Here is a 71,569-nt window from a genome sequence, read left to right as displayed (position 1 = left end):
TAACTTTCACTGCTATGCGGATGACACACAGCTGTACATTTCAATGAAACATGGTGAAGCCCCAAAATTGCCCTCGCTAGAAGCCTGTGTTTCAGACATAAGGAAGTGGATGGCTGCAAACGTTCTACTTTTAAACTCGGACAAAACAGAGATGCTTGTTCTAGGTCCCAAGAAACAAAGAGATTTTCTGTTGAATCTGACAATTAATCTTGATGGTTGTAAAGTCGTCTCAAATAAAACTGAAGGACCTCGGCGTTACTCTGGACCCTGATCTCTCTTTTGACGAACATATCAAGACTGTTTCAAGGACAGCTTTTTTGCCATTTACATAACATTGCAAAAATCAGAAACTTTCTATCCAAAAATGATGCAGAAAAATTAATCCATGCTTTTGTTACTTCTAGGTTAGACTACTGCAATGCTCTACTTTCCGGCTACCCGGATAAAGCACTAAATAAACTTCAGTTAGTGCTAAATACAGCTGCTAGAATCCTGACTAGAACCAAAAACTTTGATCATATTATTCCAGTGCTAGCCTCCCTACACTGGCTTCCTGTTAAGGCAAGGGCTGATTTCAAGGTTTTACTGCTAACCTACACAGCATCATCCTATATGGGCGTCATTCTGGCTACACCCTACTAAAAATATTATCTACGTCTATGGTATGCAAGCTGGATACATTGTGTTGTGGACCACGCTCATTCCCAGCCCTAATTTGTAAGTCTGTATATCTAGTACACTAAGTGACGACTAGGCCACTCGACGTAATTGGTCCTCCCTTTCTGAAGATAGTGTTGTTGTCTTATAATGCGAGACACAGAGTTCTGGGTGAGGCAGGATATTTCTTCTCTCTCCATTTAGGATGTACAGGAGGATTCTCATGGGGCAGCCAATTGTTTTGTTATGGGTAATTAGGGTCTGGCGCATAGGACGCCGTCACTCAAGTTCTTTCTGTTGAGATAGGTACAGCTGCAAGCACTCGGGGCTCCAAGGCTATTGTTTTTTATCATAGGTCTTTACTTGTAGGGAACCTCGACTTGACTCTTCTAGTTCGATCGGTTCTTCATTCTATTGGCACTTGAACTTGGCTTAGTAGGCCCACATATGGTGAGTGGGGGTGAAAGGGGTAGAGAGGTTGGACTTAGAGAGGCTTGTTCTGTGATGCTCTCGACAAGTGGACCAGGAGAGCTTGCCTGCCCCCTCTTTCCTATTGCAACAGATCTGTGAGGTGGTTCGTGTCTGTCATTGCAGTGCGTGTTCTATCCTGAACACTCTCAGCTTGCAGTGCTGTCAGGCTTTCAGGTGAGGCAGACATAGATGCTGGTCTGCATACTAAACCATCAGCCTAGTGGATCGGGAGCGCGGAGGACATTCGAGCCGAGTGACAGTGCTCGGTCTCTTTATCTTCGTGTGACTTCAACAATGGTGGTGGAGGACTTGGACGACACTTTGTATATGAGCTTCCACAATCGGCAGCTCGGTTAATTTGTTCGGTTTACCTTAGATGGTTGTGGACGCACGAGTCTTGCGTGCGTGCTAGCTGTTGGTAGTTCGTGTAGAGGGGCATGAATGTTCATAGAAACGTCTTGATGGATCAGATGAATCTATAGTTCTCTGATATATGGTGTCTCATGGCGCTTCATATCGCCCTTCTTCACCATCAGTTTTGATATCTGGGTTTGGTCGGCAACAGTGCTGTGGGGAGTTACAGGTATTGTGGGCTATATGGCCTTTAGATCAGATACAAGAGCATGCGTAACGTTGGTCGGTATGACAAGCAGAGCTAAATTGCAGATCTGTTCATGAAGCGTGGGTTGGTGCGGTGAGTGGCTTTGGGAAAAGTAAAGCTGGGGCCTAGAGAGATATGATAGTGCATTATACGCTCACGGAATGTAACTCGTAGAGAGGCCACCCTGTTTCGGGGGTATAGATTACTGAGGGGAGTTGGGGCCAGTCCTCTTCTAGCGCTGTGCCGTGGGGTGGTCAGATTATATGAACAGACACCATACCTGTGCGCTCCACGAAGCAGTTCCCAGTATTTATGCTGGGCAGTAGTTTGTGTCGGGGGGCTAGGGTCAGTTTGTTATATCTGGAGTACTTCTCCTGTCTTATCCGGTGTCCTGTGTGAATTTAAGTATGCTCTCTCTAATTCTCTCTTTCTTTCTCTCTCTCGGAGGACCTGAGCCCTAGGACCATGCCTCAGGACTACCTGGCATGATGACTCCTTGCTGTCCACAGTCCACCTGGCCGTGCTGCTGCTCCAGTTTCAACTGTTCTGCCTGCGGCTATGGAACCCTGACCTGTTCACCAGACGTGCTACCTGTCCCAGACCTGCTGTTTTCAACTCTCTAGAGACAGCAGTAGCGGTAGAGATACTCTTAATGATCGGCTATGAAAAGCCAGCTGACATTTACTCCCGAGGTGCTGACTTGCTGCACCCTCGACAACTACTGTGATTATTATAATTTGACCATGCTGGTCATTTATGAACATTTGAACATCTTGGCCATGTTCTGTTATAATCTCCACCCGGCACAGCCAGAAGAGGACTGGCCACCCCTCATAGCCTGGTTCCTCTCTAGGTTTCTTCCTAGGTTTTGGCCTTTCTAGGCAGTTTTTCCTAGCCACCGTGCTTCTACATCTGCATTGCTTGCTGTTTGGGGTTTTAGGCTGGGTTCCTGTACAGCACTTTGAGATATCAGCTGATGTAAGAAGGGCTATATAAATGAATTTGATTTGATTTTGATTTGATCAAGACTTTAGTAATTGCCTCTAAGAACACACAAGGATTGCAAGCCACATACAGGGACAAATAACACTGGTTGTGGCTCATGTCAGTGTCGTCCAAGTCTCCACCAACCATGTTGATCAAGAAAAGATACAAGCACTCAGCGGCTGATTTAGCTCCCGTCCCTCTGATGTTTAGTCCTCAGTATGAAAGCCTACAGCACTGCAGCTGGTGTGTCAGGATACAGACTGACAGATGACAGACACCACCTCACAGATCTGTTGCAATAGGAAGGGGAGGCAGACTCTGCCACTTGCAACATTGACATACAAGTTCCAGCCCAACCCATCCCCTAGCCAGATGGGCTATTTCAGTGAGGTCACGAAGAGAGAGAAGCAGCAGGACAAACAGAAAACATCCTTGGTCCAGTTGAAATAAGAAAGAACTGATACTCCTTCTATACCCTTCTGCCCATAGAATCCTCCTGTCATCCCAATGCAGGGAAGATATCTGCAAACTTCCAAACACACACTATCAGAGAGCCTCTGCATCAATTAGATAACAATTAATGGCTGGAATGAGCCGAGCCACAACACATTCATTTGTAAATAGTTATTTTAGTGGTCAGTAGCTAGGATGCTATCCATCTGGTGACAGATTTGAATGCGAATATTCTAAAATCTGCATAAAAACAATATGCACATTTTCCCACCAGACGTAATGCACATTAAAGTACATTTTGGTGTTAAATTCTCATGTACCGAATAAAACATACAAATTAAATGGGTTTCCATCTCATTTTCATTCTACTGATATTTTCTCACCAAAATAATTTGCGTTATATATGAATGTGCCCACGCAGGTATTGGCCGTGTGCTCTAGCCAACAGCTCGCATATATAGTGCTGGTATAGCCAACATGAAGAAATTATTATTGACAAAAGAGAGAAAAAATGTGAATAAATAAATGACAGCCAAGTATCGATCATCATGTCACCAGAATAAGACCCTATTTTTATTGGAAAGGAGCATCAAGCTCATCACCATGGACTTTAACCACCCTGTGAAGTTCATCATAATTTATTAAATCTGTAGCCTAATAAACGGTATACTTTCCTGAGCTATAGTGGGTGGACCACACAACATATCATAGGGTGACTGCAAATTTACTTCAATATGAGGGTTTTATATCAATATTTGCGCATTAAAGAGTTTCCACCGCCATTTCTTGCATAATACATTTTATCGACACTAAAAGATCCCCCCTTGTCTAGCGTGTTTCGTTTTTGTTGACATTCGGAAAGATTACAGAGAAATTATCCTTTTCCATCAGGCCTGTTATGAAACGTTTTATCCGACATGTACTTTACCCACATAAAATGTTTGATGGAAACCTGGTTAGTGGTGTAAACATGCTGGTAACGTGGATAGGATTGTATCTAGCCAAGTAGCCATGTCGTCAGTGAGTCAATATTGGTAGATGAGATGGAGTATGAATAATCATTTCATACTGCTGTTGAGAAGAGTCACAGTAACGGAACAATGACTCCCCGGCCTCAGGTTGTGCTCTGATAACAATTATTCAGATTCTAAAGTATTCTGCACCACTTCACACAGCCAAGGGAAACATTTCTCCCAGAGGAAATCCATGGCTAAGAGTTGTCTGGACATTTTACCGTAAGGGGATTTTAATCCCTATACATTTTTGACTAATGTTTCTGTCAAATGGGCTAGCCAACAAAACCTCTAACAAAACGTCCTCTTTTWAAAAAAACACAACTTTAGTATTCCTACTAATCATGACTGACACTGGAGTTTAAATACAAATGTTATGCTTGAATTGGGGCTAATATAGTATCATTCAGGCTCTAAAAACCATTAGAATTGGTGCCAAGTGAGATACAGATTACAGTTCTGCTTGGCGGGCTGCAGTACCACTCAACATGCAGCTCACAAGCTGTTTTCATCTTAAACAGAGGAGAATCAATTTGGTCACACATTACAGCGTACAGCAGTATAATAGGTATTGTCTGGTCACCAAAGACTCTGCATAAAAATCAACTACTGCAAATCCAGATTACAGTAAACCATTACTGAATTAATTCACTGACAAAAATATGGCTGTTATAATGGGGCTAGATAACAAATCAACTCAACAAAAATCCTTAACCATATATTTTCAGGTAAGATTAATGAGTGCTTCTTCAACTCAGGTCTCCACAGTCAAATCAGTCCATGTGCATTGCACTCAGTCTATTCAAACTAAGTAAGGTAGAAAACAGACAAATACAGAGTGCCGTTTCACCACTCACCCACTGCAGAGTATAGCAGCCAGGGTAGGCTGTATATAGCAGCCAGGGTAGGCTGTATATAGCAGCCAGGGTAGGCTGTATATAGCAGCCAGCGTAGGCTGTGTATATAGCAGCCAGCGTAGGCTGTGTATATAGCAGCCAGGGTAGGCTGTATATAGCAGCCAGGGTAGGCTGTGTATATATCAGCCAGGGTAGGCTGTATATAGCACCAGCGGTAGCTGTATATACAGCAGAGGGTAGGCTGTACTATAGTCAGCCAGCGTAGAGCGTGCTATATAGAGCCAGGGTAGGCTGTGTAAGTATAGCAGCCAGGTAGGCTGTGTATAAGCAAGCCAGGGAGCTGTGTATATAGCAGCCAGGGTAGGCGATACGGTAGCGTATATAGCAGCCAGGGTAGGCTGTATATGAGCCAGTGGTTAGGCACGTGTGGCTGTATATAGCAGCCAGGTAGGCTGGTATATAGCAGCCAGGGAGCTGTGTATATAGCAGCCAGGTGTAGGCCTGTAAGGTATATAGCAGCCAAGGGTAGCTAGTGATACTATAGCAAGCCAGGTAGGCTGTAATATGCATACAGCCAGGGTAGCTGTATATATACAGCCAGGCTAGGCTCGTTATATAGCAGCCAGTAGGCTGTATAGTATATAGGCAGCAGGGTAGCTGTATATAAGCGTATAAGTTACCAGGTAGGCTGTATATAGTAGCCAAGGTAGGCTGTATATAGTAGCCCAGGCGTGATGTTAAAGGGACCTGTGTATATACAGCCAGGGAGCTGTTATATAGCACCAGGTAGGTGTGAATAGCAGCCAGGTAAGGCTGCTTATATAGCCAGCAGGTAGGCATGGTGTAATATAGCAGCCAGGGTAGGCTGTGTATATAGCAGCCAGGGCAGGCTGTATATAGCAGCCAGGGTAGGCTGTGTATATAGCAGCCATGGTAGGCTGTGTATATAGCAGCCAGGGTAGGCTGTGTATATAGCAGCCAGGGTAGGCTGTATATCAGCCAGGGTAGGCTGTATATCAGCCAGGGTAGGCTGTATATCAGCCAGGGTAGGCTGTATATCAGCCAGGGTAGGCTGTATAGCAGCCAGGGTAGGCAGCATCCCAAATGGCACCCTATTCCCTATGTGCTGCACTACCTTTGACCAGGGCGCATATGGCTTTTGGGATGCTCAACATAGTCCATTAAAACAATCATCAACAGCATTAATATCTCTATTCTGTGAGCATGTGTGGAGTGGACAGACAACATCTCAATCTAAGTGCAGGTAACATTAGGCAGATCATTTCTCATGCATTTTAATACAGAATTTACACTGTATATTTGTTGTCTTTCCATTTGTGAACTATCCAAAGGTCTGTCTGACTAAAGTTATGTGACAGTAGCTATAAGAGCTCCTCAGAACTACTACAAAGGCTGAGGCCAAAGCCAAACAGAGATCCTAGAGTGGCGAGGCTAGCCCTTCATGACCACTCGCATCTATGTCGCTCTGCTGGTTACAGATGACTGAGTACCGCAGCTCGTTCTGATGTGCCCATCTCTGKGGTCTTCTAAAGATGGACTTCAACCGAAATGGCCAAAGATATAAAAACCCCACACTCGATCGGCCTATCCATCTCTTTCTCCCCTGTGTCTGTTTCTATGGCTCTCTGGAGTACTTGAGACGTAGGCTACACTCCTCTACCTACACACGTCTCCTTTTATAACTTAGACAGACACCGCTGTACTCCAGGCCTTCTTTCGATCTCTGTATAAATGGCTCTTTTAGCACGAGGTGTCAGAGGCAGAGCTCGATTTCAACTTATTCCTGGTCGGTAACGAACCTGCCAAAACAGTGAATAGAGGGGGAAACAGGGAGGAGACGCCCAGGGAGGGAGCGCTTGGAGGTCTAAATCAATCCCACATGTTCTCAGGAAGAGTATTTTCCACCACTAGGTGGAGAACAGAAACCCTGTACTTCCAGTCCCAAGCGCCTCACTCCCCTTCCCCGCACTTTTTCAGCCACACTGCTGCTTTGAGCTGCTCTGACTACATACATATGGCTTCATTTAGCCAAGCCATGGCATCACAGGGCACAAGTTATTTTTGACTGAGCTCAGAAAAAGCTTGAGGGCAAATAGAGAGACATAAAAAGAAAAGTTCTGAAGTAGCAATGCGTTTCAAACTTTGAAGGCAGAGAAGTGCTCTCCCTAGCTTTGTCACAGATAAAAGATTATGGCAAAATAAAGGAATTTCCCCCCTACTGTTTGAGGCATTGTGTTTGTCACATTCAAGGCAGAATGCAAAACGGCACACAAAAACCCAAGCACAACATAAGGTTGTGTCTTCTCTCTGAGTTGGGGAGAAATAGGACAGCAGCAAAACAGTTTGAGCCATCAAATCATTTTAAAGTCCAATAAGGCTCAGATCAAAACATATAAACATGATTCATATTAAACCTCTGCTGCTTTCAAATCAATGCCAAAAACAACAACACATAGATCAGTCTTTGTTAAAAGCACTTGTCAGGCGCAGATGGAATTACTGTATACATAACTTATACACAGTCATGCACACACCCAGTTCATTTCAAATGCCTAGCTGCCACATCTTATTAGAATGATACATAGCACTCATTTCAATAACAACCTGTGCACGGCCGTGGTTCATGTAATGGAGGGCAGGCAGGAGGAACCTACTCTGTTCAGGATGCCAGACACGACCAGGGAAGCTGATCCGTCAGCATTATCTTAACCTAGTTGTCAGTCAGTGACAGGAGGCTAGGATGGAATCAGATTAGATGACCCAGCCTTTTATTCACTGGCCTCATTCACTCATCAATACCAATGTAGGGTGAAGATGTAAGGCATGCTTGTCTGTCTTATGTCAACCCTCTCTGACTCACTGCAGTCGGGCTGTGGTTGGTTGGGTCTAGTGATGGGGTATGAAGAAGTGGCTGGTCCAAGACATCTATCTGTGGAGAAGCAAAAGCTGTACATGCCATGGTTATGGAGGAGAGGGATCTGATTTATGGTAGTACCATGCCATAGCCCATGGCAGATAACGACTGGGATATTGCCCTCCCTGTGAGAGGGTGGGAGAGAGGGGAAGGCTGGGAGGATGGGGAGGTTAAAGTAGATAACTACATACAGTGGGGCAAAAAAGTATTTAGTCAGCCACCAATTGTGCAAGTTCTCCCACTTAAAAAGATGAGAGAGGCCTGTAATTTTCATCATAGGTACACTTCAACTATGACAGACAAAATGAGAGAAAAAAAATCCAGAAAATCACATTGTAGGATTTTTTATTAATTTATTTGCAAATTATGGTGGAAAATAAGTATTTGGTCACCTAACAAACAAGCAAGATTTCTGGCTCTCACAGACCTGTAACTTCTTCTTTAAGAGGGCTCCTCTGTCCTCCACACTTACCTGTTATTAATGGCACCTGTTTAAACTTGTTATCAGTATAAAAGACACCTGTCCACAACCTCAAACAGTCACACTCCAAACTCCACTATGGCCAAGACCAAAGAGCTGTCAAAGGACACCAGAAACAAAATTGTAGACCTGCACCAGGCTGGGAAGACTGAATCTGCAATAGGTAAGCAGCTTGGTTTGAAGAAATCAACTGTGGGAGCAATTATTAGGAAATGGAAGACATACAAGACCACTGATAATCTCCCTCGATCTGGGGCTCCACGCAAGATCTCACCCCGTGGGGTCAAAATGATCACAAGAACGGTGAGCAAAAATCCCAGAACCACACGGGGGGACCTAGTGAATGACCTGCAGAGAGCTGGGGACCAAAGTAACAAAGCCTACCATCAGTAACACACTACGCCGCCAGGGACTCAAATCCTGCAGTTCCAGACGTGTCCCCCTGATTAAGCCAGTACATGACCAGGCCCATCTGAAGTTTGCTAGAGAGCATTTGGATGATCCAGAAGAAGATTGGAGAAATTCATATGGTCAGATGAAACCAAAATAGAACTTTGTTAAAAACTCAACCGTGTGTTTGGAGGACAAAGAATGCTGAGTTGCATCCAAAGAACACCATATCCTACTGTGAAGCATGGGGTGGAAACATCATGCTTTTGGGGCTGTTTTTCTGCAAAGGGACCAGGACGACTGATCCGTGTAAAGAAAAGATGAATGGGGCCATGTATCGTGAGATTTTGGGTGAAAACCTCCTTCCATCAGCAAGGGCATTGAAGATGAAAACGTGGCTGGGTCTTTCAGCATGACAATGATCCCAAACACACCGCCGGGCAACGAAGGAGTGGCTTCGTAAGAAGCATTTCAAGGTCCTGGAGTGGCCTAGCCAGTCTCCAGATCTCAACCCCATAGAAAATTCTGGAGGGAGTTGAAAGTCCGTGTTGCCCAGAACAGCCCCAAAACATCACTGCTCTAGAGGAGATCTGCATGGAGGAATGGGCCAAAATACAGCAACAGTGTGTGAAAACCTTGTGAAGACTTCAGAAAACTTTGACCTCTGTCATTGCCAACAAAGGGTATATAACAAAGTATTGAGATAAACTTTTGTTATTGACCAAATACTTATTTTCCACCATAATTAATTACAATGTGATTTTCTGGTTTTTTTTCTCTCATTTGTGTCTGTCATAGTTGAAGTGTACCTATGATGAAAATTACAGGCCTCTCTCATCTTTTAAGTGGGAGAACTTGCACAATTGGTGGTGGACTAAATACTTTTTGCCCCACTGTATTATGGGTTGATATCCATGTTAACAGAGTAATTTGGGAGCTTGGCCTTTATATTATATCAAAACTCCTGGTCTGAAATATATCATTTGATCTAATTACTGTCACATAGCCTGCAGCAAAAAATATAGGAGACGTATCCATCTTGGAGTGTGGTAAACCCCCACCGGAGAGAGAGTGAGAGGAGAGTCATCACACTGTCTATTGTTTGAAATAAGTCTTTATGGTTTTGTTGTATTTGATGCCATTTCTCTACCTTCATCTTCAGTGGAAAAACTCATCTTCAAACAACTGTTTTGTGTTTGTCAGTTTCACTACTCAGACGCAAACAACAAAACGCAATTCATTGAACTCTAAGATAGTATTAAAATAAATACAATTTAAGAAAATTACATTGATTTACAGGCCTACCTCATGTAAATCAGAGACTCACAGCTAGCATAATCATCATTATGTTTCTATTGAATCCCTCAATTACAAAGTATGGATGAGATGAGACCAATACCACCACCATGTATACATGGAGACCATACACCACCCATGATATAGCATGAGACCATACACCACCCATGTATAGCATGAGAGACCATACACCACCCATGATATAGCATGAGACCATACACCACCCATGTTTAGGCATGAGACCATACGAACCACCATCTAGACATGAGACCATACACCGCCCAGGTTATAGCATGGAGGACCATACACCACCCATCTATAGCTGAGACCATACACCGCCCACTTAAGCATGAGACCATACACAATCCCATCTATTAGCATGAGACCATACACCGCCCATCTATAGCATTGAGACCCATACACAACCCCATCTATAGCACTGAGACCATACACACCCATCTATAGCATAGACCACTACACCGCCCATCTATAGCATGAGACCATACACCGCCCATCTATAGCATGAGACCATACACCGCCCATCTATAGCATGAGACCATACACCGCCCATCTATAGCATGAGACCAACACCGCCCATCTATAGCATGAGACCATACACCGCCATCTATAGCATGAGACCATACACCGGCCATCTATAGCATGAGACCATACACCGCCCATCTATAGCATGAGACCATACACCGCCCATTCTATAGCATGAGACCATACACAACCCATCTATAGCATGAGACCATACACAAACCCATCTATAGCATGAGACCAACAACAACCCATCGGATAGCATGAGACCATACACAACCCATCTATAGCATGAGACCATACACAACCCATCTATAGCATGAGACCATACACAACCCATCTATAGCATGAGACCCATACACAACCCATCTATAGCATGAGACCATACACAACCCATCTATAGCATGAGACCATACACACCCATCTATAGCATGAGACCATACACAACCCCATCTATAGCATGAAGACCATACACCACCATCTATAGCATGAGACCATACACAACCCATCTATAGGCATGAGACCATACACAACCCATCTTATAGCATGGAGACCATACACAACCCATCTATAGCATGAGACCATACACAACCCATCTATATAGCATGAGACCATACACCGCCCATCTATAGCATGAGACCATACACCGCCCATCTATAGCATGAGACCATACACCACCCATCTATAGCATGAGAAAGTGAAACAAAAGTGATAAATTGGGGAGGGGAACAGTCAGTGTTAAAGGGGTTATGTAAACCTTTACCTTAAAAACTTCTTGCAAACGTATAGGGGGTGCTGTTTCCGCATTAGCATATTTGTGGTCTCCAAATTAAACTGCCTCGTGCTTAAATTCTTTGATCGTACAATATGCATATTATTGTTATTATTGGATAGAAAACACCTTCTAGTTTCTATAGAAGTTGGAATTTTGTCTCTGAGTGGTACAGAACATTCTACAGCACTTTTCATGACAGGGTTCAGATTTCAGAAATTTTTACCCCTGATCTGGGGTCTGTTTTAAGGCGACAGTGAATGCTATGAAGAAACCGACACTGCCTACGTCTTCCTCTGGGTGTCTGTACGTCATCACGTTTTGAATGAAATCGATGGGACATTCACAGCCATTATAAAACCACAAAATGTTTAGGGACCGCCCTTTCTCGTCGTGTCGCCTGAAGCGTGAAGGCCATCGGACTTGCCTCGTTCCAAATCGTTTTCTAACCAGCAATATTCTCCGGTCATGTTTTCAGTCGTTATAGTTGTAAAAACATCATAATGTAGTTAATTTGAACCGTTTTATAGCAATTTATATCCGTTTAGTGCGATTTTGAGGAATTTCTTTTTTGTGCACTCTGAAAGTTTGGACACGTTTGGGGTTGTCGGTCGTTGTGGTGGACATTTCGAAGGACAGAGGACATCTATCGACCAAAAGCGTTTATAACATAGAAAGGATACATTGCCAAGAATCTGATGGAAGAACAGCTCAAAGTAAGCAATATTTAATATGATAAATCGTGTTTCTTGTCAAAATATTTTAAACGCATATTTCGCCATTTTGTTGGTATAGCTTCACTTGGCCAACCCTGTATTGAAAAGTAAGGATAATTTTAAAAATGTAAATCAGCGGTGCATTAAGAACTAATTTGTCTTTCGATTGCTGTCAACCCTGTATTTTTAGTCAAGTATATGATTAGCTTTCAATTAAACTAGATCACTCTGATAGATGACGTCAGACATATTGAGGCTTGATTTCCTAGTATTTTTATTGTGTAACCACGGTTTTGTATGGCTAAATATGCCACCTTTTCGAACAACGTATATGTATATTGTAAAATGATGTTACAGGAGTGTCATCGGAAGAATTCTGAGAAGGTTAGTGAAAAAATTAATATATTTGGCGGGGATTACGTTTATAGCGCTCTTTGGCTGGAATCGATGCTCTGGTAACGTTTGCACATGTGGTATGCTAACTTATCGATTTATTGTGTTTTCCTGAAAAACGCTTAGAAAATCTGAAATATGGTCTGAAATCACAAGAACTGGGTCTTTCCATTGCTATGCTTTGTCTATTTTTATGAAATGTTTTTATGATGAGTAAATTGGTCATACACGTTGCTCTATCTAGTAATTCTAGTCGATTTGTGATGGTGGGTGCAATTGTAAACTGTGATTTCTACCTGAAATATGCACTTTTTTCTAACAAAAACTATCCTATACCATGAATATGTTATCAGACTGTCATCTGAAGAGGTTTTTTCTTGGTTAGTGGATATCAATATCTTAGTTGAGCCGAATTGGTGATAGCACCTGAAGGAGTAAAAACTGATGGAGTTAGAATAGTGGTGTATTTTGCTAACGTGTTTAGCTAATAGATTTACATATGTTTTGTCTTCCCTGTAAAACATTTTAAAAATCTGAAATGGTGGCTTTATTCACAAGATCTGTATCTTTCATCTGGTGTCTTGGACTTGTGATTTAATGATATTTAGATGCTACTATCTACTTGTGAAGCTATGCTAGCTATGCTAATCAGTGTGTGGGGGGGTGGGGGGTGCTCCCGGACCCGGGGTAGAGGCTCGTTAGAGGTTAAAATTGAACTCTATGGTTTCTGTGTATGCTGCCAAATCTGATGACTGTATTCAGCCCCAAGACATTTGATAAAGAGGAATTACAGTTCATCGTATCTTACTGTATGAGCGACAGTACATAGTTATCGTTTCATGATTGATACATTTTTTTTTGTCAGTTTCAAGATTTGGGATTGGTCCATCAGCCATCAAACAACTAGAGACTGTTCCTTTTAAAGTACAGACATGATGTCGATTACAAACACAATCAGACATCAATTTACCTGGTCAAATAAATAAAGACACATTCCCGATAAAAATAAACTGTGATAGAAAGAATATAGTGTAGTGATAAAGAGTGGGGTTAAAGTCTCAATGACTGTGCAGAGATTAGTAATCTCCACGAGGGAGCCAAGATTAATGAGAACTAATAAGGTATATACACAATTAAAACAATTATTTTCCATTTTATTGAAGGGGGGTAGAATTACATGCACAATAAAACCAACATTGCTTTTATATCGACCTGTGAGTCATCCTCATTCCTCCCATGTTCTTGCTGTAATATAGTACATGACTGTGAGGAAAGAGAGCGAGAACTGCACAACCCAGCACCAAAATCCTCTACCAGACCACTCCATAGCCTGAGGTGCTGCTCGTAAAAGAGGAAGGATGGATGAAATTGTATTGCTATTTAATCTGACACGACTAGCCACAGCATATATACAGACCCAGTCCTGGTAAAAGCATTTTCAATAGTGAAACATAAAGATGCATGTATCTACCCAAACCTGAGGACAGGCAGTTGTGTAGTGATTTTATGAATCACTTTGGCCTTGCGGCTCTCAGTGAGATTATCAGCATCTATATGACACAGAAGACTGAAGGGTCCCCTATATCCTATCGCTCTCATGTTATCGGCAGTATATCAATCCTGTTATCTTCATCTCTGATGTTAACTCACTGTGACACTGCATGAGGAAGGAGAGCTCTGCTCTTTCCAGGGTGGTGACAGGATAGAAAAGCTGCATGGATGGAGACAGAGACAGAGAGACGGAGAGAACGAGAGCAAAATCTGAAGTCTAGTGATAATCTTAAAGAGGATGAGATATTCTAAATCTAAACAACACAAAGAACAAGGTGGGTGATTTAGCAAACCAGACAGACAGCATAAATGCCATCATGTTATTTTAATACAGCAGGCTTATATCCTTTAAAATGATATCAAACAAACGGTGCTGATATCACTTTGCCCATATCAAAACAAACAATGTAGATTAAATTACTAAATTAACATCAAATCCACAGCGAGCCTCACAATCAAACACATTAATATACTATAGGACAGTGGAGATCTGGGCTGGGCTCTCATGGTCTCTAATATGCGGTACTTATTGACAATAAAGAGAGAGGACAGCAGCAGTGCTTACTGAACCTCCCAATAAAGAGAGAGGACAGCAGCAGTGCTTACTGAACCTCCCAATAAAGAGAGANACAGCAGCAGTGCTTACTGAACCTCCCAATAAAGAGAGAGGACAGCAGCAGTGCTTACTGAACCTCCCAATAAAGAGAGAGGACAGCAGCAGTGCCTACTGAACCTCCCAATAAAGAGAGAGGACAGCAGCAGTGCTGCGTAAACACACACAATCTGTGTCCCAAATGGCAACCTATTCCCTATAAAGTGCACTACTGTTGACCAGAGCCAACTATTTAGGGAATCGGTGTCATTTGGATTAAGATCATTGGGGATGTACATTTAATTACTCTCCTAAAAGTTCAATTAATGTGGTAGAGAAGAGATTACCACAATGTTTTAAAACACCACAGACACCAGAGAACATCAAGCACTTAGCCCTGGATATTGGCATTAATCCATCTATCCAGCCCTCACCACCACCCCATCATGTTGGGGTGAGTAAGTACTGTATGAGATTAAAGATACCCCTGGTTCACTCTATGACATCCTAATGCATCATCATACACATGAACAGAACTTTCACAATGACCAATTTTTGTTGCTATGTCCACACTAGTATACTATATAGTTAGAATGAAGCAATGTATTGGGCATTCTAAGTGATATTCTAGTACGGACATTGGATCGAACATTGCCCATACCAGCAGAGTAATAGTGGTCATGGAGGAAAAGAGAGTAATTAATCAGGAAACAATGGAGTCTCTGGGACAACTTGAGTATCGTCACATTTAAATAAATCTATATTGTAAAGGAGGAAACAGATGTGGAAGTCAAAGATTAGATTTCTCTGTCTGTCCACGTTGCTCTGGCTCCCTTGCCAATGTGTACTTACATGACTCCCTGGGAGATATTTTGCCTCTAAACACAACCAGCCACCTCTTCTATAACTTATTTCCATAAAAACTGCTGAAAGCAGTACCCATCCGCATGATCAATTGATAGTGTCCAGAAATCCTTTAAAAAGGGGATATCGGTCTTCGACAGCAAATGATAAGAGTTAGCTTCTGCATTTTTATCCTTGGCAGGTAGAAAATGTATTGGACAATGGGCATTTGGTCAAGGGCATGGTGAAAGACTTTAAACAAAGTGTTTGTGTCAGCACCCAGTCCAAAGTTATACCACATATTGTTTCTGGAGAAATACCAGAAGCTGGACCTACGCGGAGGAATCAGGGAACCTTGTCACATGGCATTATGAGCCTTATGTGAATGAGTGAATCATATTGTGGTCGTGGAGGACAGACATACTGTAAAGCCACTGACAGGCAAGCCAGGCACAGCAGTAACAGTAACACTGGGCCAGAGCTCAGCTGGCACTTATACTATTCACACAGTGTCTCTTCCTCCATGCCTGATATGACATTTGTGTGAAGAGCTGGCAATCACATGGCCCACAATGACTCACTCTATGGCTCGGAGAAGGGAGATGGCTCACAGGTCTTTCAACATAGTATACGTGGGGCTTCATCTATGGGGTCTCCTGCTGTGTGTTGTGTTGTGGTGCACTGTGCAATGTTGTTTTGCATTGCGGTGTATTGAGGAACATTGTGGTGTATTGAGGAGTATTGTGGTTAGAGCGTTGGGCCAGTAACCGAAGGTTGCTGGATTGAATCCCTGAGCTGACAAGGTAGAAATCTGTCGTTCTGCCCCTGAGCAAGGCAGTTAACCCACTGTTCCCTGGGTGCCGTGGATGTTGATTATGGCAGCCCCCCGCACCTCTCTGAAGGGTTGGGTTAAATGCGGAAGACACATTTCAGTTGAATACATTTAGTTGGACAACTGACTAGGTATCCCCCTTTCCCTTTCCCTATTGTGTAAAGCATGTGTGCCCCACATATTTTAGTGTGGATGTGTACAGTTATTCCACCCCAGGGGGTTCCATTATACATGGCCCAATCCTCTGAATACGTAACTGCATGAAAAATCAAAGAGCAAAGCAACACCAGGGTAAAATCCTAATCCTTACCCTTATCCTTATCCTTACTGTTGGTTGTCAATGATTGGCCCATCTATCTAGCCCTGAACACAGCTTGACTGGAACCCCTGCTGCAATAGAGAAGCTGGGCAGAAAAACCGAGGTCTGGAAGATTGGAGAGGGACCTACGAAGTTTTCCACAGCACTGTATCAGCTACTGTGGTGACAATGCATACGACTAGCACATCAGGGCTACAGCATTAGCCTACTTCTTCATCTGACCATTTGTCTATGCAAAGCCTCTTACAGCCAGGGAGGAACCAGGGAGTTGTTGTTGACGCTCCAATCTAGATTGCTGGGCAACAGGGCAAGCCAAGTCCATAGGTTTCCTTTAATCTAAACCATTAACCCCCAGTACAAAAGCCATGCTACACTCTCAGCCACCCTCAAATGTATATATATATATATATATATCCTGAATAGTTTAGTCTGGGCAGCATTTGAAACCATTTGCTTTACGTTGCTTCTGTTGTTGTTTTTTGATGATTTTCTATTTGTTGTCTGCTAATAATTACATGCACCAGTTTCCCTTTTAAACAGCTGCTTTTAACAGCATGAAGGAGAACAGTGTCATGGAATAAAGGCTGATATCATAATCACCACATGAAATAATGTTACATCTGATGATTTATTTATCACATCATGACTGCATGAGAACATCTGATGGTCCTTTAGCAAAACATATGAGTCATACAACAGGTGTAGGACAAATAACATGTAACGTGGTGTGGTGTCTCTCTAAACCAGCCGGAGTAGAAAGTGCCACCTATTTGACCACAAAATAGACAATAAATCTCATTAGTTCAGTCAAACCACTAGTCTCCATAAGCAAATAGACTCAGCTGTAAATCTAAGTGCAGATTCAAATTTACAGCAGGCCTAGGCTGTACTTCAAATGTTACAATCAGATTATTAGCCTGTCTATAAATTATGCATTTGAAGTAGATCACAGGGTCAATCAGGAATGCAATCCATGACGTGGGACCGTGTGTGTGTGTGTGTGTCTAGAACAAAACAAATAGAACAAAACAAATCAGGGTGGAAAAAAGAACCTTTAGGAAAACGTCACTCATTGTAAACCACATACATTTCCATAATGAAGGTGAAGCGGTACGGCTCGAAACACTACAACCTTCAGAGCGCATGCACTTGAGTGACAGGAGTAAATGTCCCGTTAAACACTTAGATGTAGATTTCGAAGGCGAGGCAGTATTCCTATTCAATATTGAACTCATCCATAACCCAAGCTACCAGTTGCAACAATATAACAATTCGTTGCTCCGTTGCTTGTTTTGCCCGTAGAACTAAAGGAGAAACTAGCTGGCAAGTATGGCGGACTACGGCTTCATAGCAACCTATACCCGCTATGTGCCTACCTCCTAGGCTACTTCAAGCTTGAGTGGGGTGTCCAATGACGTTTATTCTAGAAAAAAAAATGCATTTGGAAAACAAATATAGCCTAAAGTTGGCCTACATGTCACAAAGGAGTTTCTACCATAATGCCTCGACACACCTAAACATTGTCACCAAAACCAGTACAAGACAATAATAACCTGTTCCGTGCACAGTCAAAAAAAATTATAAAACCATTCATAACAGCATAAAGATCCGACCCGAAAAAGCAGTCTAAACCTCTCCAACAAAAACTTCTAACAGTAATAGCCATTGGTTACCACCAGATCATTGGACCTAGGCTGGGACTGATACTAATGAGGACGCTTTATTATGTGTAGACTATTAGCAGAAGCATGTATGACTTAAACAAGGATAAAACTTACGTAAAAACGAAGAATAAGGTGGTGGATCCCACAAGAAAAGTGGCAGCAGTAGATACCGGGATGTATTTGGTGGGTTTAAATCTCTTTCCAACGCTGTTGGGCATTCTGTAATTTCCACATTCCTCAATTATTTATTCCAATTGGAGACGGTATACAGATGTAAAGATCCAGTCTGAAATATCTACATTTACCGATTCAGAAAATATGTCTTTATTACTGTTAAACGCACACAGATCCAAAGATAGACAAGCAAAAATATACTGCGCTCCGAAAGACTAGAAATCCCACTCTAGCAATCCAGCCCACGAGTGAGGTCACAAAACCGCTTGAAAGGTGGAGCCTAGGTTGAAGATAACAATATAATATATTTTAAAGCTAGTTCAATGCAAAACGAAGAGGACTGTGATGGGATGCTTAGGTTACAGCCAGGGGCCACACGTTTTATTCACCCTCAAATCCGATTTAATATATTTCATTTTGCTTATTTTTTTTTTTGCATATCTAAACCAGTCACTCATCACTATCGTTTTATGCACCTTTTGTTACATATACATTCCTTTTGATTTTGGCCCTACTGTGATGGTAGAGAGTGAAAATCCAAAAGAGATACACATTATTTATTATAATAAGGACTTCCACAATCTCTCTGCTCCCCTGCTGAATTTTCAGGTCTTTGGCATCTGTTTCATGGGCTGTGCGCGCCCTCTAATGGTTAATAATTTGTTCGTTTTGTCCAGCGCTTTCGCGTATCGTAATATCTGCGCTAGCTGGTTCTTTGGCTCTAGCGAGACACCATAGTTCCAAGCGCTCTATGTTTTCCTTTTTAGTTAGCTGCTAGCTTGTTAAGTGATTCCAAGAAGCTTCATAATCTTTGACTGGACTTATTTTTAGCCAGCGATTAAAGAGTCGTTGGAGGGTATTCACTCTATTCCTGCACACAGAAAGGGTGTAAATCCACAGACCAAACCAGAGGCTGATCTAGCTAGGTCAGGATTAGCCGCTCCTCAGTTCTTGAAAGGAATCTCTTCTACTACAGACGTTGGGCGGCATTAGCAAGTTAGCTCGCTACCTAGCAAACGCACTGCAAAGAACCGATAGTTTTTCACAACATGTCATATCGGAGGACAATTAAAATAGTGTGTGGGTTCGCTGGTGGATCAGCGGTGCTGGTTGTTGCGGCTGCCGCAGCTGAATACCAGGGCTGTTTCGGCCACACGCGAGCCGCTCGGTGGAGCCTGTTCAATGTTTTGCGAGCTGCACAGCCAGCGGGGAACCGCACTGTTGAATCTACTGGAAATGCCTGGGACTTCAACTGGGATAAGTATGCCTCCTTTATTAGCTAAGTCTGATGCAGACTACTATAAAACATAGAGGGCGGTCAGATCTGTTCATGTGGGTCAAGTAGTTTAGTCTGACTGAGTCAGTGTGATTGATTGATATTAGCAGCCAGCGACAACATGTTGACAGCCTGACAGGTCTGGGCTCTTGGCATGTCATCAACAGAAGTAAACCACAACACACATACACCACTAATTTGTTCCCTCTGTACTGTACTAGGCGGGACCTGTCCGCACTGTTGACAAATGGGAAGAAGGAGGTCGTCAGTGAAGACCCAAGCTCAGAGCAGGACAATGGGAAACCCAAAGCCACACGCAACATCCTCCTCATCAGACACTCCCAGTACAACCTGAGTGGGAGTGGAGACCATGAGAGAATCCTTACCCCTTTAGGTTGTGTACCCTGTGCTGCTGTGTACTCATGTTGCTAAAGGCATGAAACATAGACCTAGTTCTCAACTCTACTCTCCAGCTCAACAGTTGAGTTTTAGTGAATAAGAAGAGCATATTCAGCAGCACTCAACAGAGGTGGTGAAAGTGGTTCACAATTGCAGTCTGCTAATTTTGTGGACTATGTGTTGGTATTCTGCAGGTCGGGAGCAGGCTGAGTTTACTGGCCAGCGGTTGGCTGCCCTTGGGTTAAAGTATGACATCATGGTCCACTCCACTATGGCCAGGGCCACCGAGACTGCCAACATCATCAGCAAATACCTCCCAGGTCAGAACCATAGACCGGCAAACTTTACAGCTGAGGCGTATGCCGGAGTATGTACAATATTCACTTTACAGCTGAGGCGTATGCCGGAGTATGTACAATATTCACTTTACAGCTGAGGCGTATTCCGGAGTATATACAATATTCAGCTCCAGGTCCCATGAGACTAACCAGTAACGTACATCAGGAGTGACCAAATCTCCTTCTGGAGAGCTACCATCCTGAAGGATTTCTCCGGCTGAATTTAACACTCCTGATTCAACTGAATCCATAGACCATATGGTTGAATCAGGTGTGTTTGTGTAGAGCAGGAGCAAAAGCCAGCAGCCCCAGTAGTTCAGGAGAAGGGCTGGTTACCTGCTCCTATACATCTTGCAGATATTTACATCACCTGATACCAAGGCTCTATCTGATAACAGCCTCAGAAGCTTTGATCTCAGATATTTCAGAGTAAAAATGTCATGAATCATGATGAGTATTTCACTACTCACCGCTAACTAACTTTAATCTTCCGGTATGTTATTGGTTTAGGGGTGGAGCTGGTGAGCTGTGATTTGCTAAGAGAAGGAGCACCCATCGAACCTGTGCCTCCTGTCACCCACTGGAAGCCTGACGCTGTGGTGAGATGGCCATTCTGGATTCTCAATGGCCTGTGTGTCTGTCATATTACCTCCTGTTCAGTGTCCCTTTCACTTGTTATCTATACTGAACAAAAATATAAACTCAACATGCAACAATTTCTAAGATTTTACTGTGTTACAGTTTATAGAAGGAAATCAGTCAATTGAAATAAATTCCTTAGGCCCTAATTTATGGATTTCACATGACTGGGCAAGCATGCAGCCATGGGTGGCCCTAGGAGGGCATAGGCCCACCCACTGTGTAATGATCATGCTGTTTAATCAGCTTCTTGATATGCCAAACCTGTCAGGTGGATGGATTATCTTGGCAAAGGAGAAATTCTCACTTACAGGGATGTAAACAAATTTGTGCACAAAGTTTGAGAGAGACCTTTTCTGTGCGTATGGAACATTTCTGGGATCTTTTATTTCAGCTCATGAAAAATGGGACCAACACTTTACATGTTGTGTTTATATTTTTGTTCATTATAGTTACAGGTGTCTGCTTGTATGTATCATTCAATGCAATGCAATGCAACTAGAGGTCATAGGTCAGCTCAAACACTCGTCTTACACAACCACTGTGGACCTCTCTACCGCTCTACAGCAGTACCACGAGGACGGGGCCCGAATCGAGGCTGCTTTCCGCCGCTACATCCACCGCGCTGATCCCAAGCAGAAGGAGGACAGCTATGAGATCATCGTCTGTCATGCCAATGTCATCCGCTATTTTGTGTGCAGGTGTGTTGGTCTCCCGAGGCAGGCTGAAGCTGGAGCAAAGCCCCATTCAACAGACGATGCTAATCATCATGACCTTGTGTAGCAATTCCAATATATTATATATTTTGCATTTCGTGACAATAATGATGTGCTTGCCAACATCCCATGACAGATGTGTATATTTGTTAGATCAGGGTGTATCGGTTGCTCTAACGGTCTCAATCTCTTTCTGTCTGTATGTGTCAGGGCCCTGCAGTTCCCTCCAGAGGGCTGGCTGAGGATTGGGCTGAACAACGGCAGCATCACCTGGCTCACCGTGCGCCCCAGCGGCAGGGTGGCACTGAGGACACTGGGAGACTCAGGGTTCATGCCCCCGGACAAACTCACACGGACCTGACCATGTTCCACCTACAGTATTCACTCGTTCTCTTTCTGAGAGGTTCAGATGTCAGTCGCAGGGTGAACTGAATGGCTCTTGATTTCTGCTTAAGTGTCTTGAAAGTTATTTTTGGTGTTAATTTTGTAACTTCAATGTGCAATGAGATATTCTGTGGTGTTTTGTTGTGATCAACTCCCCTGCCATCGTTTGCCAACTAGGGGAAAGTGGGGTTAGTTGAGCCAACGCTTGTTTCTAGGAAACCATGCACAAAACTAATCATGTGACCAAATTTTTAGGAAGAGGCCATCATTTCATGGAGTCTGGGAAGGAAGAAACCATATGGTAAGCAAGTTAGGGTCCAAAAACAGATTTTCACAAAGTTAAATGAATTTGTGTTATAAGTTCCATGATAATTTAGCAGGTGCTTATGTTTGTCCTATTTCACACATCTACAAATGTGTATTAATACACGTGATTTGGAAATGTTTTTGTTGTTGTACATCACACCTCCCCCTGAGACACACTCAGAGTTGGGTCACAGCCAGGGTCTGCCATGATCAACAATGACTGTGGAGCAATTAGGGTTAAGTTCCTTGCTCAAGGGAACATCAAGAGATTCTTTTTTTACGTTGCGACTCTGGTATTTGATTTCAGTCACTGGCCCAACGCTCTAACTACTAGGCCATCTGATGCTTGTATCTAGACCTATGTAGATAGTTTTAAGATTGTTTTGTACAGCAGTTGGGGTCTTTACAAGCTACAATATGAGGTCCTAAACCTAGCATGAAAGTGCATCCTTGTAGCTGTGTGGGCTAATATAGTCAAAATGTTTGCCTTGGGGTAACTTGAGCCAATACCACCATGACAAATTATGATTGCATTTTGTCAGTTTTATACATAATATGCATAGTATTTTTGCAATGTGTCATGCATATGAACTCAAGATAGGGAATTTGTATTGATACAGAGCAGACATTATCATGCCTGTGTATAGAATTGTAAAACAAGAAGGGATCTAGCCCCCCCTTGAGGTTCTTGACAGAGCAGCCAAGGAAGTGAGAGAAGGAGCAGCAGCAAGGAATGAAAACATACACTGAAGAGGTACAGTAACAAACATGTACCTGTGTGAAAATGAGTCTGTGGCAGAGGAACACAAGGTCTCATCTGATGACTTGGAGTCTGAGCTTGATAAACAAATCAAGAATCTCGCGGACCAGTTTCATGGGCTTAGTAGCCTCAAATGCAGAGAACTTGAACTTGGCAGATTGAAACATCCCTGTCCCAGATAACTGGTTAAGAGATGGAAGGGTAAGTGATATTGAACAGCGAGATCTTTATCTGAAAGTAGGCATACGTTTAAGACATTCAATATACCACAACCCTCCTTCCATTAATTCAACTTTGACCTACCAGCACCACCACCCACTTACCCCAAGGCGGCTCAATTTACCCCATACCTGGGTAGGTTGTGCCAAGAGTCCACTTTTTCTGGACAAGCTGTGTTTTCAAAAATGTTATGTTTATTTCCAGGAATACACGAAAATAAAGGAGAGCCGCACACTCTAGGAGCTCAGATGCAAAAATGTAATTACCAACGTTTCAACAGCAAAGCTGTCTTCATCAGAGTATATTTCCAGGAATACACAACATCGTGAAATATATGTAGATATCATTGTTCGAAAGAATACTATATTTCCCTTGACATAGTGATGCTGAATGTAAAAGTTGCTCAACATACACCACTCTCCCCTACAGAGTGAAAGGGGAGTATACAGAGTATGTTGTGCCCTTCCTGTCTTGATTTTGTATTAAACTGAAGGGGATTTTGTACTGATTCAGGTTTCTCAATGAACTGTTGCTGTAACCAGATCCCTTAACTCAGAAAGCTGATGTGCTGATGACTGTCCGGGCCCACTCAACACTTATTATGGATGGAAACGGTATGCGAGTTTCATACACGAAGTGATAGGAATTTTAAACCAAAATCATTTGTCCAAAGTATGGCATATTTACTGTAGTTCTGTAAATGCTTCTCATGCTGTCCTTTTGTATTTGGATCAAAGCTTCCTCTTAGGTTTAGATACAGTTGTGTTCAGTAGAAACATGCAATAAAGGACAGACACATGGTCATGTAAATGTTTTGTGTTCCTCAGTAGTACACCAAATAAGTACTCTTAGTTTTAAAATAGGGTTAGCGTTAACTCAAGCTGGGACAAAAGCAATGATATTGTCTAACAGCAAATCTGATGCATCTTAGTGTTGGCACTAAAAAGCTTGAAGGGATCAAATTAATATTTGTTACTAATTTGTTACTAATTTGAATGGTTTATGAAGTGTCACATTGTTAGTGTGCCACTGTCACACTAAAGGCACTAATATACAGTAGTAGAGAATAAGGGTGACACCGCCATTTCAGGCAGTATTAGAAAGTGCTCAAAGGACAACAATTCAAAGGTGAGGAAACTGTTTTATTGATTAGTCAAAAACAAATGAGGATCTGGACACACAGAAAAGGAGAAAATTCACAATGAAATTGTTTTTTATCCTTTTTTAAAGAAGCACAGAATGCCAAAGCACAATAAGTATGTTTAAGTATTTAGGTGCAATTTGCAGAACTCCACATTCATAAAAAATTTGGAGACCAGAACGAAATCTGTGTCACCTGTGAACACGAGAACGACAATACAATCCTCTCCATGAAAAAGTTGGTGCCTTTAATCAAGATTTTTTATTCACATTCAATATTACTCACATCTCTCATACTAAGAGTGACAATCTATATAGTAAGGGTGATTCCTATTCAATTTGGATTTACAGCTGTTGATTTCTATATTCATCTTTGCTGGCTGGCAGACCATTCTTTTTACAGCAGTTTGTAAATGGACCTTATTTTAACGGTGATAACTATCTTCATAGAGTTTAGCTACGTCAGGTTCTTGCACATTCACATTTAGTAAGCCATTGATTACAAATGAGTAAACATGTCTTTGTTGCACTCTGCAGTAACCTCTTATGTACAGCTTGGCATTACTCTCAGACACCTTTAGAAAAACCAAGAACAGTTCAAGAAGATTACCTTTCAGCTATTGTGTGAGGCCGACAGTCGTTAAAAGAGAAGTGTGAAAACAACACAGAAATTACATGATGCACAAAAACATTGGTACCTGGAAAATGAACACATCTCTATTTATTAATTAAATAACAAAATAAAAACATGGAAAACTTCAGTGTATTACCATTTTCCCCGTGTTTGCTTTGGAGCCATTTGTTGGGTGAGCTGCAGTCCGATGGTGGTTGCTATGCTGTTGTCAGGATGCATCAACTTTAACCAAACTGGACAGGATGTGGCTAATTCTGCATGGAGACTGACTGGTCCATCGTTTCAGAAAATTAAGGCAATTCCTGAACTTAGAAGAAACAAAATAACTGGCAGTTGGTTTAGTACACACATTAAAAGTTGGTTTTGTGCTACTGACTGACATTTAAAAAAAATTACTTTACAATATTGACATTTCTTTTTACTTCTTAAAAACAGCTTTTTTCAGTTAAGTGAATCTTACCGACGATTCTATTCTGAAGTTTAACGAACATCTACTCAATGTTTTGGGGAGTGCAGCTGTATTACTGGTTATTAAAAAAGTTGACTGAGCTATGATACAGGTGTTTCACACTTACTATGAATAATATTAATTGTCAATTCAACACTCATACAGTACAAAGTACAGACTGAAGGAAACCTGTTTCTTTCTTTTTTTTTTAAGTGAGTGTACATCACGACCCGACATACTGAGAATCTTGTATGTATGCAATATATAGAAGTAGTACCATACATCATTAATACAAATCTTCAAGACACTTGTGCATATTTTGTTAGGTACATGGTTTTGAGCTCTGGCATATTTAACCACCGTGGTGGCAGGGCTGTAGCCTATTGTTTCTGGCCAGGGGGGGTTAGTCTCGGTCAGGGCTTGGAGTTGGCTAGGGGTCGTTGAAGTGCCTGAGGCCGATGCGCTGGATGTAGCTGGCATGTGCAGGGCTGTAGCGGTTGGGGTTGGTGAAGTCTGGAAAGCCTGTGTGTCGGGCGGGACTGAAGCGGCCACCAGACACCAGGCCGCTGACAGGAGAGCCGTGTGTGAGGGGAGAGGCCTGATGTACCCTGGATCTGTTTTTTACCACTGCAGAGCTGGGCCAGCTGAAAGACAAACAGAAACAATATCACCACCAGTCTGCATTTATTTGGTTATTTCCATACGATAGCAACTGACATTTTAAGCACTTGTCAATGCGTTTCCATATTTACAAGGCATATTTACAACTGTTCATATGCATGGAGACATGCATACCTTTGCATGTCTGATGAGGTGTATGTCTGCATTGTGCTTTTCCATTTCTGAATGCTGGGGAACTTCGAGGGGTCGATGTCTGTGGCTTCTACTGCCGACAGGACCTCTCTGTCCAACTTGGTTGGTGAATCCCTGAAACAACAGACAAAACAAGAGAGGTAGGTTGAAGGGTTTGGCAGATTTGAATTCTGCTGTTGCTTGCTGATGTCTGTAAGCAGGAAGTTATCCCACTGTGCAGCTTTATTTTCCCCACCGAATACATAACAGCTCGCCTCTGCAGTCAGCTCTAGTACATTATCCTTAATTATAAACTGGGTGGTTCGACAAAACATTTATGTTTACTGCTCTAATTACTTTGGTAACCATTTTATAATAGCAATAAGGCACCTCGGGGGTTTGTGATATATGGCCAATATACCATGGCTAAGGGCTGTGTCCGCGTTGCGTCGTGCTTAAGAACAGCCTTTAGCCGTGGTATATTGGCCATATATCACACCCCCTCGGGCCTTGTTGCGTAATTAAAAACCTCAGAACAATCACCCTAAATCTCATCACTCACCCTTCAATGAAAAGTCTTCTTCTGATGTGAGGTGGGGTCCGTGCTAGTAACTCATGGGAGTTGTCCAGGGACTTATAGGAGCTGGATGATCCTGAGCTGCTCAGATCCCTCCCCCCGTGATCCCACGACTTAGATCTGGCGCAGAGTGTGCGCCCTGACACGGTCCCTGGCCCCAGCACCCTAGTCCTTGGGCCCAGAGCCTCCAAGCTCTCCTTAGCCACAAAGTACTCCTCCGAGCTGCCGCTTCCACCACTGGCCCTGTCCTCCATCCCTACACCCACCTCTCCCTGCACCTCCCCGCTCACACAGGTCCCCCTCCACACCCCCCCCTCCCTGTCCCCGGCCTCTGAGCTACAGCCTCTCTCAAACAATGAGTCTTCATTGGTGTCACCCCCTAGCGTGAGACGGCCCACCCCGGATGCCAGGTCGTCCCGAGAGAGTCCTTCCCTGTGCCCACCGTGCCTGTGTCCCCCGCTCCTCCTCCTCTCCCTGTCTCTGGTGGGGTTGTCCACCCCATCCTGCAGGGACATCCTTTCAAACTCCACCATCAAGTTGGAGATGGGCGACAGCACGCAGGAGGGAGATGAGGAGGCGCGGGGGGACATCATATCCCCGTTGTGAGTCCTCTCTGCCCCCGTGGAGGGGCACAGGCCCAGGCCGTTGTCGCAGATGGGTGAGAGGAGGCTCTCTGACACGGAGGAGCACAGGAGGTCTCGCTCGGCAGCTGTCTCGATGAGGTCATCGGGCAGGATGTGGAACTCACGGAGGCCCAGGCCGCCCACAGCACCCACCAGACTGTCCTTAGAACACGCCAAGGAGGTAATGCTGGTGAGTGCCGTGTTCTGACGGTTCTTCATCTCCTCCAGGCTGATGTCATCACCCTCGTCCAGGAAGGCCCCCACTGAGATGGAGTTGCAGAACTTCTTGGGCTTGCCTGTAAATGGCAGAGAGGAGGGGAAACTGTTCATTTGAAGCACACAAAAAATGCATTTACTGGTCAATCTAAAGTTGTATGGGAGCATCAATTCAAGACCTTGATGGCTGTATCATCGCTCTCATTTCTCAAACTTGATCATCTGAATTCAATACCAGTACTATACAGTTTATCAATAGGAAATGGTGGGGATAACATTACCTGGGGAAGGGGTTCTGAAGCGGTTGCTGGTTTCGTTCTCCCCTGCCTCTTCGTGTGCACGCTGACTGAAGTCCTTCTTGTTGAGGTACTCCTCCAGCTTCCGGAGGCCGTCTGCAGAAGACAGGTCTGTAAAACTGTCCAGGAAATCCCAGTACTCAGCCCAGGGGTGGCCCAGCTCTCTGGCAAGGTCTCTGTGAGGGAGGAGAACATAACACTGTGGTTGGAGAAGCTGGTAAAAAATTGAACGAAGTTGTTAAACTTCGGCCTTTCTAGACGTACCTGCCCACTTTCTCTGCTCCACGGTCAGGGTCAGACTTCAGGATGTGCTGGAAGTGCACCGCCCTATCTCTTGGGGGTGTCTTCCATATCCGGCGGAACTYATCTGCCTGCAAGGGGGACACCAATTAATCTTACATATAGTGCATTAGGAAAGTATTCAGACCCTTTCACTTTTTCTACATTTTGTTAGATTACAGGCTTAATCTAAAACATCTACACACAATACCTCATAATGACAAAGCAAAAACAGATTTTTAGTAAAAAAATATATTTAAAAAACGGAAATATTACATTTACATAAGTATTCAGCCCCTTTACTCAGTACTTTGTTGAAACACCTTTGGCAGCGATTACAGCCTCAAGTCTTCTTGGCACACCTGTATTTGGGGAGCTTTCCATTCTTCTCTGCAGATCCTCTCAAGCGCTGTCAGGTTGGATGGGGAGCGTCGCTGGAAAGCTATTTTCAGGTCTCTCCAAAGATTTCCGATCATGTTCAAGTCCGGGCTGTGGCTGAGCCAATAAAGGACCTTCAGAGACTTGTCCTGAAGCCATTCCTGCGTTGTCTTGGTTGTGTGCTTAGGGTTGTTGTACGGTTGGAACTTCCGCCCCAGTCTGAAGTTCTGAGCGCTCTGCAGCAAGTTTTCATCAAGGATCTTTCTGTACTTCGCTCTGTTCATCTTTCCCTCGATCTTGACTAGTCTCCCAGTCCCTGCCGCTAAAAAACATCCCCACAGCATGATGCTGCCACCACCATGATTCACCGCAGGGTGCCAGGTTTCCACTAGACGTGATGCTTGGCATTCAGGCCAAAGAGTTCAATCCTGGTTTCATCAGACCAGAGAATCTTGTTTCTCATGGTCTGAGTCCTTTAGGTGCCATTTGGCAAACTCCAAGCAGGCTGTCATGTGCCTTTTACTAAGGAGTGGCTTCCGTCTGGCCACTCTACCATAAAGGCCTGATTGATGGAGTGCTGCAGAGATGGTTGTCCTTCTGGAAGGTTCTCCCATCTCCACAGAGGAATTCTGGAGCTCTGTCAGAGTAACCATCAGGTTCTTGGTCATCTCCCTGACCACGGCCCTTCTCCCCTGATTGCTCAGTTCGGCCAGGTGTCCAGCTCTAGGAAGAGTCTTGGTGGTTCCAAACTTCTTCCATTTAACAATGATGATGGCCACGGTGTTCTTGGGGACCTTCAATGCTGCAGAAATGTTTTGGTACCCTTCTCCAGATCTGTGCCTTGACACAATCCTGTCTCTGAGCTCTATGAACAATTGATTCTACCTCATGGCTTGGTTTTTGCTCTGGCATGCACTTTGGACTCCAACCAAGTTGTAGAAACATCTCAAGGATGATCAATGGAAACAGGATGCATCTGAGCTCAATTTCAAGTCTCATAGCAAAGGGTCTGAATACCTATGTAATTAAGGTATTTCTGTTTTTTTATTTTTAATACATTTGCAAAAATGTAAAAAAAAATCGGTTTTCGCTTTGTCTTTTTGGGGTATTGTGTGTAGATTGATGAGGACTTTTTTTGATTTCATCCATTTTAGAATAAGGCTGTAACGTAACGAAATGTGGAAGAAATTAAGGGGTCTGAATACTTACTTCTTTTTTAATACATTTGCAAAAGTTTATAAAAACCTGTTTTAGCTTTGTCATTATGGGGTATTGTGTGTAGATTGACAAGGGGAAATAATTATTTAATCAATTTTAGAGTAAGGCTGCAACGTAACAAAATGTGGAAAAAGTGAAGTGGTCTGAATACTTTCCAAATGCACTGTACATCCTGTGTTTCAACAACAGCTTCCCATATGAAAATATAATGAGCTAAAAAATATAGAACTAAAGTGTGAAAATGGGTGATAAGAAGACAAAAAGAGCGCGAGTTGAAAGAGGACATGATATGACAATGACCTTAGATGGGCTGAGTGGGCCAACGAATGCCCTAACTGACATCACTGGATCCATGGGACTTCGTATGAGCCTGGGAGCCAGCGAATGAGGAAGAGTTTCTGATGGCTCAGGTGACCAGGGAGCACCAATGACAGGCTGGGAAGAGTTGTCTGTGGCCCTCAGTAAGGGTATATAACAGCGATCTGTGGTTGACAGAAGAGAAGGTGCCTTGGGGTAAACAGGGAAGATAAGAAAAACACAAGTGCTGTGATTGGGAGGAAGTGTACTTACCTTCCAAATAGTCACATATCTTCTGTTTCACCTCTTGGGTTTTGTTTTTTCTTTCACAAATAACCTGTCAGGAAACAGAAGAATTTCAAGAAATCCAAAAGTCATGTGGATCAATGAGCAGTCATTAGCTAGCTTTAAAAAAAGTATATATCTGGAGAAACTCACATCAGATGGCTTCTGGTCGTACTTGTTCTTGCAGTTTTTATCAGTATCAGGATGTGAACACAGGACATTCACCACTTCTGGACAACCAAACTTACATGCAAAGTGGAGTGGTGTCTCAAAGCCCTGCGACAGACAGAACCAGAGTTACACACATACACTATGAACAGAGACAAGCCAATCCAAAACACACCAGTCGGTTACAGTTCAACTTTAAAAAACACAGTAGGTCTGCACTCAAAAAGAAGCTTAATTTTTCAATTTCTTAAAATTATTTTGTCTGCACAGGGGAATCGGCTAAAAGCCTTGTCTGCACAAATGTTTCGGCTAGAAACCTTCTTCGGTGTTAAACCTACAGTTAAATCTATCAGCAGGTACATATGGAGAAAGGGTGAGATAAGGAGACTCACAGCTTTGTCTGGAGTATTGAGGTAAAGGTCTATGATGTAACGGATGCGTTTCTGCAGCATGGCCTCCAGGTCATCTGGGTACATGAGCCTCATGAAGTCAGGATTCTCTAGAGTTTCCAGCAGGAGCTGGGCAACACCCGGCTGATTCTCCTTTGCTGCCACGTGCATCACGTTGTACCGGCACCCCTCCTAGGAACACACAGTGGACATTGATGAAGGAAAGTAGTGCAGGTCAGTGTTGGATCACAACTTGTTTGTCACAGCCATTTACTACAGAGGCCTGGCTTGAGACTGGGCTGTGGTTAGAAACATTCATTTGGTTGGAAAAAGGAAAACTAATAGGATTGATACTTAAATTGTCAGAGTAATAGATCAGTTCTGTTAGAACATTATAACTCATTTGGTCAACAGAATTACTGAGTCATTTCTGAAGGAGTCATATTTTTCTATGTGGTTGACTACCTATTTTTGTGATACTTCACTGTAATCATCTGCTGGCTGACTTCCTCCCTGACTCACCTGCACAACAGTGGGGTTGTCTCCAGAGCCAATGAGATAGCGTGGGTTGCTCCAGACCAGCTCACTGAAGGCTACCTCATCCCCCTTCTCCACAGCCTTCCTCAGCTTGGCTGTCAGATCCTGGCAGCGAGGGCTCTTGAAGCTGTTGGCCCTCTCCCTGTTGATGGTGTCTGCCTCCATGACAGGGACGTTGTCTAGTGCCACAGACAAGAGAGATGGAGACGACAGATTAAAACAGAGGTCAGCAGAATATGTGATAAACAATTTACTCGTTTAACAAGTCCAAGAAATTAAATGCCATCCAAACACCCTTGAAAAGCACTGACTTTGCATATTTTTCAAACCAATGTATTTTTTGTAAGGAGAGATAATTGTCCTTCTCAGCCCAGCACTCACCCTTGCAGAAGACCAGGCCTGGTTTGACAGGGGAGACACATGGGGTGGATTTACTAGGAGAGGGGTAATAGTCACAGATTCCCTTGGCAAATTTCTCAGCATCGTCTCGATTGGCAAAGGCTTTAAAGCGAGCTCCTTTCATCATCTTCACAGCCTGAAGAGCCTCCTTCTTATCACCATACACGTGGGCCCTATCTGGAAGTGAGAGAAAAAATGTACATTAAAAAAGGTATGTTTCTATAGGCTATAGATAGCTCTTTATATCTACCTACAACTAGAAACATTCCAGAATGTAAACTGGATTCAAAATGGAATAGATAACGGTCAGTTATTTTGCCGACATTAAAAGCAAAGCAGCTCAAATTCTTACTACTAAAATGTTTTGTTGCCATGCTAATGCAGAAAGCCATAAGGTGACAGGTGCTATGGATCTCATCCACTGCCGGTTCAAAACCAAAATAACCCCTGAACAGCATGATGTCATGTTTGAATTGGACCTTGAGCGTAGTGTGACAGCATGGTCAACATACAGAAGATGCGCACTGCACTTTGTGCAACCCAATAGCTAGCCAGCCAACAGTTCTCTGTCTTCGCATTTCTGTGTGGGAAAATAAATAATGACAAATACACGTTTGACCGATTAACAGCCCAAAGTGTAAATTGCAGGGATAGTTTACATCAGCCCAGGTGAAATAACAGTTTCTTACCATTTCTAGCCAAGACATCCTCCCATAACGGACACACTCCATAGAACATTGGTGACACTTGGGCCATCTTTGAAGGAGTCTCTGCTGTAGACTGAGAGCCAGTGTCTTCCCTATTGATATTAAAAGGGGCCCTTGACTTCACTGTCAGGCCAAGTTCCTCTTCCTCTGGGGGATTGAGCCCCATTCCGTAACCAAAGTCCATCTCATCACTGACAGCCTTAGGAGAGTCAGTGCCAGTCGCTACTGATGTAGCACATGACGGCACTGGTTTGGCCTGCTCTGCATCACTGGCCGCCGCTGCACTACTGCTTGTGGCTGGGCCTGTAGTGGTGGCATTACTGCTGCTGTCCGTCTCTGTGGCGCTGCTGCTGCCCTTGGCTCCCGCCAGGACGCGGGCCAACTTCCTCTCGAAGATGGCACGGGTGGTGGCCGTGATTGGGCCGCACTTGAGGTCGGCCCTTGTGAACTCCTCTCGCAGCTCGTCTGCACTCAGCCCTCTCAGCCTGCTCAGAACCGCCTCCATGCTTCAGCTAGGCTACCTGTGTAGTCAGAGGGTAACACATCATATGATATCACATTCAGATACAAACTGCTGTGTAATGATAGTGATAGTAAATGTTTCTATTTTGATTGAGGTACCTGGTCACCTCAATCAAAACGTCCTATTTTTTGGGGCGGATAAAAACTTTATTTGTTCCAACAGTAAAGTGCATTATTCTCATGATTCCTGTAATAGAAGTGCCTGTCCTGCAGCTGTGCCTGCCTGTTTCGCTGGGACCGGCTGCTGTAATGCATGAGCCTCTCACACTCTCTCCCCTTTCTCGTGATTGTATAACATTTCAAAATGCAATTGTTGGAAAAAACTACTTTGGAGGCAACTCGTTGTTCATATTAAAGAGAGGAGGGTCTCAGTTTTCTGACGGTATAATATATCTGATATGGCTTTGAAATACGGAGCGAGAGAAATTGCGCATTGGCCATGACGAGTAAACTACACCTTAATGCAAAAATGTTTTAGGAGATTACATTTACTGTTAAATGAATACATGGCTACTAGCAGTAGGTGTTATATTTAGAGTTAGCTATCTAGCTAATGTGTTTTGAGTTTCAACTTCCTCAGGTGATGAATTAGAACCAATTGAATGAGGCCTATATATACCATATTAGTGCACAGAGAGATTAAGGCAAATTCATCACTATTGAAAAAAATGATAATACAAATTCTGGAGCCCTACTTTCATTAACCCAACAATCATAATCACTGGATTAAGTTCAATGTCAACATATTTTGAATCATGCATTCCTGCTTGGACATGATATGTGTAACAACTTATTAATTGAATATCATCTCAGTAGTCTATTACACTTCCTAATAAAGCATTGTGAATTACTTTATAAAATGACTCAAATGTATTCTATTGTGTGACGCTGCCAACTGAAAAAGTTCAATGTTTGTCTGGAACCCAGCCTTTTGAGCTAATTGACAAGTGCACCTTACTCCCCATGATCCTCGAGACCGACCATAAGTAGGTCTCTGCCATTAATGGACTGTTTCAAAGCATAGACAACATAAATTCACAGCCTGACTCTGAATATGATAAACCCACGAAATAAACTCTGTCAGCCTTTCTTGATTGATCAAACAGAGAAGTAACGCAAGTCTACGTGCCGCTTGGTTTTTTGCAGGTTCACAAAACATGCAAGCCATGAAAGGAAGGGGCGATTCGAAAGCTTTGCACACAAAAAACGCTCCGATCAAAATCTAGATGTGTACGGAATAAAGCACGTTAAAAGCCTTTTGCGTTCGATGCTTTTAAACTTCCTAGATTTCAGAGAAATCAGGGAATATTTCCAATCACCGTCGATGCAATCTCACTCATGCTCACGCCCAAGTGCCAGTCCTAATATCTATTTTTGTGCATGAATAATCTGATATCTCATGTCTTCATAGTGATGTTATTGATACACGCTATCTCAACACATATTTGATGACAAAAGTCGTCTCTACATACTTACCAGACATCATCTTAACTGCTTATCGTTCATGATCTGAAATGTATTTTAATATTCAGCTAGGATAAACTGTTACAATGCTCAAATCAAGACCGTCTGGAATCGTCTCATTGTTTACAAGACATTATGCGCATGCTCACTTCCGAGGGAGGGCTCATCGTGCTCTCAGCTGAGATGCTATGTTAGTTCGTTAGCGAACAGTTCAAACCAAGCAGGTAATGGTGGTGTTGCTAGAAACAGTTCACTATGCAAGCAATGCATTTGAAAGGCAATAATAAAGTGACATTGGACACCTACCTATATGTAAATGCAGTGCGTTAACTGGGTTTAGGGAAGCACGATTGAGTAATCTCATGTCATTAGCTAGCTGGCTAAATTAGTATGCTGGCTCGCTAGCTAGTTACGCCGGAAGTTTAGCCTAGAAGACGCTAGCAAGCAACCCACTTTCCATAATATAACGTAGGTAGCTAGTTATTTTGGGACTTGCTGAGAAAAGTATACCCTCACCAACAGCATAAAATAATTGTAATACTTAAAAAAAACACCAACTAGCGACCTAAATTAGCTAACCGTGTAGTTATGGCAAGTGCGTGACGAAGGAACAAGCTAACTAGCCCTACAACCAACAGTTAGCTGTGCTACATTTAGTAAACAACTTGGATAACGCATTAATATATTTTATTAATGCAACGACTGGAACGTTTGGACTTGGAAATGTATATTATTCTGCAGTATTTGAAATGACAACAAAATGAACGTTAGCATGCACACCTCCTTGCTCTCCACCTGCCCTCACCGCGACGCTTTCAAACTATGTTGAGAAAGGACCCAGGTTTTGATTAACAATGCCTGATCGAAATTGAGACTACTGTGAACAGTCTATGACTGCGTACTATGCTAGCCAGACGGTCTGGAAAAAACATAGCAAAACATAAATCCTAGAAACAATTCGATAAGTACCTCCAAATATACAAGACATCTTTGGAAACGACAGTTTCGAAAAAAGGATGAAGCATGGGATCAATTCATTTGACTAATTGATTAATCAATTATAAATACTATAGCCTACTCATCAAATGTTAGGGAATTAAATAACGGACAATTGATGAATAGTGCAACTTTATGAGAAATACAATATCTCCCAATATACATTTTATATATTGGAATTAATCAGTTTAGCAGGTCTATGGCCCTCTTTGCAAAGATTGAACAGCAAATACAGCAAGGTTTATATACAGAACTCTTTTATCCCTGCTCCATGTAGCAAGCAAGGTTATGTATTAAAATATATAGATAACAGTGAAAGGTAGCTTGGAAGATAGTCAATGTTGGATTCACCAAGTCAATTAAGTTAGAACAGATTGTTACAAACCCTTCTTCAAAAACACAGTATGGAGCGCCATTAGTTATTACCAGTCAACTGAACAGAGCTTTCCCTTCTACTAAAGGTTTTCCCTTCACAGATATGTAATAAGCATGTGTATTACAGTGTAGTTAAAAATAGTCAATTTACTTTGACTGGCAAGATACAGGTTGTCTGGACATGAGTCTAACGGCATATAAAACATCAGTTACATTACAACTGCATGTGCTGTAGTTTGTGTCCATTGCGGTCTACATTTTGACTTTTAACAGTTGTCAGTTTGAATAAATATGCTTTGCAAGTCGCATATATCATTTTCAAATGTTTTTGCTCATCACACTATTAGATAATGATCAAAGTAATTCAATTATAGGAACAAGTAGAGAAAAGGAAGTCTATTATATATTAACCTCTGCAAAGAATAAAACAGTTTTCCTGGAGAGCAAATCAACCTCAAAAGGAATTAAACAAGCAATTAAGGGGTGGGCATTCTGTAAATATGAAACCACAGTAACAACAAAAAGTAATACATTTGAGTGCATCTCACTCATAGAAGTAGTAACATTGTGTAATAGTTCTTACACCTTCCCCTCCCTCAAAGTCAGTTACAGTAAGTTCTCTCTCAATTGTGCAACATCGGTTGAGACTACCCAAATATTTAACATTAAACCATTCAGTTTGGAACTGCAAGCAGCATAATCATACACCATAACCTATATTACATCTTGCACACCCACTTTCAATAGAAATAATAATATGTTCATTCATAACATTTAGTCCTTTAACAGCATACAAAATACTCCTCATTAAGGCTTTGCCATACACATTACTACAGTCCAATCCAGCCAGTTAAACTCCCAATTTCATACATAGTTGAGAAGAATTAAGTTTCCACAAAGTTGCAGAGCCCACAATGATATGTTGATAGTAAGCTTTAAAAAAGAACAAGCAATTAAAAACCAAATGGATTGATGTTAATGAAATTAACAAATGTGAGGCGTACTGAAAAGGAGAATGGTATTGATTCACCTCAGTTTGAAAGCCATAGGGGCATTTGACCAGATGATTCCCTAAATCCCAAACCAACCCGTAGCCTACAACCTGATAAACTTGTGTAGATCAGAGGGGGAATAGGTGGAATATGGTTATTGCTTCACCGTGCCTTCCTATAGGCCTAGTAAACATTTTGCCATATTGTTAACACTTATCCAATCAGATTTACAGGATTGTCTAAGTTGAGAGACTACGGGTCGATTTGGATTTCAACGTAAGTTTATGGAATGAGTGGCTCCTCATTCGCAGGCACAGAGGAATGGAAGAACAGTAAGAGGGTATGCTTCTAACAGTATGCTTATCCATTTCTGCAGGCTTTAAAACAGTCTCACTCTTCTTACCGGAGCATGAGAAAGTATATCAAAAGTACCGGTATGCGTAAACAAACTTCTAGCTACCATAATTAAACCGGGGTAATAGTGAATTTGTATTGTTTGAAAGATACTTGAGAATAGGCCTTACTTGGTGTCTATAACTTCAAAACAAAAGACCGTGGAATCCCCTAATAATGTAGTTGTCACTCATTTAAGATTCAATATTGTCATTCCTGAATTGTAAATAAATAAATATGACAAAATGACAGCCATAACAAAAATAGTCCAAATAAAAATTAAAGCTATGGTATAAGTATACATTACTTTATCCAACCACTGTCTGTGCTGATAATAATGCCAAATGTTGGCAGCAATTGATAAGAAATGGAAAAGAAAAGAAAAGTGCCCTTGTGGATAAAACTCCACTCTGTGCGTCTGCCTGAGAAAGTGCTGCATTACGATGGCTGTGCCTCCTCCTCCGCTCCTCCGTTACGGTCCACCTGGTTTAGAGGGGGAGATGTTATGGAGTCATTCTCCAGCGGCACCCCCAGTCGAGTCAATTCCTCCTCTGCGTTAGTCCATGACGTCATGGACTCGTGCACGGTGACTGTGTGCTCCTCCATTTGTTTCTGAAGGTTGTCCATCTCATGCCTGCAGGAAACACACAACATTCACTTTAGTGTCCTGGCATTTGATTCCTAATAGAGAATTATAATACACCATCCACATGTGAGAAAAATACCTTTTGAGTAAAGGATTTCATGCATACATTCCTATTATTTGTCTTTCATTATGGTTCTCACAAAACACACAAGCTATTTTGAGTAACATTAGCTACAAAAGCATATTATCCATACTCAGTTTACAACCGCTATAAATGGTGCAGTGAAATGCTTCCGCGTTAGCTCCCTCAACATTGCAGTACAATAACCAATAATAATCAAAAGTCCAATAAAACAGGTTTTCCACTCCCAGAAGTTAAAGGAAGACACGATGGTCAGTTCTTACTTGAGCTGGCGCAGACAGTTGTGCAGGTTATTGAGGGGCTCCTTGTTGACGGAGGCAGAGGGCTTGAGCAACTCATCCAGCAGGGAGGCAGGCACAGGGCAGTCTGGGATCTTCACCGGGGTCACTGGATTTGATGGGTTCGATGGCTCCATCCTCTGCTGCTCAATGAGGAATACAGCACAATAAGAAAACTCAGCATACTGTTGATAAGAGTGTCTTCAGAAACTATTCAAACCCCTTGGCTTTCTCAAAATGTTGCTGTGCTATAGCCTGAATTTCAAATGCAACCGAGTCCCTGGCCTACACACAATACCCCCATAATGTCAAAGGGGAATTATGTTTTTAGAAATGTTAACAAATGAATAAAAAACGAAAAGCTGAAATGTCTTGAGTCAATAAGTATTCAACCCTTTGTTATGGCAAGCCTAAATAAGTTTAAAAGTAAACACTTGCTTAACAAGTCAAATAAGTTGCATGGACTCACTGTGTGCAGCAATAGTATTTAACATGATTTTTGAATGCCTACCTCATCTCTGTACCTCACACATACAATTAATTATCTGTAAGGTCTAGAGATCGACCGATTAATCGGAATGGCCGATTAATTAGGGCCGATTTCAAGTTATCATAACAATCGGAAATCGGTATTTTTGGGCACCAATTTGGCCGATTAAAACGGTTTTTTTTTTTTACACCTTTATTTAACTAGGCAAGTCAGTTAAGAACACATTCTCATTTTCAATGACGGCCTAGGAACGGTGGGTTAACTGCCTTGTTCAGGGGCAGAAGGACAGATTTTTACCTTGTCAGCTCGGGGATTCAATCTTGCAACCTTACGGTTAACTAGTCCAACGCTCTAACCACCTGTTTTACATTGCACTCCACGAGGAGCCTGCCTGTTATGCGAATGCAGTAAGAAGCCAAGGTAAGTTGCTAGCTAGCATTAAACTTATCTTATAAAAAAAATCAATCAATCATAATCACTAGTTAACTACACATGGTTGATGATATTACTAGTTTATCTAGCGTGTCCTGCGTTGCATATAATCGATGCGGTGCGCATTCGCGAAACAGGACTGTCGTTGCTCCAACGTGTACCTAACCATAAACATCAACGACTTTCTTAACATCAATACACAAGTATATATTTAGTTAATATTGCCTACTAACATGAATTTCTTTTAACTAGGAAAATTGTGTCACTTCTCTTGCAACAGTCAGGGTATATGCAGCAGTTTGGGCCGCCTGGCTCGTTGAACTAATTTGCCAGAATTTTACGTAATTATGACATAACATTGAAGGTTGTGCAATGTAACAGGAATATTTAGACTTATGGATGCCACCCGTAGATAAAATACGGAGCGGTTCAGTATTTCACTGAAAGAATAAATGTTCTGTTTGAGATGATAGTTTCCGGGTTCGACCATATTAATGACCTAAGGCTCGTATTTCTGTGTTATTATGTTATAATTAAGTATGATTTGATAGAGCAGTTTGACTGAGCGATGGTAGGCACCAGCAGGCTCGTAAGCATTCATTCAAATAAAATTTTATTTGTCACATACACATGGTTAGCAGATGTTAATGCGAGTGTAGTGAAATGCTTGTGCTTCTAGTTCCGACAATGCAGTAATAACCAACGAGTAATCTAACCTAACAATTTCACAACAGCTACCTTATACACACACAAGTGTAAAGGGATGAAGAATATGTACATAAAGATATGAATGAGTGATGGTACAGAACGGCATAGGCAAGATGCAGTAGATGGTATCGAAGTACAGTATATACATATGAGATGAGTAATGTAGGGTATGTAAACATTATATTAAGTGGCATTGTTTAAAGTGGCTAGTGATACATTTTTTACATGTATGGCAGCAGCCACTCAATGTTAGTGGTGGCTGTTTAACAAACAAACATGTTCAAACAGCACTTTCGTGCATTTTGCCAACAGCTCTGCTGTTTATGACTTCAAGCCTATCAACTCCCGAGATTAGGCTGGTGTAACCGATGTGAAATGGCTAGCTAGTTAGCGGGGTGCGCAGTAATAGCATTTCAAACGTCACTCGCTCTGAGACTTGGAGTAGTTGTTCCCCTTGCTCTGCGTGGGTAACGCTGCTTCGAGGGTGGCTGGTTCGAGCCCAGGTAGGAGCGAGGAGAGGGACGGAAGCTATACTGTTACACTGGCAATACTAAAGTGCCTATAAGAACATCCAACAGTCAAAGGTATATGAAATACAAATCGTATAAAGAGAAATAGTTCTATAATAACTACAACCTAAAACTTCTTACCTGGGAATATTGAAGACCATGTTAAAAGGAACCACCAGCTTTCATACACTGCTCAAAAAATAAAGGAACACTAAAATAACACATCCTAGATCTGAATGAATTAAATATTCTTATTAAAACTTTTTTCTTTACATAGTTGAATGTGTGACAACAAAATCACACAAAAATTATCAATGGAAATCAATTTATCAACCCATGGAGTCTGGATTTAAAGTGGATTAAAGTGGAAAACCACACTACAGACTTGTCCTTAAAACAAGTCAAAATGAGGCTCAGTAGTGTGTGTGGCCTCCACTGCCCGTATGACCTCCCTACAACGCCTGGGCATGCTCCTGATGAGGTGGCGGTGGTCTCCTGAGGACCTCCTCCCAGACCTGGACTAAAGCATCCGCCAACTCCTGGACAGTCTGTGGTGCAACGTGGCGTTGGTGGATGGACGAGACATGATGTCCCAGATGTGCTCAATTGGATTCAGTCTGGGAACGGGCGGGCCAGTCCATAGCATCAATGCCCCTCTGCAGGAACTGCTGACACTCCAGCCACATGAGGTCAGCATTGTCTTGCATTAGGAGGACCCAGGCCAACCGCACCAGCATATGGTCTCACAAGGGGTCTGAGGATCTCATCTCGGTACTAATGACAGTCAGGTACCTTGGCGACAATGGAGGGCTGTGCGGCCCCCCCCAAAATGCCACCCCACACCATGACTGACCACCGCCAAACCGGTCATGCTGGAGGATGTTGCAGGCAGCAGAACGTTCTCCACAGCGTCTCCAGACTGTCACGTCTGTCACATGTGCTCAGTGTGAACCTGCTTTCATCTGTGAAGAGCACAGGCGCCAGTGGCGAATTTGCACTCTTGGTGTTCTCTGGCAAATGCCAAACGTCCTGCCGGTGTTGGGCTGTAGCACAACCCCTACCTGTGGACGTCGGCCCTATACCACCCTCATGGAGTCTGTTTCTGACCGTGAGCAGACACATGCACATTTGTGGCCTGCTGGAGGTCATTTTGCAGGCTCTGGCAGGTGCTCCCCCTGCTCCTCCTTGCACAAAGGCAGGTAGCGGTCCTGCTGCTGGGTTGTTGCCCCTACGGCCTCCTCCACGTCTCCTGATGTACTGGCCTGCTCTCTGACACTACGCTGACAGACACAGCAACCTTCTTGCCACAGCTCGCATTGATGTGCCATCCTGGATGAGCTGCCACCTGAGCCACTTGTGTGGTTGTAGACTCCGTCTCATGCTACCACTAGAGTGAAAGCACCGCCAGCATTCAAAAGTGACCAAAACATCAGCCAGGAAGCATAGGAACTGAGAAGTGGTCTGTGGTCACCACCTGCAGAACCACTCCTTTATTGGGGTGTCTTGCTAATTGCCTATAATTTCCACCTGTTGTCTATTCCATTTGCACAACAGCATGTGAAATTTAATGTCAATCAGTGTTGCTTCCTAAGTGGACAGTTTGATTTCACAGAAGTTGATTGACTTGAGTTACAGTTTGTTTAAGTGTTCCCTTTATTTTTTTGAGCAGTGTATGTTCTCATGTTCTGAGCAAGGAACATAAACGTTAGCTTTCTTACATGGCACATATTGCACTTTTACTTCTCTCCAACACTTTGTTTTTGCATTATTTAAACCAAATTGAACAAGTTTCATTATTTATTGAGGCTACATTTTTTTATTGATGTATAATTTTAGTTAAAATAAGTGTTAATTCAGTACTGTTGTAATTGTCATTAATACAAATACATTTAATAAAAAAACCAAAATTTAAAAATGGCTGATTAATCGGTATCGGCTTTTTTGGCTCCAATAATCGTTACCGGCTTTTTTTGGTCCTCCAATAATTGGTATCGGCGTTGAAAATCATAATCGGTCGACCTCTAGTAAGGGCCTCATTCGAGCAGTGAATTTCAACACAGATTCACACCAAAGACCAGGGACGTTTTCAATGCCTTGCGAAGGGCACCTATTGGTAGATGGTAAAAATGTGATAAAAGCAGACATTGAATATCCCTTGGAGCATGGTGAAGTTATTAATTACACTTTGGATGGTGTATCAATACACCCAGTCACTAAAGATACAGGAGTCCATCCTAACTCAATTACCGGAGGAAGGAAACCGCTCAGGGATTTCACCATGAGGCCAATGTTGACTTTATAAACAGTTAGTTTAATAGCTGTGATAGGAGAAAACTGAGGATGGATCAACAACATTGTAGTTACTCCACAATACTAACCTAAATGACAGAGTGAAAAGAAGGAAGCCTGAACATAATATAATTTTTCCAAAACATTCATCCTGTTTGCAATAAGGCACTAAAGTAAAACTGCAAACAATGTGTCAAAGAAATTAACTTCATGTCCTGAATACAATGCGTTATGTTTGGGGTAAATCCAACACATCACTGAGTACTATTCATATTTTAAGCATGGTGGTGGCTGAATCATTTAATCTATTTTGATTTCAGGCTGTAACACCAAAATGTTGAACTAAGTCAAGTGGTCTGAATACTTTGAAGGCACTGTAAATCTACACCCAAGTGTGTTTATTGTAACAACTTTTCATATACCTTTATCAACCCACATACCCATGTTACACTTTGATATTCTGCGTCTTCTCAAAGCCATGAAGGCGCTGGATGAGATGTTCTACCTACCCTTTCTCCATTTAAAGCTGCAATATGTAACTTTTTGGTAGACCCTTTGAAAGCAAGTCTAAGAAGCGGTTGATCTGTTCTATGTGCACTATTTCTATGCTTCCCGGTCTCAGTTTAGTTTTGAGTCTTACTTTCGATTTTGTACACCAGCTTCAAACACAATAATTTGGGTAATTGAAAATATATTTCACAGCAGTTTGTATGGTACAATGATTCTCTACACTATGCATTGCTTATTTTGTCACAAACTGAAATTAGGCAAACTATTACAATTTTTGCAACCAGTAAATGGCACAGAGATTTCTGCATATTGCACCTTTGACACACCAACAATATTGAAATAACATTACCACCACAGGAGGTTGGTGGCACCTTAATTGGGGAGGACGGGCTTGTGGTAATGACTGGAGCGGAAAAGGTGGAATGGTATCAAAAACATGGTTTGATGCCATTACAGTTGCTCTATTCCATCCATTATTAAGAGCGATCCTCCCCTCAGCAGCATTCACTGATTACTACTGACAAAAATAAAACAGCGCCAAACCTAACCCTGTTCTTCCTACTCAGTCTCAGCCAAATAGCAACATTTCAGTCCCAGGTAGCTTACCTTTCGGAGGCGGTTCTGTTTGAGGTCCAGTTTGAGCTGCTGGTTCTGCAGCAGAACAGTCTTCATGCTGTTCCTCAGCTCCCCCACCTTGGCCTGCAGCATGAACTTATCCTTTCTGGTGCTGCTCAGTTCCTCCTGCACAGACTCCAGCTCCACCTTAATGCCCTAGAATGCAGAACAAGGCAAAGTCAGTTACAAAATGGTAACACAATGAACAATGACAGCGTTAAGGTGACCGTAAAGTTTGCTTCTGTGGCACTAGCCATTTCTGTCCTTCCCAGCACCCTGGTTGTGTGTGTGTACCTGTAGAGCTGTCTGCAGGCTGTCCAGCTCCCTCTGGCTGCACTGCTCCACCAGTTCCAGCTGCTGTCTCTGGGCCTCGATCTCCCTCTGCCTCTGCTCCACCTCCCACTTCAAATCCTCAACCTGGAGGAGAATATAGTCAAGTCAGTGACCGATGTCTCTTTCAACAAACAACTTCCTTATTCAAGGTCCTGTGTTGTGTTTAGTAGGGCACACAACCTCCTGGTTGGTGAGGGGCTGCTTGCTAAGCTGTTCATCCAGCTGTTTCTGGAGGATCTGGAGCTGGGAGTGGGCCTCTGATAGCTCCTCCTGGAACCTGGACACCTCCTGAGAGTGTTTCTCATCCTGAGCCCTATGGAGGGGAAGGAAAGGATGTTAAGGTGAAACAGTTAAGATGAAACAAGGAGAGACATAAGATCAAAACTAAAAGATAACTTTGAGTTAGACAGGGTTATTACCTAAAATACAAGGACCGAGCATGCCCCAATGATTCCATCAACTAATAAGGCTAATCAAAATATTCTCTTAATCTGTTAAACACAGCAGCGTCATTCCAGGCCTTATTCATTAAATATAAACTGCAAATTGAGACTCACTGTAGTTTGTGTGCCTCGCTGTGCAGGGCTTTGACCAGCTCTTCTTTGGCCTGCAGGTCCTTCTTGATCTCACACAGCTCCAGCATGGCTGCCCTGTAATGTCGCCTGTTGTGGGCAGCCTCTGCCTTAGCTGCTGCCACCTAGTGGACATAACACGCATTTACAGTCTGTCTCCAAAGGCTTCATTGAGTGCATTACAGTATGCTACAATGTGGTAATGTAATGACTTTTTAAGACTATGTTGTGGCTGGGCCAGTCTGTCTCCTTCACTTCAGGGGCTTGTACGTGTGTAATGTGTTACAATGTGTTAATGACGACAGATAATGACTATGTTGTGGCTGGGTCGGATTAGGTGTCTTTACCTGCTCTTTCAGGTCCTTGACTTTGGCTTTTTCCTTCTCCAAGGCGACCTGTAGTGTCTGGACCAGCTGTTTCATCTGCTGGTCTTCCTCCTCTTTGCGTTTTAGTACAGCTTGCACCTGTGGAGAAGGGCAAGGAAGAGAATAGAAAAAAAACAATCAGTTCGTTAGCTTTTTGAATCAAAAAGAGCAACCACTGACTCAAAATGATGTTACTTTACCCACATGGGTAAAGTTATTTAATTGATCAGTGATAGAAGTAACTGAGAATGTAAGATTGAAGTCTTTCACCTGGAGGTTGAGCTGGACCAGGTCGGCCTCTCTCTTGGCCAGGGCAGTCTCTAGAATATTGGTATGCTCCCGCAGTGCATTATGGGACTGCCCCAGTCCCGTCAACTTCCCTTTCTCATGCTCCAGCTCCAGGGATAACTTCTTGTTGGCGTCTTCCAGTCGTCTAATCCTCCTCTTGAAGCATCGCGCCTCCTGCAGCTGTGGATAAAAAAGATAGACGATTTTACAATCAAGGTATCTAAGAAGCACAAGAACCATTGGATGCGAGTAATTTTCAGAGGGGTTGGGATAGTAACACACATTTCTGTTGGACATTTGTGGACAATAAAGTAATCTTCTCTTCTCTTAATTGTCATTTGCCAGAGTCTCTCACGTCATCGGGCTGGTGGTGTACTTATAGCCTGATTAAAACAGACAATGTAAAGCAATGGTGAAACGTAGCGAAATCGGTTTCGATGCCAGGATAGTGTATTTAGTTGTTATCGCCCAGACTGTCTCACCTCATCTTCTAGCTCCATTACTTTCTCCTGTAACTCTTCCAGCTCAGTGCTGGTGAGGGAGATGACCTCCTGAAGCTCCTTCTCCAGCATGGCTTTGCTGTGGCTCACAGCCTGGTGTTCACTCTGCAGAGCCTCAATCTTATCCTAGAACAAGTAAGAGGTTTAGATCAGCATTCAAACATCAATCAATCAATCATATTTATTTATATAGCCCTTCGTACATCAGCTGATATCTCAAAGTATCTCAAAAACATCACAGTTGGCTACGGTTGTGCTGTAATCTGTTATTAGTATGGCCACAAGTTTTTCCTGACCACATGATCTGACCAGAAACAAACTCTGGACCCTAGTTCCTGGTTGTCATGTGATCAGGAAAAACTCTGGGCCCTGATTATTAGTACTGAATGTACCTGCAGGACCTGGTTGTTGCCGCCATCTGAGACCTGGGCCTTGAGTTTGACCAGCTCTGCCTCGGTAGTCTCCTTGTCGGCCAGGGCTTCTTGGAGCCTGCGACTCAGGATGCCCACTGCGTTCTCATAGGCCTTGTGCTTGGCCTTCATATCCTTCTGCGCGCTGGTCAAATCTGTCCCCAGCCGCTTCATTCTCACCTTCTGCTCTGAGATGGCCCTGAGAGAGGAAAATAAAACAATTAGACACATTAGTGCACATCTAAGCAATCTGAATAAAATAGGTTATCCTGTCTGAGTAAGAGAGTTTCTGATGCCATTTACACAGATTCATAGTAAATCTGTTTGGGTCAGTACTATGGGAACCAAGCTAGTTACAGAAGTCTGTCTGGCTGTAGAAATGTTGTGTGACTCACTTCCTGGCTTCAGACTGCATCAGGTCCACCTGTTTCTTCAGGCCCTCATTCTCCTCTGTCACTGCTGCTTGCTGGCTCTGGTCAAACTGCAGGGACTGTGGAGGGACATCAAACACACACAATGATTATAATCAAATGCCTATCAAAAATAGAGTACTGCATTTTTAAAAGAAAGCCAGATAAGGCAATGGGATGTCATGCAAGTACTGTCATGAGAGTAATGCAAAGAAAAACCTAGAGCTACTAGGATGTCAGGCTTGTGTAGGATGGGGTCATGTACCTGTATCTGAGACTCCAGCTGATCCCTCTCGGTCTGCACAAACTGCAGGTGGTTCTCCAGGCTGTTCATCTGCTGCTGGACCCGGACCACTTCCGTCTGCAGCCGGCTCTGCTCCAGCTCAGCTTTCTGTTTCTCCCCATGGGCCTCCAGCAGCTCCTGCTTCAGTCCCTTCACCTCCGACACCAGACGCTTCTTAGTTGACTTCAGCTCGCTGATGAGCTGCTCCTTGGAGCTGGCATCCCGCCGATATGCCTCCACCATCACCTGATGGGTGGGAAATGGGAAGAGGTGTAAAGAGACGAGTCCTGTGTGTGAATGTGCACACACAATCCTTCAAAAACAAAGGGTTACAGGATAGGGAGTGACAAGCACCTTTTGCTGCATGAACTGCTCTTTCAATTTCTGAGCGTGTTTCTTCAGGGTGCTGTTATCCTGCTGCAGAGATCCAATCTAAAAAGAAAATGGCGTTCACTTTCTACTTAAGCTCAAACATGTTGCTCAACAGCCAGAGAGGAGTGTGATTAGACCATCTGGCTCCATGGTGGTTTGTTTCTCACCTGTGAGGATTTGACTTGGACCTCCTGCCTGAGCTGATCAAGGACATCTGAGGCCACCAGCACCTCCTCCCCCAGCCTCTCCGCCCCCTCGTCCAGCTGACTTTTATCAGCTCTGGCTGCCTGGAGGGCCACCTCCAGCACGATCTTCTCATTCTGCAGATACTGGATGTTCTCATCCTTGGCGTTGGTCTCTGTCTGCAGCTCTGCCAGCGTAGCCTCCAGCTCCAGGTAGCGGGCCTCCAGCTGGTTGATGGACTGCTCTTTGGTGTGAAGGCTCTCCTGAGTGGCTGTCAGCTGTCTCATCAGCTCCAGATGCTCCTTCTGGAGGGCCTCCAGCTGCAGGTCCTTCTGGGATAGGGTCACCTTCATCTGTGGGGGACACAGAGAGGGGTTACATGAGGCAACTGTTGCTCCCAAATAGCAAAACAGTGAGCGGACATTGACTTTTTCTCTACGTATTGGACTTTGTTTTTGTCTCGCTCCTGATATTTTTGTAGATGTGTGTAAAACCCCTTCCTTTCATTGATTTTAAACAACTTCTCCTGAGTGGCAAATTACCTTAATTTGAACAATTAATTATTTACCTGCTCTAGTTCTCTCTCCAGAGAGCTGGCGGCGTTGGCCAGTTTCTGTAAGTGCTCTCGCTCCTCCTCAAACTCGTCCAGTTTGTGCCGAAGATCATCCTCCACCATGCTCTTGGCATCCTGTATCTGCTGATAGGCAGCTTCCTGGGTCATCATGTCAGCCTACAGCCAGAGGGAGGGGAGAGGTCAGAGAACACACTGCTTAATAACCTCAATTCTAACGCTGCATCTTTTCTTTTGTCAGTAAATCTTTTATTATTTTTGAGTAAAATTATTCAACAAACCATAACAATATAAACACCAATCACAGAACCTGTCGTATTTTCATAATTTTAAAAGGGGACAGACCTCAATACTCTGCAGCTGTACAGCAATGCGCTCCTTCTCTTTGATTGAGCGATGCTGGGTTTGTGTCAGCTGGTGGGACAGAGTCACGTTCTCCAGCTTCAGGTGCTCCAAGGCACCAATCTGGGTCATCTGCCCAGCCTGGAAAAAACACGTCAACTCCATGACACGTCAACTCCATGACACGTCAACTCAGTAGAAGCAAGATACAGACAGACAACCATACCTGCATGTTGACCATTTCGCCCTGGAGTCGGACCCGAGCCTCCTGGGCCAGCGCTAGCTGCTGCTGGTACCACTGGCGGACCTGCTGCAGCGAGATGATCTCTGCCTGGGAGGTCTTCAACCTGCTCTGCAGGGTGGTGCGCTCTAGCTGGACCTGCTGGAGCTGAGTCTGGAGACCACCCATCTGCTGACGCAACTCCTGAACTGAAGGAGAACACCACCATAAGAAATAATTCACGAAATTTGACAGAAATGTACTGCAATCATAAATACCCCAATATTGTAATTGGTATTATTGTGAGGAGATGCTGATGTGAAAGTATGATGCCCATACTAGGCTATCCATCCATCCAACTCACCAGCGTTATCCCTGGAGGTCACATTCTGTTGCATCTCCTCTACCTTCCCCATGAGTCTCTGGTATTGCTCCTCAGCCACCTGCAGGTCGTTGCCCAGCGAGGTCAGGCCAGCGTTCTTGCTCTCCAGGTTGCCCTGCAGCTCCACCATGGCCCTCTCCAGCTGGAAGCAGCTCTGGCGCAGGGTGGACACCTCCTTGTTGAGGGAGCTCTGCTTCTCTTGGCTGGCATGGGACTGCTCCACCTGGGCCTGCAGCTGGGCGTTGACTGTAGCCAGCTTGGCCTGGAGCTCAGTCTTCTCTTTCAGAGCCTGGAGAGGATACGGGGAAAGAGGGTGAGGGAGTGATCTCCAGTATTCCCAATGGCTTGTGCAGGGAGGGATTGTAGGGTGTTAGCCTAACTATTCCAATGAAAGTAAGTAAGTCTCAACATGTGGTAAGTTGAGTGGTAATTACTGTAGCTGATCCTATGTTAAGATTATAAGCCATCATAGACACACCCCGTATGTTAGTTAGTTACCTGGTTGGCCTCAGAAGACAGAGACTCTAGCTGGCCCTCCAGTCTCATCTTCTCCTTCAGAACCTGGAGCATTTCGTCATGTCCCATCACGGAGCTCTCCAATGACACACTACAGGAAATTAACCCATTGAGCATGAAACAAGAAATGTAACAATTGTGTGCTACTGGAACATTCAAGCAAATTCCACCAATTCAATTGTAAATTATTCCTGGAATAGTAATGCGGATTCATCGTATAATAGCAATGTCCAAAAGCTGACTATCATCCTTGTTCATTTAGCTTGAGTATGCAACAGCAATGTGCTTATGTTATTTAGTAGTACTACACCAGTCAGTCTATGTGTTGCTATGTGCTATTACAGAAGAGCTGTGTGCTGGTCAGGTGTACCTGCTGGAGAAGCTGTCCCTGCGGCTGCGTGGTCCCCCGGTCCCCTCCCTGTCCTGCTCCAGCAGGTGCTGTTCATCGCTGGCAGCCTGCAGGACCTCCTGCAGTGATGGGAAGTTGCCCATGGCCTCCGGAACAATCTCCCTGCCCTCCACCATGTAGTTCCCTCTCTGCCTGCCCACTGCTTCAGCCAGCATGCCATAGGTCCCAGTGCCCCCGGTGGAGGTGGACACGCTGCTGTAAGTAGAGCTGTCATCCCCATCTCCACCAGGCCGCGACCCCATACCTGACTCGCTGCCGGCATCCACCTCCAAGGTGTTGTCCTGGAGAGATATTGATGACCCCAGCAGGGCCTCCAAAGAGGTCATCTCCACAGAGCCAACCTCTGACATCATGCTGACCTCGGACAGGGTGGATACAGAGCTCAGGTTGGACCCCAGGGAGCCCATGGAGGGGTCTTCAGACGTTCTGACCCCACCACCGCCTCCACCATCACTAGTGCCCCCTGCTGGCTCGAGGGTCTTGTAATCGGCCAGTGAGTGGATCTTGCTGGGGCGGGGTGATCGTGACATTCTTTCCTTGGCTGGTGGAATGCCCAGACTGCCCAGCTTAGGGCCCCGGGGGACGCTGGTTCGCAGGAAGGAGTACTCGGTGGTCATGGAGGTGGTGCTGGCCCGGGGAAGAGCCTCTGGGTGCATCATTAGGTCTGGGTCCAGAGTGCTGAACCCACTGCGGCTCTTTGGGGTGGAGCGGTGGGACTGGAAGAGAGAGAGGTGGCATGAGAATGAGCAGAAGACATAGTCTACTTCATCCCAACATTCAGGACTTCAAAAACCAGGCCATTCAACTGAGACTAATAGAGGATCATTTTTATAGGTGGTGGATAGCAACAAAATGAGGCATTATGGCCTGCCATGCAAAAAATAATAGGGAGAACACTTCTGCTTGAAATTCAACTCTGTGCAGCTTGTAACTGACAGCTTTATCCTGATGAATATATGCCTGGTGACTGATGCTGTTCACACACTCACCGTCTCCTTGTGCCTTTGCACTCTGTACTGTTTGAGCTGCTCCTCCAGCCGTCGGCGAGCATCACGGCGGATCTTCTCCTCATTCTCCAACTCCAGTGATGGCTCTTTGTCAGCTATAGGAAGAGCAGGTTTAACATAAGAAATAGAAGACCCTCACTACACCCCTATACAACACAGAATAATGCTAACAATACCTAGGACATTGTCATACGAGCATACAATTCATTTTAGAAGGAAACCACAACTACGTGTACTAAGACTACTTCGTCCATACAGTTCAGAGCCATTTTAAAATTTGAAATGAGAGTGCTTGTATAACATTGTTATCCATCCACCATGGTTAGGAGTGAAGCTGCATGCAACCCAGTCCTAACAAAGCCAGATGAGTCAGACTCAATCCAATTATTAGTCAGTCCACTCCAAGATCTTATTTTCAGGTTAGTCAAGTGTGACACAAAATAGTATCCAAACAGATTGTTTTTGGCTTGCGTGGTTAGTGAGTTTACAGACAGCAGGTGATATTCCTGATTGATGATTCTCTGACTGCAATTGGCCAGGTGTGCTGATGATCAACCATGAGGTGTCAGTCAGTGCAACGTAGAAGTTAGCATGAGGACTTCCTGATTGCAGCATCATTTAAAGCAGAATGCACTATGAATGGAACAGAAAATGACACTATAAAATAGTTTTTTTACCCCTTTTTTCTCCCCAATTTTGTGGTATCCAATTGGTAGTAGTTACAGTCTTGTCTCATCGCTGCAACTCCCGTACGGACTTGGGAGAGGCGAGGGTCGAGAGCCATGCGTCCTCCAAAACACAACCCAACCAAGCCGCACTGCTTCTTGACACAATGCACATCCAACCCGGAATCCAGCAGCACCAATGTGTCAGAGGAAACACCGTACACCTGGCGACCTGGTCAGCGTGCACTGCGCCCAGCACGCCACAGGAGTCGCTAGTGCGCGATGAGACAAGGATATCCCTGCCGGCCAAACCCTCCCTAACCCGGACTACGCTGGGCCAATTGTGCACCGCCCCATGGGCCTCCCGGTCGCGGCCGGCTGCGACAGAGCCTGGGCTCGAACCCAGAGTCTCTGGTGGCACAGCCACTGCCCCACCTGGGAGGCCGACACCATAAAAAGAGTTAATGTGACACTGTAAACATTCTATGTGGGAGTGGTTAGCCTTTCACATTCAACAAAAAGCTTGAGATAAAACAAGCCGTATTCTGTTATGTAACGAATAAACTTAAAGAATAAAAAATACTTTGCATATCATGGTACCTGTAAGCCTAGGCCGTCATCCAAAACAACATTCACAACAAACCACACAAGTAAAGGATTAGTTCAAATACAGCCACTAAGTTCCCAACAAAAGCTCCAAGACCCAAATCAAGCAATTAAATGACCACGGGTTTGCACAAAGTAAGCGGGCTCAAACCACTAAAGCACATACCCACTGGATCCCTCTCTTAATTGGAGCGTAGTAAAGCACAGGCAAGGAAATTAAAATATTGGATGGGGAACTCAATAAGTCAGCCTCTGAAGCAACATCCTAGAACAATAGGTGGTTAAAATACACGGGGGGGCACTCACTGCAAGTACAGGTTACAGTATGCTTACACAATTCCGTCTCCTGCATAGGCATACTCAGTTTGAGTGACTGCAATGCATCACCCTTGTGAGCAGGGCCCTCAGCACTAGCTCCCTCAGACTTCTCTAGCATGGGTGGTGGGGGGATAGCGGCCACACCTTGGGATGGCTCTTTGGACTGGGGGCTGACAGGTGGGCTGGTGCCCTGGGCAGCAGGGGGCGCGGGAGGCGGCAGGGGGCCATTTGGACGGCCGTCCCCTCCTGCGGCTGGCCGCGGGCCCTCTGCTACTCGTTCTCCATTTGGCACCACGTCTGCCTTAACAAAACCTGCAACGAGGGAGTGGGGTGAGGTGGGGGGGTTGACAGTGGAGCGTGGCAGTAAAGTCTTTAGTTTCCGGCATACATCCATCCAGTTTTTGTATTTCACAACACAATGAGGGTGGATTGTGATATACTTGAGGTTTTAAAAAAAGGACTAGGAGGCAAGGCTCTTTTGAATTACTTAAAGTCTATTGTGGCTTTCACGGGTAACCGGTCAATCAAGCTTTGTCAAGCCAGAATAACAGTTTGATACTATGCATTATGTCATTTTTATTGAAGGCGAGATGTAGGAATAGTGTAGGAAGGTGAAGGAATAACAACGGCATGCTAATATGCCTTAGTGCAGTTGAGGTGACTATGAAGTGACTGGCATGTGGGTCAGTTATGAGGCAAAGCTCAGAGCTGTGTCCAGACAATTCTGCAATTGCACACATAAGTACAAAGAGAGATACCCTGAGGTGGCCGAGTAATGACCTTTTCTCTGGCCGGTCGCACACAAGCATGTCATGCACAGCTTGGAAAGATACTGGCGGAAGACAGAGGAATTCCCTCCATATAAGGAGTTCCTATTACTGCAGATTCCCCACAACAACAATATTTTCACAATTATGTCATGTGAAAAAAATACAAACATTCAGTTATGCTTTGCTATCCTTTAAGTTAGTTGAGGGCTCATTTGAAATTATTTTTTCTCTTACAATTAACTGGTTGAAGAAGAACACACTCCATTTTTTGATGAGAGCATGGAATTATTAAATCAGTCAGCAATAGCTCAGAGTCTGACAGCTTGCCTAGAATTACTACATTCAAATACAAATACAATACAATACAGTGGTCCCGTGTGGCTCAGTTGGTAGAGCATGGCGCTTGCAACGCCAGGGTTGTGGGTTCATTCCCCACGGGGGGACCAGGATGAATATGTATGAACTTTCCAATTTGTAAGTCGCTCTGGATAAGAGCGTCTGCTAAATGACTTAAATGTAAATGTAAATGTACAAAGCAAATCAAATCACATCACTTGAGGGGCAGGCTAGGGCATTAAGTAGGGCAACAACTCACCATTAAGAACATCCCCCGACGCTGTCGGCTCTCCTTTCTTCAGTAGCTGAGCGTCACTCACCACAGAATCAGCACCACCCTCTTTGGACTGTGGTATCAGGTCTAGTTGATGGATTTCTACATTGGTTGTCTCCATCTCAGCAATGACTGAGTTGTGGTTTTCCATTCACATACAGAATAAAATGATGTTGCACTGGAGCCCATGGAAGGGATATGGTAGTCACAGGGTGTAGCTATAATCCTTTCAAAACCTTTTCATCCCGTTCGTTCAGAGTAAAAGCTTGAATGCAATGCAATCCAAGGACACCCCAAAAAAATGGTCTCACCTGAAAATGTATAACATTAAGGTTCAGTTAGAGTGACAATTATAAAGTATTCAGTCTGATCAAAGACAGTAATCTAAATGCAAACTTGGCGTAATCTGACAGGATTTGCCACCATGGTGGTGTAGTGCGGCTGTAGACAAATAAAAAGAAGCGTGGCCTGCATTATTTATTAATACCATTGCAAATGTATTAGGGATGGGCATTCCGAGTCTTTTCTGTGAGCTGGAATCTTTGGCTCAGTTCACCTAAAAGAGCTGTTAATTTGGCTCCCCAAACACCTCTTCAGTAATGCTTAGAAATTGACATAAAACCATGAACAAATTGTGAATCTCCAATTTAAAGCCTAAACTGTTGACTACCATTATGTAAGTGAAATGTGAGTTAAAATACATTTTTATATGACTAAATGATTAGATGAAAAGTTGGTGGTCATATGCACATACTTAAAAACGTAGGTGCTGGGCTAATAAAGAAAACGTGTAAAGAACAGCCCGCACACTGTTTATACTCCCAATTCACTGCTTTACTGACTATGCTTCTTTCTTTGTAAAAGTATTAGATGGCCTGCAAAAAATGTTTTTTACTAAATGTAACGCACGGGGAAATAATTGCTTGGACCAGAATGAGGCTCTCTCCTCACTATATAGTTTCTGCACTGAGGAATGGCCATAAATTATCTGCATATAATCTCAAAAAGCAATAGTAACAGTATGCAAATAAAGGAGACAAATGAACGGCTCTTTCACATTCGGTTCACCAAAAAAGAGCCGTTCATTCGCGAACAACAAATCACTAAAATGTAATAACGGTCTTTATTTTCAATAGATTTGGTCAAATGTTCTGACCAACTGGGAGAATGTGTTCTGGAAGAACAGCTCCACTAAGCAATGGCTAAAGCTGTCTAGCTAACTTATGTTAGCTAAGTGGATTTAGTTAACGTTACAAAAAAATATAGCTAGCTAAATTCATTGACCAAAATTGCCTTTGCATATTGCAATCAAATAGCTACAAGGCTAATCAGTCTTGTATAAAAACAGATAGCTATTCGGCAGCTTTACCACACATTCATTGCCTTACTTATTTCCCAACTTGTAGGTAGCCAGCTAACAACACTATTGCTAACTAGTCAACTGCAAATGACAGCAGCAGCCTCGACACAAGCTAACTTTAGCTGGGTGGATAGCTAACGTTAGTTAGCCAGCTAAACATACATCATATGGCAAGTTGGTTAGACATGTAAAACACAATGTGTCTGTTATGAAGATGACTGGCCTTTAAAAATTGTTAGTAACAAGCTATTTAGTTCGCGGTCTCAACCTGTCAAGCAAAGACAGCCTAACGTTACGTTTGCTCGTTAACGTTAGCTATCTAACATTCATTAGCCACATACATAGCTAACACGGGACTATAATTTTTCTACACCCCGATATCACACCAGTTCACGAAGTTGTGTAATGTATAAATCAATGCAGATTGTGAAATTATTAAAAGGTTAAATAAATAACCAAAATATTTATTTCTGACATGACAATAGTTGAAATGCACAGAAAATGTTTATAAAGCCAACCTTTTTCAGACGCCTCTTCGTTCTGCTTCTACGTGGCTAAATGGTTCCATTATTTTACGTGTCCGACGAGAAACAGGATACTTGACATCGTTTTGTGGATTGATGTCTACTAAACACGTATTAAATAATTGTATTTTGCATTTATATATTACTTATTTATTTGTTTAACTAATTATGTATAAATAAGCCTATGCTTGGAAATGACATACATTCAAAGGGCAAAAATGGCAGACAGGTTGCTGCCCGAACTGTTATAATGAACGGACACTCGCCCCTTTGTATTTATCGGAAAAACATTTAATCCCTCTGGCGGTCGTGAACTAAAACTGCGACCTCTTATCAGAAATTCTAGCTACAATATTTGCAGTATTGTCAGAACTGTAACAAAATGTTTCTGGGAAAAAACTTTATTTCTGTATCCCCATAAAATAAAAAAGATTGCAGTATGTATAACTATGCGGATGCTTTAGTGTCATTATGATGTCTTATGCAAAAGAAGGTCTTTGAACATGTAAGATCGTTTCTAATTAATTAATGGTTAGGAACAATCATCATTATCACTAAACTATAATTACACTGATCAAAGATCTAATCAATTGACTATTGCAAGTGGTTAAAGAAGGTGTCTAAAATAATCACTAACACCCATTATCGACTAGCTAATTATAGCTTATTAGGCACCCAGTTGGAACATGATGTACAGCTTATTGACAAATTGGCATATTTTATCAACCAACCTTTGCTCAATAGTATTGTAATACAAAATCCATTAAAAAAAAATCAATTTCATCATTAAGATCACTTTATTGGTCAATTGCACCCAAGGTCCAATCAAAATCTGATTTCTGCATTTAACCCAACCCATCCGATAGACAGGTGCGGGGTGCTGTTGTGTGTGTTTAAAAAGCAAAATAAAAGGCAAACATATATTTAAGACATATTAAAATAAAGAGCTTGTCTGGTCTTTTCTTTGGCGAGTCACACAGCATCTGTGCAGGTAGGTCTACATACAATAAGTGGAAGGCAGCACTGCCCTGTCTTAACAGGCTACTGTGCGGTAGACTATGCTGTCATCAGGTGGAGCTCCTGCCTGTTAGAGCGGGGAAACAGACAGACAAATACTGGTGATAAATGACTACGAATTTTATTATGATGGAATGTATTGTTTGGAAGTTGATAGTGTAAAGAAGTTATAATGGTGATACAGACATGACATTATGTTTAAACAATCAAACCTTACTTGTATTGCTTCTACTCTATGTAGCTTAATTATTAACACAATGTGTAGCTATGGATAGAATACACAGCTGGATAAGTAACAGTACACAACAAGGTTCATCTAAACAGTAGCAGCCTTACCCTGGTCTGTACTTTCTGTCAGGTCATGTTTTTTAGGATGACAGTGCTGTATTTCATGTCATCATTGTCAATAAATGGGTCCTGCTGGTAAAAAGACACAACTGGAGGTTAACAACACAACTCCTCTGTGATACCCAAGCCTAGATCCAAACGATGAAAAACATTTATTTGGCTACACTTCATAAATACTTTTAATAGGCCTCTGATTACGAAAATAATCAGTTTTTTTCTGCCATGTTTTTCTGCCATTCTGTATGTTTACAATGGCATGTATGTTTAGAAAACTGTGAAGAGATACAAAGTATATTGAAAGTAGGTGATTACAAACAGGTGTGGTTCCTGAGTAAATTAAGCAATTGAAACATCTCATCATGCTTAGGGTCATGTATACTCCACAGTACACTGAGTACACAAAACATTAAGAACACCTGCTCTTTCCAGTCATCTTTTCTTTTTATTGGCCAGTCTTAGATATGGCTTTTTCTTTGCAACTCTGCCTAGAAGGTCAGCATCCCGGAGTCGCCTCTTCACTGTAGACGTTGAGACTGGTGTTTTGCGGGTACTATTTAATGAAGCTGCCAGTTGAGGACTTGTGAGGCGCCTGTTTCTCAAACTAGACACTCTAATGTACTTGTCCTCTTGCTCAGTTGTGCACCGGGGCCTCCCACTCCTCTTTCTATTCTGGTTTGAGCCAGTTTGCGCTGTTCTGTGAAGGGAGTAGTACACAGCGTTGTACGAGATCTTCAGTTTCTTGGCAATTTCTCGCATGGAATAGCCTTCATTATTCAGAACAAGAATAGACTGACGAGTTTCATAAGAAAGTTCTTTGTTTCTGGCCATTTTGAGCCTGTAATCGAACCCACAAACGCTGATGCTCCAGATACTCAACTAGTCTAAAGAAGGCCAGTTTTATTGCTGCTCTAATCAGAACAACAGTTTTCAGCTGTGCTAACATAATTGCAAAATGATCAATCAGCCGTTTCCAGCTACAATAGTAATTTACAACATTAATAATGTCTACACTGTATTTCTGATCAATTTGATATTATTTTAATGGACAAAAAATGTGCTTCTTTCAAAAACAAGGAAATTTCTACGTGACCCCAAACTTTTTGAACGGTATGTTCAGTGTGGTGGATGTGGTGGTGTGTGGTTTGTTGTGTGTGTGCGTGACTGTGTGTGTGTGTGTGTGTGTGTGTGTGTGTGTGTGTTGTGTGTGTGTGTGTTTGTGTGTTTGTGTGTTGTGTGGCGCGTGTGGTGCGCGTGCGCGTGTGCGTGTGACATTTATACAATATATATAATATTTGCAAAATACATGGGGATTGAAGGTCATGTGGACAATTACATTGATGGAAGTCCAATCTATCTGCAAATTAACTGATGCCCCCCCCCCCCAACAAAAAAGAGAAAAAAGAATGGACTACAACCCAAAGGAAATCCAGCAAATTGACAACTGTGGAAGCATTGGAGTCAACATGACCAGCATCCCTGTGAACGCCTTTCACACCTTGTAGAGCCATGCCCGATGAATTGAGGCTGTTCTAATGGCAAATGGGAGAGGTTTAGTTTAGTATATGTAACAAGGTTGGTTATGTTCACTTGCTCTAAAGGAAGGTGTATTTAATGTAAAAGCAATCTACTTGGATGGTTGAAGTCGATGACAATAAGGCGTGTTGTGATGCCCGTTGCAGATAGGGGAGATCGCAACGTCAGTCTCCCCAGTATGAAATGTATGGCAGAAGGGTAGGTCACGTTCTGAGTATGTTTTCTATTTTCTATTTTACAATGTGTAAAGTTTGCTGTACATTGCTGATATACATGTGTGGGTATATGGTACCTTTAGGGATTGAGTGGCTTTCTGGGATTGCTTTGGTATATGATTGCTGTATATAATGGGTTAGCTGGTCACATAAGCCACTGCTCACACAGTTGTTTTCATGCTACAGATTTTACCATCGACAACCATCACATCATCAGCCCTGCACAACTAACGTGCTGTTTCCTATTTAACAAAAGGTATTTACACATGTATATTTTGTATTGTTTTTTTGTATTTTGTTTAGTCCCAGTATGAAAATGTGATGCAAGGGATTTTACCATCGACAACCATCAACATCATCAAGCCCTGCACAATTAACGTGCTGTCCTATTTAACAACAGCAGATAATAATAATGCTCAACTGGGACCACTGGCTGGAGTGACTGTAACAAGAAATTGGGGAGAAAAAGGGGTAAAAAAAACACAACAAAAAACAATGTCAGATCTTCAACGTTATATCCACATTGAAATGGTGTCGTGTTGCCAGTGGGATGTTTCACTATGTTTTAAAAACATGTTATAAATCTTGTTTGCCAAAGGATCGAAACATAATAGACTCCAAAAAGATATGGAAAGATTCTTGCTTTTACATAAAGGAATATCACCATGAGCAGCTTGAAACCATCCACTATTGTCAGTGCTCTATTTTTAGTTGAATTCTAGGTGGAATTGAAACAATAGCTTTTGGTGACATTGCAAATAGCATCATTGATGATATATACTGTGAGTGATAAAGTATGGTCGCATTTCATTTTCTCTGTTAAACTTACCCGTTGGAATTACTTTGATAACAACAGTAAATCTATTTACTTTTGAGGTGGAGCTCTCTCAAAAGTCAATCTCATGATACTGTAGCACATAGGCACTAGTTAGTGACAAATATTATAGCCAAGCAGGGCTTGGTTAAAAGCCTGGATGGGAGACCAAAGAGTAGCTGTAGATAGATAAATTCTCCAGTAGGAGGTGCTGTCCAGCCTATTGATTTTATTCTGATGTGGTACTTCATGGCCATGATATTCCTTTATGTAAAAGCAAGAATCTTTCCCATATCTTTTTGGAGTCTTTATTATGTTTCTCGATCCTTTTGGCAAACAAGATTTCATAACATGTTTTTAACAACATAGTGAAACATCCCACTGGGCACACGACACCATTTCAATGTGGATATAACGTTGAAGATCTGACATTGTTTTTTGTTGTTGTTTTTTTTTACCCCTTTTTCTCCCCAATTTCTTGTTACAGTCACTCCAGCCAGTGGTCCCAGTTGAGCATTATTTATTATCTGCTGTTGTTAAATAGGAAACAGCACGTTAATTGTGCAGGGCTTGATGATGTTGATGGTTGTCGATGGTAAAATCCCTTGCATCACATTTTCATACTGGGACTAAACAAAATACAAAAATACAATACAAAATATAACATGTGTAAATACCTTTTGTTAAATAGGAAACAGCACGTTAGTTGTGCAGGGCTTGATGATGTTGATGGTTGTCGATGGTAAAATCTGTAGCATGAAAACAACTGTGTGAGCAGTGGGCTTATGTGACCAGCTAACCCACTTATATACAGCAATCATATACCAAACTTTATCACTCACAGTATATATCATCAATGATGCTATTTGCAATGTCACCAAAAGCTATTGTTTCAATTCCACCTAGAATTCAACTAAAAATAGACACTACACTAGTGCTATGGTTTCAAGCTCTGGTTGATTTAAAATGTTACGATATTTAGTGAATTGTGTTTGGTTGGCAACGCAACTAAATATCAACATTTGAAGGAGATCTCTGCTTGGATAGTTCCATCTGTGCCACTGACTTAGTCTGGCTTTATTTCCTGTTTGTCTCCAAATTAATAATTAATATGTTGGATACACGTCTCACCCAATTACTAAAGTTAAAAAATATGACTAAATCAAATCAAACATGATTTAAAGTGCTTTTAAAGTTTAATTTGATTCGATTTAGATTTTGGGTGAATCCAACATATCAATTATTTAGTGTATCCAACATATAAACTATTACTTTGTAGACGAACTGGAATTAATGCCAGTGGCACAGATGGAACTATCTAAGCAGAAGATAAATCTCCTTCAAATGTTGATATTTGGTTGTGTTGACAGTCGAAGCTAATTCAATATCACTTTTGTAATACAGTAAATAGGCTAAATTTAAGGCTATCTTACAAACTAACATTCAACCTTAAAATGAGTAACACATCCATGGATGCATTTTGAGGTTACTGTAACTATAAATGTATTATTGTTAAATCATGTAAAGCGTGCATGTTCAAGATAGCATGCATAGGTCGTTGCACGTCTGTGGAGATCTTCACAATTGCTATAATAATCTATGCAGAATCTCTATTGGCATTGATCACTTGCACCATGTGCTTTTAATGTAATGTTAACTGCAATCAAGGTAATTTGGTTCTACTAGTAGTTGAAGCACAATGATAACACATTCATCTGTTGTATAAATAAACAAAATATCTGACATTGTATTCCCATTTGAACTTTGCTGTGCTTTAAAATGGTTGAAAGTGCAGTGATAGACATTTGGTGACAACTAAACCAAAAATCTGACATTGTTTTTTCATTGGAATTTGGTTGTGCTTTTAGATGGTTAAAAGCATAGCGATAACACATTTAACTAACTTTTGTCTGTCTTTTTTAATGGGTGAAAAAATAGTCACTAATAAAAGTCTACACACCCCTTGCACAGTCTTCAGATTTTGCTGCCTTTAAATTAAATCTAAAAAGAGATTAAATAGATGTATTTTTCCTACCGATCTACAAAAACCCACTCCACATTTTCAAAGTAGATTAATCAAAAATCAAAAATAAAGATGTTTGGAATGCCTAAGTCTTCACACCCCTGAGTTAATACTTGGTGGAAGAACCTTTGGAAGCCATTACAGCTGTGAATCATTTTGAATAAAATTATACCAACCTTGCACAATTCTTACGGCAATACACAGTAGAAGGAATTTCCAAGAGGTGTTCAGTGTTTTTGAGTGGTTCAGTCTCAGTCCTGGCTTTAATTTGCTTGAAAATCTGAGACAAGGTTTGAATATTGCTGTCCATTAATGATTCCCAACCAAATGTACTGAGCATGAGCAAATTTGGCCAAACAATGGATATACAGTATGTTGCCCTAAGAGTTGTGCAAAGTTGGTAGAATATTATTCAAAATTATTCACAGCTGTAATGGCTGCCAAAGGTGCTTCCACCAAGTATTAACTCTGGGGTGTAAAGACATATGCAATCAAGAAGACATCTTAATTTTTCTATTTTTAATTCATTTGGAATATTTTCTATCGTTTTCTTTCAACTTACAATTGTGGAGTAGGTTGTGTTGATCTGTAGGAAAATAATTTGAAGACTGTGCCAGGGGTGTGTAGACTTTCAGTAATTACTGTATTTTGTTATCTCATTGATCAACATCTCAACCAAATATTACCCTATTATCCACGTTGAAATGGCGTGGTATGCCCAGTGGGATGTTTCACTATCATTTAATTACGTTGATAAAAATGACATCTTATGAAATCATGTTTGACAAAAGGCTCAAGAAAAATAATATAGACTCCAAAAAGATATGGGAACGATTCTGGTTTTTACATAAAGGAATATCATGGCCACGAAGTACCACTTATCAGAAGAAATTAAATTATCTCCCTATGTATTTTGTTTGTATTTTTCTGTTTGTTTGGGATGTTGGTTTGTCTTATTGGTTATTATTTTTGTATTTTATTTGTTGTGGCCCAATGGGCTCCTGTATAGTTTGGTGTATTGTGTGATTCTTTTGTGTTGAATATGAAAAAATTAAATAAATTGTTTAATAAAAACAACTATTGTTTCACTTCACTGAATGTTTGGATTTGCAGACTAACTTTGTAGGGGGAATATGTGGGATAAAGAACATTGGTTCTTAGTAAAAGAACCAGGGTTGGTGTCAATTTTATAAATGTACTCATGAATTGACCCCAACCTTGGCAAGAATAATGTGTTTAAAGTTACAATGTTTAGTAGGAAACGGCAACCAAACTTGTAATAATCTTCAGATTAAAAGCAATGCTGATCATTTGATCATATATACACATACCCTTACTTGCGAGTCTGGAGAAGATGAGGAGGAGGAGGGAGAAGGAGAGATGAGGAGCCATGTGTGTGGGATTTTGGTCTCTGTCCCTTACCAGGTATGAATGCACAAATGTGTGTTTCAAAGACCAAGGTACCAAAGACAATGACTCTACCTCCTAATCTTCATAGGCATCACTGTTTATTACTCTCTTCCTGCTACATTTACGTTAAAATGCCCCCCTCAGTGGCAGATAGCAACTATTACGTCCCTTGAGCTAGTTGTAATCCAAGGCTCTCAGTCCTATTTTTAATCTGTTTTTTTAATATTTATGTTTTCTGTTTTTTTTCTTCTCACAATTCACATAAAAGCCAAGACCTCTTGGTAGCAATACTATCAATAGGAAGGCTACATAAGGATAAGGATGTATTTACCAAGAAATGTGCAGTATCTTGTTCCACCACAAGACTGTCCCATGTACTCACTGACGTGCATATGAGTGAGTATGCTCAGGAATGATTACTTAACATTGACAGGGCAGACAATAGATGCTACTCCCTCCTGATTTGCCCTTAAAGCTGTTAAAGCCAGCCAAACAATATGATAAACAGTTTAGTGAGCATTTTGTTCTATAGGTCTACATCACCATTAATCAGCATGCTTATGAATATCAGCTAATCTCATTAACTCCATGTGATACAGATCATCTTCAGGGCATTTGTAAACATACTTGTGTCAACTTTACACAAATGTATTCTCAACTCTGCATAAGTCAAGTAATGTATTTGATGTAAAAAGATCTGATGTGATTTGTCAAAATACTAATTAGTGGAAAAAAGATCAGAATTGGGCTACCTGTGCAAATGCAGCCATAGGCTTAGAAGTGTAGCCTTCCTATATGATTGTATATTGCCTTTGCCAAAAGGGTTGGGCTTTTATGGCACAGGTGGTAGTGGACTTTCTCTCTAAATAGAGGTCCCATGGTTCAGCCCTGTTCCGCTCCAGCTTTCCCTTCTCAATTTTCTACACATTCATAAAGTCATTATATCTACACCTACACTGGGACAAGCTCACTTTGTGCACCCTCCGCCTAATTGGTGGTACCAATGCAAGAGTAAGCTACCCATGTTCACATTGGGTTTGTGCACGGGACCCCCTAAATGAGAGTACTATTACCCTGCTACCATGTTGCCTGGCCTGTTATGGAACAGGTGGTGGTGCCCTGTTCCTTAATCACAACACAATCATATAAAGTTACTCCAAATCAATGGTCTGCAGATTACCTACTACAGGGAAATGTAGGTTACTATTCCTAATCCCACGCATGGTGCATTGAAAGTGTAAATTTTGTCAAAATGATTGTGGACAAATTGTACTGACTGTCAAGTTGTGAGCCCTTCAGTACAACCCCCTGTGATTTCTGCATGCGGGTCCACGAACGGTGAAAGCGCGCCCCCGAGACTTCAGGTGAATGGGAAGCGAGAGCGGGTTATGGTTCAGTGTGCGTCGGGGAAAAGGAAAAAATAAGGAAAATGACCTGCAACAGCTCGTTCTGGGCACATGTGTTCATGGCAGCGTATTTACTGTGGGTCACGGGACGTGTTGCTCAGAAAGTAAGTAACACATGGCTGCTCTTTGTTTACAGTCTATATTTGCCTCATAAAAAAGCGCAGTGAATTGTTTCACCCGTCATCCGTCTTCTAGTTTAGTGACTGGCTGAAAACTTGTTAAGCAAGAATTAAACTGTATTAAGTTTCCTTGTTGTTGTTGTGTAGCTAGTTATTTTCCACCCAGGGAAAGACAGAATATAGACTTTCCTGGGTAATTTGTAATTATTGTAAGAATTTGATGCACTAAATGCACTGTAAAATATTGTAGTAGAGTAGTCCGGTATGCATGTGGACACCACCCGTGCATACACAGGGGTCATCTCTCCAGAAGTTTGAGTATAGTTTTACATTAACAATCACTTTTTAGTAGTCTAATAGCATTAACTTATAAAATGGTCTACTATACTATCGAGTGCTACAAAAAGCTTATTGACATTTCAATAGGAAGCTTCCAATAGTAATCACCCCAAGTTCAAAGTCATGCTGGGTTGGTAATTGAGGAAAATAAGTCATTATTTTATGTGATTTTTCCAGTTTATCATTTTGTCAATTTAATGCACAATTGGATATCAGCTTTTCGCAACTGTAAGATATCACACAAAAATATACATCAATATTAGGCTATAGCCAGATGTCTGCATATATTGATAACCAGCTGGCAGTACTCTCTGTAAGGCTCCATTTTCCAACTATGGGGAGGAAAACATCCCATGACACTGAGCATGCACTCAACTTTTTGTCCTCAACTATATCTAGTAGAGTTAAAGGCAATGGCATGCAGAGTCAGACAGAGAGAGCAGTGAAATGAGAACCACATGGATGAAGCCAGAGCAGGGCATGTTCACCTCCTGTTGGTCTGAGTCTGACTCACTCTCACTTTGTGGTGAAAACAACCCCCACTGCCTGACTGCCTGACACTGACATGGATTTCATGACTTTATTCCTGAACAAGAACTCTCATAAATCACCCTGTACACACTGTAGAGTAGAGAAACCTTACTCTTGCTCTCTGTTATACAACACACAGCTGTTTCTGTCTGACAGGGTTCCTAGTAGTATTTAAGTGTAAACCAACCGTTCCCTTACAATTCATTATCAGTGTTACATGGCACTGGATTGCATGGTATAATCAGTGGCTTTTTCCTGGTTATTGGGTTTCCACATTCATACTAAGGTGGGGTTTGGGGGTGTAACACACCTGAAACATGTTCAGCTGTATGGTGTAACACACCTGAAACATGTTTAGTACAGCGGAGGCTGCTGAGGGGAGGACGGCTCATAATAATGTATGGGATGGAGTCAATGGAATGGTATGAAACACATCAAAGATGTGGTTTGCATGTGGTTGATACCACTCCATTGACACCATTCCAGCCATTATTATTAGCCGTCCTCCCTTCAGCAGCCTGCACTGGTTTAGCAGTATGGTTGTGCAAAAGATGGTGCAGCAGAAGCAGTCCAGGTGACACTCTGGTTTGGGTTTCTTCTCAATTTGGTCCAATTCCCAAACTAGAAAGAAACCTGTATGTAGGCTACATTCTTATTCATATCTGCTCTCCTTTTCTGAGTGTTCTGTATGTGAACATCTGACACTGTAGCATTGACTTAAATAGCATAAATATATGTGCAGTATCTGGGGAGAATTAAGCTATTGATCGCAACTGTACTGTATATGAAATATAAGACAGAGGTGTCACATGACCAAATTAATCCATAACATTACCGTGTCATAGTGTCTATGGGCCATGGAAGTGTGCTATTTAATTATGTTCAGTTATTAGCATTTGGGAAAGACTTCCCTAATCTGTTCAGTGCTTACAAGTGATTAACAGAGTCCGGCAGAAGGCGTTCTTTTTAATCACCAAATTCTTCCTGACAACTTTGGCAGCAGTTAGAATGCAGTGGTACCATAAAATAATTTCCCCCACTTCCTATATGGTTTCTGGTGCTGTAGCCTCTCCGCAATGATTTGAGTGTGACACGGCCATTGTATTTGCATTCGGAAAGTATTCAGACCGCTTGACTTTTTCCACATTTTGTTACGTTACAGCCTTATTCTAAAATGTTTTCTCATTAATCTACTCACAATACCCCATAATAACAAAGCGAAAACAGGTTTTTAGACATTTTAGCAAATTTATAAAATGTATAAAAAACTGAAATACCTTATTTACATAATTATTAAGACCCTTTGCTATGAGACTCGAAATTGAGCTCAGGTGCATCCTGTTTCTACTGATCATCCTTTAGCTGTTTCTACAACTTTATTGGAGTCCACCTCTGGTAAATTCAATTGGTTGGACATGATTTGGAATGGCACACACCTGTCTATATAAGGTCCCACAGTTGACAGTACTTGTCAGAGCAAAAACCAAGCCATGAGGTCGAAGGAATTGTCCGTAGAGCTCCGAGACAGGATTGTGTCGAGGCACAGATCTGGTGAAGGGTACCAAAACATTTCTGCAGCATTGAAGGTCCCCAAAAACACAGTGGCCTCCATCATTCTTAAATGGAAGAAGTTTGGAACCACCAAGACTCTTCCAGGAGCTGGCTGCCCGGACAAACTGAGCAATTGGGGGAGAATGGCCTTGGTCAGGGAGGTAACCAAGAACCGGATGGTCACTCTGACAGAGCTCCAGAATTCCTCTGTGGAGATGGAAGAACCTTCCAGAAGGACAACCCTCTCTGCAGCACTCCACCAATCAGGCCTTTATGGTAGAGTGGCCAGACGGAAGCCACTCCTCAGTAAAAGGCACATGACAGCCCGCTTGGAGTTAGCCAAAGGCACCTAAAGGACTCTCAGATCATGAGAAACAATATTCTCTGGTCTGATGAAACCAAGATTGAACTCTTTGGCCTGAATGCCAAGCGTCACGTCTGGAGGATACCTGGCACCATACCTATGGTGAAGCATGGTGGTGGCAGTATCATGCTGTGGGGATGTTTTTCAGTGTCAGGGACTGGGTGACTAGTCAGGATCGAGGGGAAAGATAAATAGAGCAAGGTACAGAGAGATCCTTGATGAAAACCTTCTCCAGAGCGCTCAGGACCTCAGACTGGGGCGAAGGTTCACCTTCCAACAGGACAAAGACCCTAAGCACACAGCCAAGACAATGCAGGAGTGGCTTCGGGACAAGTCTCTGATTGTCCTTGAGTGGCCCAGCCAGAGCCCGGACTTGAACCCGATCGAACATCTCTGGAGAGACCTGAAAAAAGCTGTGCGGCAACTCTCCTCGTGAATACCTGACAGAGCTTGAGAGGATCTTCAAAGAAGAATGGGAGGAACTCCCCAAATACAGGTGTGCCAAGCTTGTAGCGTCACACCCAAGGAGACTATAGGCTGTAATCGCTGCCAAAGGTGCTTCAACAAAGTACTGCGTGAAGGGTCTGAATACTTATGTAAATGTGATATTTCAGGGGTGTTTTGTAATAAATTTGCAAGCATTTCTAAAATCCTGTTTTTTGCTTTGTCATTATGTGGTATTGTGTGTAGATTGATGGGGGGGGGACAATTTAATAAAATTGTATTGGTCACATACACGTGTTTAGCAGATGTTATTGCAGGTGTAGCGAAATGCTTGTTTCTAGCTCCAACAGTACAGTAATATCTAATAATTTCACAAAAATACACACATCTAAAGTAAAGGAACGGAATTAAGAAAAATGTTCTGGGCTAATAATGTAAGAATTAACAAATAAATAAAAAAAATACTGCAAAGTTGCCTAGAAACTAGAAGCACGGCTGCCCTATCTGTCTGCGCCATGGTTGTACACCATTTAGAAGAAGGCTGTAACGCTGTAATGTAACGAAATGTGGGAAAAGTCAAGGGGTCTGAATCCTTTCCGAATTCCTGGAATGGAAATGCCAATTATCTGCTAGAAAATGTGCAATTGTGTGTGATTTCATTGGATTACAAGTGCGGCCATTTTGGTTTCACTATCGCAATTTGCTAAGACTTCATTCTAGTCTTGATTGAAGTGTTATTGGAGATAATCTGGGGTTTGTTTCTTTATTAACATTTTCCTTTTAATCTTTTTCAAGTCTTTTTTTTATTTTATTTTTTTTCATTGCAGAGTTCTCCCTTGGGTAATTTTTAAATAAATATTAGTTATGACCACACACTACTACAACACTAGGAAGGAGAATCTCTAAGCCTACGAACTGTCAAGACTCGTCCCCATCCACTGTGACTGAGTGGCGGTGAGCAGTAGAATTCTTAGAACTGAACAACAAAAGCCCTTGGTATATTGAATTGTCAGCGTCCCCAGCTTTAGTTTCTGTGTGCGTAGGGTGCTCACTATCTTTGCAATTATCTGCCTGATGGGGCACTCTAAATGATGCCTTTGTCCTCTTGTCCTCTTTTGTATAAAGTTGATTTTTGGAACAGCGTAAACAGGCTTGGAATTCATTGCATCCACCCCCAAAAGGGAATCTTTCAACTTTGATAAATCCACCACCCGAACATCTAGACAAATGAGAACCACCCGAACATCTAGACAAATGAGAACCACCCTAACATCTAGACATATGAGAGCATGTTTGACATTTGAAGTTATGAAATATTACAGTATCTTTTCATAATTTCATTGCTTATTCTAATGTTGATTTTTAAACAAGCATCAGTTTGACGCTGAAGAATTCACTGAGGAATTCATCCCCTAGCTAAATGTTTAAAGTCCATAAAGAGACTAGTTGTCACGTTCCTGACCTGTTTTCTGTTGTTTTGTATGTGTGTGATGGTCAGGGCGTGAGTTTTGGGTGGGCATTCTATGTTGTGTGTTTCTATGTTGGTTTAGGGTTGCCTGGTATGGCTCTTAATTAGAGGCAGGTGTTTTGCGTTCCTCTAATTAAGAGTCATATTTAGGTAGGTTGTTTCACTGTGTTCGTTGTGGGTGGTTGTTACCTGTCTCTGTGTTTGTGTTCTGCACCAGATAGGTCTGTATCGGTTTTGCACGTTTGTTATTTTGTAAGTTGTTTGTAGTGTTCACTTGTTCTTATAATTAAACATGTTGAGCACTGGCTACGCTGCATTTTGGTCCTCTCCCTCGACCCATCTTCACACCAGGAGAAATACCTTTCTTCCACACGAACCACCCACCAAACCAGGACCAAGCAGCGTAGCAACGGGGAGCAGCAGCGGCCCAGTACACAGGACTACTGGACACAGGAGGAATGGTCTTGGGAGATCATGGACGGAAAAGGACCCTGGGGAAGGTGGAGAGAATCGCCGCGCTCTCGGAGATGGAGGCAGCCACAGCCCAGGAGCGGTGGATTGAGGAGGCAGCACGTAGAGGGCTGGAAGCCCGAGAGCTCACCCAAAAATTTCTAAAGGGAGTGTGGCGAAGCCGGGTTGGATACCTGAGCCAACTCCCCGGCTTGCCGTGGAGTGAGAGAGCGTCGTACTGGTCAGACACCGTGTTATGCGGTAAAGCGCACGGTGTCCCAGTACGCGTGCTTAGCCCAGTGCGGCTATTCCACTTGCCGCACTGGGAGGGCTAGGTTGGGCATCGAGCCGAGTGCCATGAAGCGGCCCAACGTATCTGGTCTCCAGTACGTCTCCTCGGGCCGGCGTACATGGCACCAGCCTTACAGGTGGTGTCCCCGGTTCGCCTGCATAGCCCAGTGCAGGCTATTCCACTCCCGCACTGGCAGGGCTACGGGGACCATTCAACCTGGTAAGGTTTGGGAGGCTCGTGCTCAAGAGCACGTGTCCTCCTTCACGGTCCGGTATATCCGGCGCCACCTTCCCACCCCAGCTCAGTACCACCAGTGCCTACACACGCCACCAGGCTTCCAGTGCATCTCCAGAGCCCTGTTCCTCCTCCACGCACTCTCCCTATGGTGCGTGTCTCCAGCCCAGTGCCTCCAGTTCCGGCACCACGCACCAAGCCTCCTTGCGTCTCCAGAGCCCTGTACGCACTGTTCCTTCTCCCGCACTCGCCCTGAGGTGCGTGCCTCAGCCCGGTACCTCCAGTTCCGGTACCACGCACCAGCCTAGAGTGCGCCACGAGAGTCCAGTGTGCCCTGTTGTTGTTCCCCGCACTTGCCTGAAGGTGCGTGTCCTTAGCCGCGTACCTCCAGTTCCGGTACCACGCACCAGGCTACAGTGCGTCTCAGCCCGGACCTGCCAGAGTCCCTCAGCCCGGACCTGCCAGAGTCCCTCAGCCGGACCTGCCAGAGTCCCTCAGCCCGGACCTGCCAGAGTCCCTCAGCCCGGACTGCAGAGTCCCTCAGCCCGGACCTGCCAGAGTCCCTCAGCCCGGACCTGCCAGAGTCCCTCAGCCCGGACCTGCCAGAGTCCCTCAGCCGGACCTGCCAGAGTCCCTCAGCCAGGACCTGCCAGAGTCCCTCAGCCAGGACCTGCCAGAGTCCCTCGCCAGACCTGCCAGAGTCCCTCAGCCAGGACCTGCCAGAGTCCCTCAGCCAG

The 71,569-nt window shown here is 42.9% G+C and overlaps 5 protein-coding genes across 8 annotated transcripts in view; 2 read left to right on the top strand and 3 right to left on the bottom strand.

Moving 5' to 3' along the window:
- Positions 1-18,765, bottom strand: part of zdhhc8b (zinc finger DHHC-type palmitoyltransferase 8b) — a 125,297-nt gene extending 106,532 nt beyond the window's left edge. Inside the window, 1 exon segment of the mRNA XM_023978864.2 lies at positions 18,478-18,765. Coding sequence (XP_023834632.1) covers positions 18,478-18,581 — 104 coding nt within the window. The 5' untranslated portion in view covers positions 18,582-18,765.
- Positions 18,766-19,261: 496 nt separating this feature from the next.
- LOC111957928 (serine/threonine-protein phosphatase PGAM5, mitochondrial) lies at positions 19,262-22,735 on the top strand. Its single transcript, XM_023979032.2, has 6 exons — positions 19,262-19,798; positions 20,035-20,207; positions 20,407-20,532; positions 21,061-21,149; positions 21,757-21,890; positions 22,116-22,735. The coding sequence occupies exons 1-6, from the start codon at positions 19,587-19,589 to the stop codon at positions 22,264-22,266; spliced, it is 885 nt and encodes a 294-aa protein (XP_023834800.1). The 5' UTR covers positions 19,262-19,586; the 3' UTR covers positions 22,267-22,735.
- Positions 22,736-24,695: 1,960 nt separating this feature from the next.
- Positions 24,696-35,957, bottom strand: LOC111958079 (ankyrin repeat and LEM domain-containing protein 2). 2 transcript variants are annotated; one of them, XM_023979263.2, is made up of 13 exons: positions 35,724-35,957; positions 32,940-33,478; positions 32,233-32,427; positions 31,837-32,030; positions 31,318-31,506; positions 30,911-31,033; positions 30,746-30,809; positions 30,476-30,657; positions 28,565-28,671; positions 28,286-28,476; positions 27,151-28,084; positions 26,592-26,723; positions 24,696-26,440 (listed from the first exon to the last, which is right to left on the bottom strand). In XM_023979263.2, exons 2-13 carry the CDS (start codon positions 33,460-33,462, stop codon positions 26,227-26,229), a joined length of 3,048 nt encoding a protein of 1,015 aa, XP_023835031.1. In that variant the 5' UTR covers positions 33,463-33,478; positions 35,724-35,957; the 3' UTR covers positions 24,696-26,226. The 2 variants fall into 2 exon arrangements, with proteins under 2 accessions (XP_023835031.1, XP_023835030.1); XM_023979262.2 differs by lacking the exon at positions 35,724-35,957 and adding an exon at positions 34,956-35,692.
- A 97-nt stretch (positions 35,958-36,054) lies between these two features.
- LOC111958078 (golgin subfamily A member 3) lies at positions 36,055-56,503 on the bottom strand. 3 transcript variants are annotated; one of them, XM_023979259.2, is made up of 24 exons: positions 56,269-56,503; positions 54,376-54,701; positions 53,026-53,322; positions 51,404-51,516; positions 50,376-51,130; positions 49,988-50,096; positions 49,472-49,778; positions 49,114-49,316; positions 48,891-49,028; positions 48,543-48,704; positions 47,959-48,327; positions 47,774-47,851; positions 47,402-47,665; positions 47,122-47,216; positions 46,709-46,925; positions 46,299-46,442; positions 45,799-45,996; positions 45,511-45,627; positions 45,149-45,288; positions 44,772-44,904; positions 44,553-44,675; positions 44,250-44,414; positions 38,691-38,848; positions 36,055-38,333 (listed from the first exon to the last, which is right to left on the bottom strand). In XM_023979259.2, exons 2-24 carry the CDS (start codon positions 54,539-54,541, stop codon positions 38,138-38,140), a joined length of 4,647 nt encoding a protein of 1,548 aa, XP_023835027.1. In that variant the 5' UTR covers positions 54,542-54,701; positions 56,269-56,503; the 3' UTR covers positions 36,055-38,137. The 3 variants fall into 3 exon arrangements, with proteins under 3 accessions (XP_023835027.1, XP_023835028.1, XP_023835029.1); XM_023979260.2 differs by having other exon boundaries at positions 53,155-53,322; positions 56,269-56,502; XM_023979261.1 differs by lacking the exon at positions 53,026-53,322 and having other exon boundaries at positions 56,269-56,502.
- Positions 56,504-65,009: 8,506 nt separating this feature from the next.
- The window catches only part of LOC111957419 (uncharacterized), a 33,687-nt gene continuing 27,127 nt past the window's right edge, over positions 65,010-71,569 (top strand). The window contains exon 1 of the mRNA XM_023978235.2: positions 65,010-65,144. Coding sequence (XP_023834003.1) covers positions 65,064-65,144 — 81 coding nt within the window. The 5' untranslated portion in view covers positions 65,010-65,063. The remainder of the gene's footprint in view (positions 65,145-71,569) is intronic.

The sequence above is a fragment of the Salvelinus sp. IW2-2015 genome, linkage group LG33 (assembly GCF_002910315.2).
Source record: "Salvelinus sp. IW2-2015 linkage group LG33, ASM291031v2, whole genome shotgun sequence".
Taxonomy (NCBI): Eukaryota; Metazoa; Chordata; class Actinopteri; order Salmoniformes; family Salmonidae; genus Salvelinus; species Salvelinus sp. IW2-2015.
The sequence above is the reverse complement of the archived record's forward strand: the minus strand, read 5'-3'. Positions and strand labels throughout refer to the sequence as shown.

Coding starts and splice junctions, on each gene's coding strand:
- LOC111957928 (XM_023979032.2), top strand. CDS start 19,587: ATGTCATATCGGAGGACAATTAAAATAGTGTGTGGGTTCGCTGGTGGA. Junction 20,533..21,060: donor CATCAGCAAATACCTCCCAG/GTCAGAACCATA, acceptor TTATTGGTTTAG/GGGTGGAGCTGGTGAGCTGT. Junction 21,150..21,756: donor ACTGGAAGCCTGACGCTGTG/GTGAGATGGCCA, acceptor ACCGCTCTACAG/CAGTACCACGAGGACGGGGC.
- LOC111958078 (XM_023979259.2), bottom strand. CDS start 54,541: ATGGAAAACCACAACTCAGTCATTGCTGAGATGGAGACAACCAATGTA. Junction 53,323..54,375: donor GTCGGGGGATGTTCTTAATG/GTGAGTTGTTGC, acceptor CCCTCGTTGCAG/GTTTTGTTAAGGCAGACGTG. Junction 45,997..46,298: donor TAATGGAGCTAGAAGATGAG/GTGAGACAGTCT, acceptor TTTTATCCACAG/CTGCAGGAGGCGCGATGCTT.